Source organism: Hylobates moloch, unplaced genomic scaffold (genome assembly GCF_009828535.3).
Source record: "Hylobates moloch isolate HMO894 unplaced genomic scaffold, HMol_V3 SCAFFOLD_9, whole genome shotgun sequence".
Classification (NCBI taxonomy): domain Eukaryota; kingdom Metazoa; phylum Chordata; class Mammalia; order Primates; family Hylobatidae; genus Hylobates; species Hylobates moloch.
Window position 1 is genome coordinate 7294527 of NW_026652284.1, and position 71330 is coordinate 7365856.

A 71330-nucleotide genomic window follows, 5' to 3' on the forward strand; every position below is an offset into this window, starting at 1 on the left:
ATCACAGACAGTGGTATTTCCCTGCAGTCCCAAGTATCCCTTTTTTCCCAGCTTTTGGGGGGGTTTAGAGACAGGGTCTCACTCTGTCACCCAGGCTGTAGTGCAGTGGTACAATCTTGGCTCACTGCAGCTTCTGCCTCCAGGGTTCAAGGGATTCTTCTGCCTCAGCCTCCCGAGTAGCTGGGATTACAGGTGTGCACCACCTTGCCCAGCTAAATTTTGTATTTTTTTGTAGAAAGGGGTTTTGCCATGTTGCTCAGGCTGGTTATCCACTTGCTTGATCCTATTTATGGTCCACTTGGCGGTTTTGGAAGTTCTTGTATATTGCCATGGAATTCACAGCAGTTATGCACAAAGTCTGAGGAAGCCTTTGTAATATTAAACAATTCATATTATTCTTGAATATGCACATATGTAATATGTAGAATAACGACTGCAGCATTAATTCTTTACTAGAATCACCTAGGATTGAGCCCCAGAATGACAATTTCAATTTTTATAAAAATATTTAAAACAATTTAAATTTCAAAAGATTAAAAATCTCAGTTCTTTAATACAAATAAGTTTTAAATATTTGACATTTATCCACTATAATTTGTTTTTAATTCTAATAATTTTGAAACTTTTAGAAAAATGAAAAAACGAACATAGAAACAAATTTAAAATTTTACATACTCAAATTCACACATTATATTAAATACATACGAATGCTCTATATGTTAAGTACAATCATATTTTATTTCTTAATCCTTTAAGTCATTACTGTCCAAACACAAATTATGCAAAATTATCTATTGTAACAAATGAAATGAAAGCAAGAAAAATAAATTTTATAGATAAAAATACAATAATTTATGAACTACGTGTGTCTTTTTTTTTTTTTTTTTGAGACAAAGTCTCGCTCTGTTGCCCAGGCTGGAGTGCAATGGTGTGATCTCGGCTCACTGCAACCTCTGCCTCCTGGGTTCAAGCGATTCTCCCCACTCAGCCTCCCGAGTAGCTGGGACTGCAGGTGTGGGCCACCACACCCCTCTAATTTTTGTATTTTTAGTAGAGACGGGGTTTCACCGCATTGGCCAGGATGGTCTCAAACTCCTGAACTCAGGTGATCTGCCCGCCTCGGCCTCCCAAAGTGCTGGACTTACAGGGGTGAGTCACCATGCCTGGCCCTGTATGCCTTTATTTACCACTAATTTAAACATTTTCAGGTCATCAGAAAACATCTACACATTTGTAATATTAATTAAACTCAGTCATCTTTGCCAACTTTGTCACATAAAAATAATTTGTTATTTAGTTACTTTGAAGACTTCTCTGTGAAGTAGAATATTCTCCTTGCGCTTGATTTGCCACTATTAAATATTCGGACACGGTGTGTGGGCTCCATTTCTATACTTGCTCGAGGCCCCAAAAGTGTTAGAGACAGTGCTGAGAGACACACAGTCGGTAGTCAATAAACCTTTATCAAATGAACAAATAAATACATGGATTTGTTCACTCCAGTCCTGGGGTCTGCCTATCTCATGACCTAAGGTTTTATTTTCACTCTCTTCCTGTGGAAATCATTCTGGCATGCAGACCCCAACCTGAGCTGTCATTGTCCTTTCTCAGGTCTCATGTCAAATGCTTTTCTGATCACGGCTAACACTGGCTGAGGGCTTACTACGTGCAAGGCACTCTTCTATGTGTTTACATAAGTTCCCACAATTATACCTTAGGACAGCCTTTGTCCCTATTTCACAGGTGAGGAAACAAGGGCACAGAGAAGCCAGGTAGCCTGCCTGGTGTCACCTGGCTGGTAAGGAGCCAAGGAAAGGTTAGAAACTTGGCTGTCTGGCTGCAGAGCCCATGCTCTTTTTTTTTTTTTTTTTTGAGACAGAGTCTCGCTGTCGCCCAGGCTGGAGTGCAGTGGCACAATCTCGGCTCACTGCAAGCTCCACCTCCCGGGTTCACGCCATTCTCCTGCCTCAGCCTCCCGAGTAGCTGGGACTACAGGCGCCCGCCACCTCGCCCGGCTAATGTTTTGTATTTTTAGTAGAGACGGGGTTTCACTGTGTTAGCCAGGATGGTCTCGATCTCCTGACCTCGTGATCCGCCCGCCTTGGCCTCCCAAAGTGCTGGGATTACAGGCGTGAGCCATCGCGCCCGGCCTGCAGAGCCCATGCTCTTAACCAGACTCTTAACCTGCCTGTGCCCAAGGCCCCGTTCTCTTGTGGGTCCTATGCTTGTGGAGCCCTCAGAATAGGATTCGTAATTCATAAAATATACTACAAAGGATCCAACTGAATTGAAATGTACCTGCCAAATATTTTAAAAGCCAATTTGTGACGTGCTAATATATGGATTTAACACATATCTGGCATAATTTCAAATTAATCATGAATCAAAATGGTATTCTGGGATATCTGCAAGAACTGTAATGTGATATGAAGATGACTTTCAGTACTATTGGTCCCAAGCCATGAGTACTGTTCCTTCAGCTATGCTTTGTGAATCACTATATTCAAAATGGGAGGAAATGTTAGATTTAGATTTCCATTAGAGGTTAGTGAAAATCAAGATGGAATTTAAATCTAAGTTCACAGACTCCCTGATTTTTATCTGTGCACCCTTGGGCATCTGTGGACCTCAGGGTCACAACCCCTGTATGAAGTCTCTTTGCTGTCGCTGATACGCTTAAACAGTTTGAGATCTGGGAACTTGCTCTTACTCCAAGAGCAAGCTTCACTTTGATTATTTCTCCAGATGCTGTCATTGTATCTTAAGGCAAAAACTCTATGTCATTTCTGTCCCTCACCACCCTCACCAAGATGGCACATGTTTATGGTGTATCACTTTCTGTGGTCCATTCCTCTGGTCCCTTCATCACTGAATTTAAACAGATTGAGACTACTGATAAATAAATGTTTTCTAATAATAAGAGCTAATACTTATGGGTGGCTTCCTGCATTGCAGATGTTATGCTAAACACTTCAAATGTTTTATTTAGCCTCAGAAGACAGATTTTGTTTCCTTCTGAAGAGGCTAAATAAAATATTTAAAGTGTTTAGCATAGGCCGGGTGCGGTGGCTTATCCCTGTAATCCCAGCACTTTAGGAGGCCGAGGTGGGCAGATCACCTGAGGTCAGGAGTTTGAAACCAGCCTGGCCAACATGGTGAAATCCGGTCTCTACTAAAAATACAAAAATTAGCTGGCATGGTGGTGTGCGCCTGTAGTCCCAGCTGCTTGGGAGGCTGAGGTGGGAGCATCACTTGAACCTGGGAAGTGGAGGTTACAGTGAGCCGAGATCACATCACTGCACTCTAGCCTGGGCAACAGAGTGAGACTCTGTCTCACAGATGCACACACAAAAAAGTGTTGAGCATAATATCTGCAATGCAGGAACTCCATGAGGTAAGAATTATTGTTACTATTCTAATGTGAAGAAACAGAAGCCAAGGGAGTTGAATTCCTGAGACAAGGATTAAGGGCAGCATTTGAGGGTTTATTCCAGGCCAGTGTTCTAGCTTTACCTGTATTCATTCATTTAATCCTCATAGTGACCCTGTGAAGTACACAGGTTCTGTGATCCCCGTTTTATAGATGCGGAACCTGAGGCATGAGGGATAACTCATTTGTTCAAGATCACTTAGCTAGCATAGGACAGAGCTGGGCTTAAATCCAGACAGGTTGGACTCAGAGAGCAAGAACAGGCTCTCCCACCACACCATACTGCCACATTTAAGGAATGGAGACACCAGGGATGGAACTGGACGTTGTCTCATTCCAAAGGTACCTTAACATCTGGCCAAGAGGTATGACTAACACAGGAGCTAACTGTAATGGTGCATTCCTGTGAATTAGTAAAAAGATGTGTTGACTCAGCAACCAAGGGTAAGACTGTCAATTCCGTGGTTTAAGAGCTGAGTTGGAAACCACATCAGAGCTCATCTACATGAATGACTACCAAGAAACTGACAATCAATTTAAACTTTGAGAAATGTGATGAAGAGCAGAATTGATAGCCTCATAGTAGTCACTTTTTGGAGGAAGTTAGACTAGCTTAAAATAAGAGCACGTAATCAAAAACCATTAAGTAAACACGGGCTCTTTATTTTTAAATTCAGATGGAGAGAGATAGTTGCTACATGCCATTAAGGGAAAACTATTCTTTGGGGTGCAGGTGACAACTGTGATCAAAGCAGTATCACCCCAAAAGGCAACATTATCCTGAAGTAACATGACTTTGTACTAAAGGCCACCTTCTGGCTATGGGGTACTAGCTCCCCGTCCCTAGCATTCACCTTAACCCTTGGGAAGGAAAGTACTATTAAAATTAAGGAATATACAAATTTATCTCAACTACTGTCAATTAATATTCTAGTGTTCTTATTCAACAAATCAAAAGCAAGGCAACACCAGGAGAAGCATTTTGTTTCCTTCTGAGCTTTTTAATGGTGATCAGCATTTTCTACCAAATAATTCCACTCACAAGTCGTTCTCCACAAAATCCGTCTCCTGTTCTTCTGTGTTTCCATTATAATGGAAGATTGTTGGATAAACCATTGGTTTTCGTAAGATTTTTTTCTTCAGTTAAGTATCACCACACTAAATAAGTATCACCACACAAAATAAGAGTTCCACTGTCCCTGTGTATAAGTTATAAGTACTCCATATAGATGCCTATAGGGTCTGTTGCACTCAACCTCAAGCAATTTCCAAGTTTCATTATTATTATCATTAAATTACTCTCTGTCCCTTATCAATTCAGTAAATTTAACTCAACAAGCATTTATCGAATGTTTAATGCAAATTTGCACATTTTCTAACCCGTTTACTTCTCCTGTTTTGCATCCTACCACTCCCCTCTAGCCTGGCTTGTTTTTAATTTTTAAATTTTTATTTATTTTTGAGATGGAGGCTTACTCTGTCGCCCAGGCTGGAGTGCAGTGGCACCATCTCGGCTCATTGCAACCTCCACCTCCTGAGTTCAAGCAATTCTCTCACCTCAGCCTCCCGAGTAGCTGGGATTACAGGCACCTGCCATCATGCCCAGCTAATTTTTGTATTTTTGGTAGAGATGGGGTTTCACCTTGTTGGCCAAGCTGGTCTGGAACTCCTGACCTCAGGTGATCCGCCCACCTCGGCCTCTCAAAGTGCTGAGATTACAGGCGGGAGCCACTGCACCCGGCCACTCCCTCATCTTATTTGGGTTTTCTCCTCAGAAAACAGCATTCTTTGACCAGTGTCTAAACGAGCACCCTCCCCCCACCATTATTCTCTATCTTCTCTCCCTCCTTTGTTTTCCTTCATAGTACATACCACCACCTGGCATGCTATTTATTTGTGCTTTTGTTTACTGTCTGTCGTTTCCCCATGGAACAGAAGCTTCATGAGAGGGGACACTGTTCACTGCTGCATCCCTGGCACCCAGAGCACTCCTGAGAACACATGACAAGCGCTCCATAAATAATTCCGGAATGAGTCTTACTGTCTTGTGTGGCATATATAGATAAAGTGCCATCCCAACAGTTTCCCCAGCCTTGAGTGGAAGGAAGAGGTTACACAAATAACTAAGGCCACACAGCCGTACAGATTCTATAATAGGAGGGCAAAGTGCTATGGGAATAGAGAAAGTTTCCTGGAGGGATTGGCACTGTAACTGGGTTTTCCAGGATGGGTAATACATTGAAAGGCTGATAAAGGCCGGGCGCAGTGGCTCACGCCTGTAATCGCAGCACTTTGGGAGGCTGAGGCAGGTGGATCATGAGGTCAGGAGTTCAAGACCAGCCTGGCCAACATGGTGAAACCCTGTCTCTACTAAAAATACAAAAATTAGCTGGGCATGGTGGCGGGTGCCTGTAATCCCAGCTACTCAGGAGGCTGGGGCAAAGAATTGCTTGAACCCAGGAGGCAGTGGTTGCAGTAAGCCGAGATCGAGCCACTGCATTCCAGCATGGGCGACAAAGTGAGACTTCGTCTCAAGAAAAAAAAAAAAAAAAGAAATAAAAGGCTGATATGGAAGTAGAGGTATTCCCGGCTGAAGGAAATGCTTTTGCCAAAGCACGAAGGAAGTGAAGTTCCAGGAAGTTCTTGGAACAGATAAACTGAGTGAGGGAGTGTTAAGAGGTACGAATGTGGAAGATAAGAAAGAAGGGATTTGTTGAAGCACATTGTGGCAGGATTCAAACTTTTAATCCTCTACATAGGAGTCACTGCCAAATTCAGCAGATTCACAGAACTACAGACATACGAAAGGTCACCAGAATATAGTTCTCATCCTGGGTGTAGCCACTGCTTACCAACCTCCAGAATAGGTGGGCCTCAAGATAAGGAAGGGATCTCCAGGATACAGTAAAGGATAGGTGGCAGACAGTAGGCCAGGAAAGTTTTGCTAGATTCAAGTGTCTACTGCTGGGTGGAATATGGATTTTGCCTTGCCCATTGAAATACTGGCGTAACTCCTTTATTACTGTGTTTCCAAAGTATTGGAATTTGAAAGCATTACGGAAACAGAATTAGAGAATTATAACAGGAAATATTAAGGGACTCAACATTTCAACTCCTTTGAGCTTGGCGTTTTATGTAAGATCTCACTAGGTCCTCACTAACCTCTGGGCAGGCATTGCTATTCACATTTGCAAGTAAGTTATCTTAAAGGCTTTTTGATAACCCCTGACTGAAACCCTAAGTAATGGGATCTTACTCTCACTTCAAGAAATAAGATACTGGCTGGGGGCGGTAGCTCATGCCTGTGATCCGAAAACTTTGGGAGGCCAAGGCGGGAGGATCGCTTGAGCCCAGGGGTTCAATATCAGCCTCGGCAACATAGCAAGACTCCGTCCCTACTTCTCAGAAAAAAAAAAGAAATAAGATGCCATGGAAGGGATGGCAATAAGTGTTTTCCGTAAACAACCCGAGAGAAACAAACAGAAAACGCTGTCCAAGCCACAGCCTTGCTTCCACACTGGGCTTTGCAGATTTTCCAATGAGCCACAAACGAGGTGGTTAAAACATCAGAGACTGCATCCGATTCCCCAAGACATCAAGGCTCTCGGTATGGGAACAGGCAAATCGTCGTCGTTCTTTGCTGAGCCCGTGGGCTGCGGTCACCAGGACGAATCTGGGCCCAGGAGGTGCCAAGGACTCGACCTCCCGCCTTGCATCCAGCAGGCCGCACCCACCCCTCGGAAGTCGGCGAGATCGCTGAGGCAAGGCGACTCCAGGGCGCAGAGACCCACACGCGACGCTCTAAAGGAACTGACCTTTAGGGGCTGTTACTCTGAGGCCAGGCCCAACAGCGCCCGGCACATTTACGTCGGATCTGACACCTGCAAGCACCTGCGCGACCGCGCTAGCAGCTGGGAACACGCGACAGACCCGCCCACTGAGACCTGGCTCGGCCAATCCCGGGTGCCCCATGCTGCGGCTGCCGGAAGTGGACTACGTCATACGGGTCAGCCGGTCGGTTTCCGGCGCCCAGCGCCCCGTGGGAGTTGTGTCTGGTGGCCCACGCTGGGGGGGAGCTTTTCACACTGGTGGGCGCAGAGGCGAAGCCGTTCCCGGGGCCCCTCACAGACCTCGGTGTCAGAATTTCCCCCCTTGCACCAGCGCCGCCTCAAATGTCAGGGCTCGCCCACTCTTCTCCGGTCTCGCCGACATAACCTTTCGGGGGCTCCAGAGGGGAAATTCGCCGTTTCTGCCGGACCTCTCTAGAGCGTGCCTGAACCTAGCCTTTATGGGATGTTGACAGCTACGTTTATTCAGTGCCCCAGAGGCCTTCATGCCCAGTAACTACAATTCAGATTCCTGCTCTGCTTCATTTTGTAGTCGTCTGGTGAATTTGACGTGGGAAATAAGATTAAAATAGGAATAAGAAATTAGTTGAAATCACATTGTAGAGTTCTGCAAATGTAAAATATTAATTTATAGCAATAAAGAAGGCTGTCAAATAACAGAGGGTGAAAGCAGGATAATACTTGGTCAGCACCTGCTGTGTGCCAGGGGCTGTGACAGATGCTGGGGATTCAGTAACCAAGACAAGAAGGTTCTCCCGGCGTTCACAGGACTAGGGGAAGACACAATAAATAACTAAAGGCAAAATGCTAGAATGATGCGCTCTCTAGAGATGAAATATAGAAATTGATTTATTTTTATTTTTATTTTATTTTGAGACGGAGTTTCGCTCTTGTTGCCCAGGCTGGAGTGCAATGGCGCGATCTCGGCTCACTGCTACCTCCATTTCCCGGGTTCAAGCGATTCTCTTGCTTCAGCGTCCCAAAAGTAGCTGGGATTACAGGCGCCTGCCACCATGCCCGACTAATTTTTTTTGTATTTTTAGTAGAGACAGGGTTTCGCCATGTTGGCCAGGCTGGTCTGGAACTCCTAATCTCGGGTGATCCACCCGCCTCGGCTTCCCAAAGTGGTGAGATTACAGGTGCGAGCCACCGCGCCCAGCCGAGAATGATTTTAGAGTGTTTACTTAATGAGATGCCAAATGTAAGAGTGACCCATGGAAAAATAATAACTTGGCAGTAGTTTTTTTTTTTGCCTCTAAGATCAGGATAATTCTGAGGGGAGTTGTTTTTTTTGGAACGATGACCAGATGGCCGTGGGTGGCTATTACTAACACTGTCAACGCCATTTCTCTGTTACTGCCTTGTGACCTCCGCAGGCAGAGCAATATTTCATCATTAAAAGTTGCAGCTGCTACGAGAAGCTACGTTCCTTGAAAACGGAGTTTTTGGCCAGGAATAGTTGCTTATGGCTGTAGTTCCAGCTACTTGGGAGGCTGAGGCGGAAGGATCCCTTAAGCCCCGGAGGTGGAGGCCAACCTGGGCAACATAGCCAGGCCCGGTCTCTAAAAAAGAAAGAAAACCGGAAGTTTCTTCCTTCGTACCTCCCGCAGTGCATAGAGTTGTCAAATGTTGAGTTAAAAAGGTAGCGGATAAGATGGGGCGGTTCTGCCTGGAAACTGGAGACTGAACTAGAAAGTGTCTTCGTTGTCAGTACTACAGCAGTATTTTTTGGTAAATGGTTTAATTTTTTGATTTTATCCTATGAATGTGTGATGAGAAATATGCATGAACTATAGAGTGTCAGTCTTAGTAACTGACTTTTAATACTGACAGTATATGGTGGGTAGAGTGTGAAATTTAGCATCAGAAATCTGAATTTGACCAAGACTGCAGGACCTTATACAGTCATTTCACCCTTCTGGACCTCAACCTTCACATCCGTGGAAGGAAAATTATAACACCTGCCAGGAAGTCAATATATAAGGTCTAAAGCTGATAAATGAGAAATAAAATATTAGCATACTGTTTCAAAATACTGATATACTACCAGAAGAAACAATTGAAAGTTGAAAATACTTGCTTCTGGGGAGCAGGGCTGAGGGGAAGTACTGAGTTAGAGGGCTGTTGCTGCATGGATTAACTACTGCTCTGTAGCAAAACCTGGCTGCTACAGTTCACCATTGGGTTGTAGTAACTCTGCTTCAGATTGTTAGTTGTGCAGGTTGGCTGGGGCTGCTCTGTTCCACATGTTCATTCTGAAACCCAGGTTGAGGGAACAGCAGCAACTTGCCTGGGGGGAAAGCTCTTCCTACAGCAATTCAGCAGTAGAAGAGCACAACCTAATCATCAGGGCAGACTTTTCAAGGCTTTGTTACAGGTGTCTGTTAGCATTCCATGGACCAAAACAAGGCCAAACCCAAAATCAAGGGACAGGAAGTAGACTCCACCCATGCAGGTGGAAGGGGAGCGACTATTTCTGAAAAATAATCCAATCTGCCGCAAGTAATACTTGACTTTGTAAAACTGCAGTGTATTCACTCGGTAAGAATTAATGCTGACTGTGGTCCATTTCAGGTCTTGATGGTGATGCGTATGTCTCAGGAATGTTAACTCCAGTTCATTCTCTCTGGCTCTCACTGCTGAAACATCTGTCATCTTTACACTATCGTGGCTGTCTCATGCTGTAGCAGACCAGGAGCAGGAGCATTGTTGACTCCTTTTAGGAGTTTACCAAGGGGCCCGGGCATGATGGCTCACGCCTGTAATCCCAGCACTTTGGGAGGCCAAGGCTGATGGATCACTTGAGGTCAGGAGTTTGAGACCAGCCTGGCCAACATGGTGAAACCCTGTCTCTACTAAAAACACAAAAAATTTAGCTGGGTGTGGTGGTGCTTGCCTGTAACTCCAGCTACTCAGGACTCTGAGGCAGGAGAATCACTTGAACCCCAGAGGCAGAGGTTGCAGTGAGCTGAGATCACGCCCCCACACTCCAGCCTGGGTGACAGAGAGACTCAAAAAAAAAAAAAGAGTTTACCACGTGGACTGGATCAAAAAAGCCTGTCTTCTTTTGGTTTTCCTTCCATCCAACTGTATCCCTCCTTGGTTCTAGAAGCACACATCTGACCACTTGTCTTTCCTCTCTGTCATTCCTATTTTCCACACTCCTTCACAGCTGCTTCCTTTGCAAACAGCCAAAAGTGAAGTAATTCCAGAACTCCTGAAAGTTTCTTCTTAAGTGTCATATGATTAAAGACATTTCAAACTTTTGCACAAGCTCAGTGTTCATCAATTATTCATTTTTTTTTTTTTTTTTGGAGACACAGTCTCACTCTGTCATCTAGCCTGGAGTGCAGTGGCATGAGATCACGACCCACTGCAGCCTTGACCTCCTGGGCTCAAGTGATTCCCCCACCACGCCGTCAGCCTCTCAAGTAGCTGGGACCATCGGCGTGTAATTTTTTATATTTTTTGTAGAGACAGGGTCTTGCCATGTTGTCCAGGCTGGTCCCCAACTCCTGGGCTCAAACAATCCTCCCGCCTCGGCCTCCCAGAGTGTTGGGATGAGACACCCCGCTCAGCTCCAATTTTTAAAATTAAATAAAATAAATAACATACTCACCACCATTGTAAGAATCACATGAAATAAACCAAAGTGCTTTGTAAACTAACAAAAAATTTATTTCTTGAAATAAATATGGCCAGGTGCAGTGGCTCACAACTGTAATCCCAGCACTTTGGGAAGCCGAGGTGGGCAGATCACTTGAGGTCAGGAGTTTGAGACCAGTTTGGCCAACATGGTGAAACCCCGTCTCTAATAAAAATACAAAAATTAGTTGGGCATGATGGTGCATGCCAGTAGTCCCAGCTACTCGGGAGGCTGAGGTACGAGAATTGCTTGAACCTGGGAGACAGAGGTTGCAGTGAGCTGAGATGATGCCACTACACTCCAGCCTGGGCGACAGAGCAAGACTCTGCCTCGAAAACAAAACGAAGAAAAGAAACGTGATTTTTTTTTTTTTTTTGAGACAGAGTCTCGCTCTGTCGCCCAGGCTGGAGTGTAGTGGTGCGATCTCAGCTCACTTCAGCCTCCGCCTCCCAGGTTCAAGCAATTCCCCTGCTTCAGCCTCCTGAGTAGCTGGGACTACAGGTGCGCGCCACTACGCCCAGCTAATTTTTGTATTTTTAGTAGAGACCGGGTTTCACCATGTTGGCCAGGATGGTCTCGATCTCTTGACCTCGTGATCTGCCCACCTCGGCCTCCCAAAGTGCTGGGATTACAGGCATGCGCCACCGCGCCTGGCCAGAAATGCGATTTTAATATCTAAATTGAAACCTTAAAAACACTGATGTATTTAGGCCAGGTGCTGTGGCTCACACCTGTAATCCCAGCACTGTGGGAGGCTGAGGTGGGCAGATCACTTGAGGTCAGGAGTTTTGAGACTAGCCTGGCCAACATGGTGAAACCTCATCTCTACTAAAAATACAAAAATCAGCCAGGCATGATGGCAGGTGCCTTCAATCCCAGCTACTCTAGAGGCTGAGGTGGGAGAATTGCTTGAACCTGGGAAGCGGAGGTTGCAATGAGCTGAGATTGCATCATTGCACACCAGCCTGGGTGACAGAGCGAGACTCTGTCTCGAAAAGAAAAGAAATTACTAGAAGAAAACACTGGGGGGCCAGGCGCGGTGGCTCACGACTGTAATTCCAGCACTTTGGGAGGCTGAGGCAGGTGGATCACCTGAGGTCAGGAGTTCGAGAACAGCCTGGCCAACATGGTGAATCCCTGTCTCAACTAAAATACAAAAATTAGACAGGCATGATGGAGGGTGCCTGCAATCCCAGATACTCAGAAGGCTGAGACAGAGAATCGCTTGAACCCAGGAGACGGTGGTTGCAGTAAGCCAAGATTGCGCCACTGCACTCCAGCCTAGGCGGCTGAGTGAGACGCCATCTCAAAAAAAAAAGAAAAGAAAGAAAGAAAACACTGGGGAAATGTTCCAGGGTATTGAACTGGGCAAAGACCTCAAAGCACAGACAACAAAAGCAAAAACAGACAAATGGAATTATATAAAACTAAAAAGTATATGCACAGCAAAGGAAACAACAAAGCAAAGAGACAACACACAGAATGGGAGAAAATATTTGCAAGCTATCCATTTGATGAGGGACTAATGACTAGAATATATTAGGAGCTCAATAGCAAGAAAACAATCAGATTTAAAAGTGGGCAAAAGATCTGAATAGACATTTCTGAAGAGATACAAATGGCCAAGAGATATGAAGAAGGGCTCAATGTCACTCATCAGAGAAATGCAAATAAAGACAGTAAGATATCATCTCATCCCAGTTAAAATGGCCTTTATCAAAAAGGGAATAACATGCCGAGATGGATGTGAAGAAGGAAACTCATACACTGTTGGCAAGCATCTCAATTAGTGCAGCCACTATGGAAAACAGTATGGAATCCTCAAAAGATTAAAAACACAACTATCATATGATCCAGCAATCCCACTACTGGTATATATCAAAAAGAAAGGCCAGGCCAGGCGCGGTAGCTCACGCCTATAATCTCAGCACTTTGGGAAGCCGAGGCAGGCGGATCACTTGAGGTCAGGAGTTCAAGACCAGCCTGGCCAACATGGTAAAACCCTGTCTCTACTAAAAATACAAAAATTAGCCAGGCGTGGTGGCACACACCTGTAGTCTCAGCTACTTGGAAGACTGAGGCACAAGAATTGTTTCAACACAGAGGCGGAAGTTGCAGTGAGCCAAGATGGTGCCACTGCACTTCAGGCTGGGCGACAGAGCAAGATGGAATCTCAAAGAGAAAAGGATATCAATATATCAAAGAGATATTTGCACTCCCATGCTTATTGTAGCACTGTTCACAACAGCCAAAATATGGAATCAACCAAAGTGTTCATCAATGGATAACTGGATAAAGAAAATGTAAATATACACAATGGAATACTATTCAGCCATAAAAAAATAATAAAATCCTATTTGCAACAACATTGATGGAACTGGAGGTCATTATGTTAAGTGAAACAAGCCAGGCAAAGAAAGACAAGTATCACATGATCCCATTCATAAATGGGAAGCTGAAAAGTGGATCTCATAAAGATAAGTTGGTAGTTACCAGAGGCCAGGAAGGGTAGCCAGGAGAAGGGGATGAACAGGGTGATTAATAGGTACAAAAATTGGTAGAAGTGCTGGGCAAGGTGTCAAGAGCCCCAGCATCAGAAAGTGGTCGACTTGCTGGTTGGTAAGAAGAATTTATCGACAATAATATAGGTTTGAAAAAGGAAAGTTTTATTAGAAAGAACGCTGCATAAGAGTGCAGCCTCAGCAAGAGAGAACTGAGCATGCCGTGGTGGATTTTTCATGTCCCTTTTCCAATGTCTTATCTTTTGCAAATTCAATCCAAGTTGGGTTCATTTAGCCAGGATCCTTCTAAGCTCATTCAAGAATTTTGGGCTTTAACTATTTCCTTTGATTTAACCTGGTACCAGGTGCCAACTTTAGATAATAGGGATATCTAATTACTTCTGAATTCCTCAGATAAGGGGCCTGCTTGATGGTCACCAAGTGATCTGTGCTTTCCTCAAGGAATAAGACCTAGTGTTGGAGAGTTCTGTAGGGTGACTAGTTAACCGTAATCTGTTGTATATTTAAAAATATTATAGAAGAGAGTAACTGGAATGTTCCCAGTATAAAGACAAATGTTTAAAGGTGACAGACATCTCATTTACCCTGATTTAATCATTACACATTATATGAAAGTATCAAAATAGCACATGTACCCAGAAAACACATACGTCTCTTACATACCAATAAATACAACTTGAGATTATGATGTAAACACATCTGACCAACCTGGTACTTATTAGACTTATGTGCTCAGCATTGCTCTAGTCCTGTGGGTGCAGCAGCATCAGGATCGTTAAAAAAAACAAACAATGCTGAGAAAAAAACTCACACCCCTGAGACATCCGGGTGTGAATAAATGCGGAAGAGTCGCCCGAGATCCGGGGACCAGGCGCGGCGGCAGAGGTCCAGGGAGGCCTGGACCAGAGTCCTTTCAGACCAGGGGCGAAACGGGAAGGCGCGCCAGAAAAGGAACAACGCAAAGGGAGCAGGCGTGCACGGAGCGCGAACTAAGGAAACCCTCTGACAATAACCCCAAGCCCTCGGCAGCTCCAGAGACCGGCTCCTCACGGAAGGTGGCCGTAGAGACTGTTAAGACCCGCGGGCGCCGGGGCAGGTCGGACTGTGCCATTCGTGGGGGGTTCCATGCGGGAGCGAGCCGCCTCACCCAGGGCTGTCCAACTAGAAACTCCCCGGCCCCACCCCCTCCTCAGTCCGATGTAGGCTCGGCCGGACGTGACGCAGCGTGATGCCAAGGCGGCGTGAGTCTGCGCAGTGTGGGGCTGAGGGAGGCCGGACGCCGCGCATGCGTGCTGGCGTGCGTTCGCCTTCAGCCTGGTGTGGGGTGAGTGGTCCCCTACGGGCCGGGGCGCTGCGTCGGCAGGAAGAGGCGCGAGGTGCAGGTCAGGGCCAGCGGGGGCGCGGCGCATGTGTGGGCCGTGGCGCTGGGCGGCGTGGGGGCGCTGGACGGTGTCCCTCTGGCCCACAATGGGCGCGGGGCCTGGGTCGGGGCCGCCCTCGCCTCCGGCCTCCCAGTCGGGCCCGGTCGCTGGCGTTGGATTTGACTGACCGCCAGTGTGGTGGCAACGCTGAAGCGTCCAGAATCTTCTGCCTAACCTCTCGCCGGCATGGAACTGGCTAACCGTTTTATTAAACTCTGTTTTGCGTGGACAGTAAAACCTCCAGATAACCTCTAAATAGGCTAAAAAAAATTCGGAACCTCACTGTCGTTGGCAGTGAGAACTCCGCACGGAGAGACAGAATGTAGTTGGGTTGACTTCAGTGAGGGGATTTCCATCTTTCTCAGTCATTAAAAAAAGTGTTCAGACATTTAACGCCGTTGACCCACACACACTATTTTTTAGTACAGTTATAACTAAGAAAACAAAATCCCCTCCAAAAAATTACAGGTTAATTGCGAAAGACCACATTTAAATTTTTGCCCATGAAATTCAGTTTAGTCGTTTCTCTGAAACAGTGCTTCAAAAAAGACTGTCTCCCCGCATTGTGTGAAATGCAGGAGACCCACGTACTTGTATTTTTAAAAACCCCATTTGCAACATATTATTAAAGTTGGATTTAAGAGAACATGGTAGAAGAAAATCTAAGCAATACTACACCTTTGAGCACCCTCAGTATGTTTTCATGTCAGAGCAATTAAAACTACTACACAAATCAACGTTAAGATAACTAAACTGCTGCTTTTTTGGTATTCAGTTGTCTTTGAAAACCATTTCCCTAGGAAGTACTTACTCTGCTTGAAAATGCTCCTAAACTTTAAATTTTGGGGTATCTCAGGGTTGCAGTGAAAGTTTTTTGAAATCTTTTTTTTTTTTTTTAAGTCTTTTAAACGTATAACATAAAAATGGCTTCCAAAAGAGCTCTGGTCATCCTGGCTAAAGGAGCAGAGGAAATGGAGACGGTCATCCCTGTAGATGTCATGAGGCGAGCTGGGGTAAGTCCCACATCGATGTTTAGCCATTCCTGTTTTAAATGTTTGTGGTTTTTTAAATCATTTTGAATAAAATAATATTCAAAGTGCTTTATGAAATATTTCAAATATACACAAAATTTCAGAGATTACATAAGAATAAATACCTGTTGATCCACTGCCCACATTTAACGCTTGATAATGTCTTGCCATATTTTCTTCAGACCCATTTCTCTTTCGTTTTGAGCTCTGTCGTCCAGGCTGGAGTGCGATGGCAGGATCTCGGCTCATTTCAGCCTCTGCCTCCTGGACTCAAACCATCTTCCCACCTCAGCCTCCGACGTAGCTGGGACTACAGATGCATGCCACCACACCTGGCTAATTTTTGTATGTTTTGTAGAGACAGGGTTTTGCCATGTTGCCCAGGCTGCTCTCCAACTCCTGAGCTCAAGTTGTCCACCTGCCTCAGGCCTCTCAAAGTGTTAGGACTACAGGCATGAGCTACTGCACTGTCCTTAGACCCATTTCTTTTTTCTTTTCTTTTTTTTTTTTGAGATGGTGTCTCTCTGTGTCGCCCAGCCTGGAGTGCAGTGATGTGATCTCTGCTCACTGCAACCTCTACCTCCCAGGTTCAAGATATTCTCCTGCCTCAGCCTCTTGAGTAGCTGGGATTACAGGTGTCTGCCACCATGCCCGGCTAATTTTTGTATTTTTAGTACAGATGGGGTTTCACCATGTTGGCCAGGTTGGTCTCGAACTCCTGGCTTCAAGTGACCCGCCAGCCTCAGCCTTTTACAGTGCTAGGATTACAGGCGTGAGCCACCATGCTCAGCCCCTCAGACTCATTTCTTAAATATAATGCTTCAAAGAAATACATTTGCAACCCCCTTTGTAAATTTCTCCAATCCTATGCCCCTTCTTTCTTCCTTAACGATAACTGCTATCCTCGTGCTCTTGTGTATCCATGCATGCGTGTCTTTTTTTTTTTTTTTTGAGACAGGTGGGTCGGTGGTGGGTCCCTTCACAACCTCTGCCTGTGGTTAAGCATTTGCCTCAGCCTCCAGCTGGTACTTTTTTTTTGAGGCGGAGTCTGGCTGTCGCCCAGGCTGGAGTGCAGTGGCGCGATCTCGGCTCACTGCAGGCTCCGCCCCCCGGGGTTCACGCCATTCTCCTGCCTCAACCTCCCGAGTAGCTGGGACTACAGGCGCCCGCCACCTCGCCTGGCTAATTTTTTGTATTTTTAGTAGAGACGGGGTTTCACTGTGTTAGCTAGGTTGGTCTCGATCTCCTGACCTCGTGATCCGCCCGCCTCGGCCTCCCAAAGTGCTGGGATTACAGGTGTGAGCCACCGCGCCCGGCCTACGGTCTTGAACTCTTGACCTCGTGATCCACCCACCTTGGCCTCCCAAAGTGCTGTGATTACAGGCGTGAGCTACCGCACCCGCCCCCATGCATGTCTTTAAGGTAGCGTTTGACCGTGGTTCTTATTTTGCGTGTTTATATATTATCTCTCTCTAACAATAGTGAACAGTGAAGTAGAACTAACTCTGTGCCAGGCGTCATTCTAAGTGCTGATAAACCTCACAACAACCCTGTGAGTTAGATATCCTCATTTTACGGTTGAAGAAACTGAGGCACAGAGACATAAATAATGTATCCACGTCACATAATAAGTATAAAAGCCAGAGCTCAGACCCAGGCAGCCTGGCCCCAGAGTCTGTTAACCCTATACTCCTCTGGTTCTCAGGAATGGAGATACATGTCGATTCAGTTTATTCATTTAAAATTGCTGCTTGGTGTTGCACTGAATGCCACAATCTACCCATTCCTCTAATTACAGCATTACAATTCTGTAATAAGTATTCTTGTGTAGATTTCCTTGTGCAAATGTGTGGAAATTTTTCCAGGTTATATATCTAAAAGTAGAATTACTAGGCCGAAGGACAGCCCGTGGTCAGCATGACTAGGTTTTGCCAAGTTGCTCTCCAGTGTCCCAGTTTTTAGTCCCACCAGCAGTGTAGGAAAATTTGCACTTTCCCAGTGCCAGCTCTTGGTATTGTTGACTTTAAAAATTTTTGAAAGATACAGCAGTATTTCATTGTTTGGACTTGCATTTCTATTTTACAAAAATACCATGAGGTTTAAATGGCAACAGTAAACTTGCAAGATGAGTTATTAATAGTATGATCATATAACTGGTCACCCAAACCAGAACATTTGTGGGAGAAAGGGTGTTCCAGTCACACAGAGTACAGGGCAGCAGCTGTAAGTAGGGTCTGTCCCAGGCAAACCAGGGCAGACTTAGTTATTAAATATATTTAGCCAATGTATTAGCTTAAATTTGGTATCGTTGTGGTGCAGTATTTCCTGTCATGTTACTTTCAAACACAGGGCAGCTGTGTAAATGTTACTCTAGCTGGGTGTGGTGGCTCATGTCTGTAATCCCAGCTACTTGGGAGGCTGAAGCAGGAGGATCATTTGAGCCCAGGAACTGGAGGCTGCAGTGAGCTATGATTGTGTCACTGCCCTCTAGCCCGGGTGACAGGGTAAAACCTCATCTCTTTTTTTTTTTTTTTTAAGACAGTGTTACTCTGAATTTATGTTTCAGTGTTCTTAAATATGATAACGTCTTTCTCGTAGATTAAGGTCACCGTTGCAGGTCTGGCTGGAAAAGACCCAGTACAGTGTAGCCGTGATGTGGTCATTTGTCCTGATGCCAGTCTTGAAGATGCAAAAAAAGAGGTTTGTAATCCATACATGGAGTTATTCCTTCAAAAGGCTTCTTTGTTTCTTGAAATGTCTAAGACTGTTGTTAGCACAGACTCATTTTAGAAAATTATTTTGCCTGAATGTCTTCCCCTGACAGATTAAGAGGGTAAGGACTTTGTCTTTCTATTCTGTATCCGTAGAATGTGGCAATTGCTTGATACAGAATGTGCTCAGTAAGTGGGTGGCTGGGTGGGTAGGTGGCCGGTTGGATGTGTGGCCAGATGGGTGGGTTGATGCTTAGATGGATGGCTGCATTGTTTTCCCATCAGTATTTTTCTGGCTTACACAGGCATCCTTGCCTCCTATTACACATTTTTACCTGATGTAAATCAACTGCCACATTTTCCATTTATTATTATTATCATTATTATTTTTTTTTTTTTTAGAGGAATGGTCCCGCTCTCTCCCCTAGGCTGGAGTCCAGTGGTGCAGTCACAGCTCACTGCAGCCTCAACCTCCCAGGTTCAAGCAATCCTCCCACTTCAACCCCCCAAGTAGCTGGGACTACAGGCACGTGCCATACCCGGCCATTATTTTTTCTAAAGATACTTCTAGCGTTCCACTTTAGTTGTGTTCTTTTTTCAGTATCTTTAGAATTATGGCTCTTACCTTTAAGGACGATGGACACTTTTGGAAGCTAGCATCCCTTTCCTCAGAAACATGCTCCCCCACAGGCGCTTTTGCACACTCCATCATGGGGTCAGGGTGACAGGAGTGTGGACTGTACCCTCTGACAGCAGGGTCATAACGGGAAAGGAGGCAGAGTCGGCTCACAGATGGCTGGTTGTGCACTGCTGAGGAACCTGGAGTGCGGTTCCCTGGGCCGAGCTGTCCTCAGATACATAGGAAAAAGTTTAATCCTTTCTAATAAGTTCAGATTTTTCATTACTGGATTGTAGAAAGTTAGATTCTTGGTATTTACATATGATACGTTGAAACAAAAATGACAAGCAGAAGTAAGTATTCCAGGCCAAGTGCAGTGGCTCACCTGTAATCCCAGCACTTTAGAAGGCCAAATTGGGCGGATCACTTGGGGCCAGGAGTTTGAGAGCCTCCTGGGCAACATAGCGAGACCCTTTCTCTTTAAATTAAAAATTTGTAAAAGCCAGGCGTGGTGGTGCATGCCTTTAGTTCTAGCTACTCAAGAGGCTGAGGCAAGAGGATCACTTGAGCCTAGACGATTGCTTGAGCCCAGGAATTTGAGACTGCAGCGAACTATGATTGTGCCATTGCCCTTCAGCCTGGGTGACAGAGCGAGACCCTGTCTCAAAAACAATAATAATACTTTTTTTCATCTCTGTTTGTGTTTTTGTCATATGATGTCTGGGCATTTTAAAACAGTGGTTACCTTTATTGTCAATCGACAGATAATAAGTGTACATATTCATGGGATATGTGATGTTTCCATGCATAATATATAGTGATCGGATCAGAGTAATTAGCATATCCATCATCTCAAACATTTCTGTGTTGGGAACGTTCAATATCCTCCTAGCTATTTGAAACTATATATGATTGTTAACTGTAGTCATCCTATGGGGGTATAGAACACCAGAACCTATTCCTCCTATCTAGCTATAATTTTTTTTTTTTTTTTTTTTTTTTTTGAGGCGGAGTCTTGCTCTGTCGCCCAGGCTGGAGTGCAGTGGCGCGATCTCGGCTCACTGCAAGCTCCGCCTCCCGGGTTCACACCATTCTCCTGCCTCAGCCTCTCCGAGTAGCTGGGACTACAGGCGCCCGCCACCACGCCCGGCTAATTTTTTGTATTTTTACTAGAGACGGGGTTTCACCGTGGTCTCGATCTCCTGACCTCGTGATCCGCCTGCCTCGGCCTCCCAAAGTGCTGGGATTACAAGCGTGAGCCACCGCGCCCGGCCCTAGCTATAATTTTGTATCTTTTAACAAATCTCTCCCTATCCCCACTTTCCCCTATCCTCCCCAGCCTCTGATATTCTCTGTCCTACATTGTACTTCTATGTGATCAAATTTTTTTTAGCTTTCACATATGAGTGAGAACATGGAGTGTTTAATTTGCTGTTCCTGGCTTCTTTCACTTAATATAATGTCCTCTAGTTCCATTCTTGTAGCCACAAATGACAAGATTTCATTCTTTTTTATGGCTGGATAGTATTCCATTGTGTATAAATGCCACATTTTCTTTATGCATTCATCTGTTGTTGGACCTAGGTTGATTTCATATCTTGGCTAGTGTGACTATTGGTGTAGTTAACAAGGGAGTGCAGGTGTCTTTTCAGTATACTGATTTCCTTTCCATTGGATACATGCCCAGTAGTGGGATTGCTGGACCATATGGTAATTCTGTTTACTTTAGTTTTTTGAGGAAGTGGTTACCTTTTGTGTGTTTTTATTTTTCAGTGCAGATTCTAAAAGGAATAAAATAAATTCTATACTTTACACATTTTCTTTTGAGTTTTGAGCTTTGCTTGGTTTTGAATCAACAGTAGGATGTTTATGGTCTTAAAAGTGATTCTAAGCCAGCCACAGTGGTTCACACCTGAAATCCTAGCACTTTGTGAGGCTGAGGCAGGAGGATTACTTGAGCCCAGGAGTTTTGAGACTAGCCTGGGCAATGTAGCGAGACCCCATCTCTACAAAAATAAAAAAAATTAGCTGGCTGTGGTGGTGCATGCCTGTAGTCCTAGCTCCTGGGGAGGCTGAAGTGGAAGAGTTGCTTGAGCACAGGAGTTCAAGGCTGTAGTGAGCCATGATTGCACCACTGCACTCTAGCCTGGGTGACAGAGTGAGGCCCTGTCTCTAAAAAAATTTTATAGGTTGCACTAAATACATAATACATTTTTACTTTGTTATTTGTTTAATGACTAGGTTTTTTTTAACCACTTTTTAAAGTCCTAAAGTATTGTTGGCCGGGCACAGTGGTTCACGCCTGTAATCCCAGCACTTTGGGAGGCCGAGACGGGTGTATCACGAGGTCAGGAGTTTGAGACCAGCCTGGTCAAGATGGTGAAACCCCGTCTTTACTAAAAATACACAAATTAGCCGGGCACGATGGCGGGTACCTGTCATCCCAGTTGCTTGGGAGGCTGAGGCAGGAGAATGGCTTGAATCCGGGAGACGGAGGTTGCAGTGAGCCGAGATCACTGCACTCTAGCCTGGGCGACAGAGCAAGACTCTGTCTCAAAAAAAAAAAAAAAAAAAGGAAAAGAAAAATAAATAAATAAAAAGTCCTAAAGTATTGTTAAAACAGTTTCCATTTTGTAATTTCAGAAAGTTTGAAATTAATTAGATTTCTAGGATTTTTTTGAATGGGTACTAAAATTCTCCCCCCCCATTATGTTTTTCATAAAGTTAAGAAAAAATTTTTTGTGCGTTTTACTTAAAATTTGTTTCTGTATTTTATTTATTTATTTTTTTAGACAGAGTCTTGCTCTGTCACCCAGGCTAGAGTGCAGTGGCGCAGCCTCAGCTCACTGCAGCCTCAGCTTCCTAGGTTCAAGCGATTCTCCTGCCTCAACCCCCCAAGTAGATGGGACTACAGGTGTGCACCACCACGCCCAGCTAATTTTTGTATTTTTAGTAGAAACGGGGGTTTTGCCATGTTGGCCAGGCTGGTCTCGAACTCTTGAGCGCTGGTAATCTGCCTGCCTCGGCCTCCCAAAGTGCTGGGATTACAGACATGAGCCACTGTGCCCAGCCTGTTTTTCTATTAATTTTTTAAGTTGCTCATGTACATTCTTGTTGAACAATAATTCAAACAATATAGACACATATAAAGTCAAAACGTTAAGTGTCCTGTTCTCATTCTCCCTCTGCCCCATCCCACACTACTCCCATTAGCAACTAGAGTGTCTTCTTTTGTCTGTGACTACCTGTATACACAATATGTGGGGTGGGGGTGCTTGTGGTGATTGTACACATACACGCATATATCTACACACAAATACATATATCCTTGTCTTTTACAGGAAGGAGATTATACTACCCCTGCTACTCTGCAGCGTGGACATCCTTACATGTCACTACATACAGGTTTTCTGCATTTTTTTGCTAGTTAAAACACCATTCCATCGTGTGGATACACCTTAATTTATTTAACTGTTCTATTGGCAGATAGTTAGGCTATCTCCTGTACTTCCCACATTTAAAATAGGAAAGTATTATTGGACTGTCACTTTAATGCACGGTTGAAATGAAATGTTTTTGTCTTCTTTATGTTTTAAACTGTTACAGGGACCATATGATGTGGTGGTTCTACCAGGAGGTAATCTGGGTGCACAGAATTTATCTGAGGTAAAAATCTACTCAATTATACCTCAATAAAGCTGGGGAGGGAAAAAAACTAAAGAATTTCAGCATCTGCTTGTATTCTGTTCGTTTTGTTATTATTCAGATATTTCAGAGAAGAGGCTGTGAAAAAAAAATAGAAACAACTGGCCAGGCGCGGTGGCTCACGCTTGTAATCCCAGCACTTTGGGAGGCCGAGGCGGGCGGATCACGAGGTCAGGAGATCGAGACCACGGTGAAACCCCGTCTCTACTAAAAATACAAAAAAAAAATTAGCCGGGCGTGGTGGCGGGCGCCTGTAGTCCCAGCTACTCGGAGAGGCTGAGGCAGGAGAATGGTGTGAACCTGGGAGGCGGAGCTTGCAGTGAGCCGAGATTGCGCCACTGCACTCCAGCCTGGGAAAAAAAAAAAAAAAAAAATAGAAACAACTAAAATTAACAAAATGGTGTTGTAGCATTAACTCAAACATTTTTTTTTTTCTTTTTTTGAGACAGAGTCTTCCTCTGTCGCCCAGGCTGGAGTGCAGTGGCACTATCTCGGCTCACTGCAATCTCTGCCTCCTGGGTTCAAGCAGTTCTCCTGCCTCAGCCTCTGAGTAGCTAGGATTGCAGGTATGCACCACCACGCCCTGCTAATTTTTGTATTTTTATTAGAGACGGGGTTTCACCATGTTGGCCAGTCTGGTCTCAAACTCCTGACCTCGTGATCCGCCCACCTCGGCCTCCCAAAGTGCTGGAATTACAGGCGTGAGCCACCACGCCCAGCCTCAAGAAAACATTTTTAATATTTTCTATGGAGGTCAGGTGCAGTGGCTCAACGCCTGTAATCCTAGTGGTTTGGGAGGCTGAGGCAGGAGGATTGCTTGAGGCCAAGAGTTTGAGACCAGCCTAAGTAACACATCGAGACCCCATCTCTACAAAAAATTTTCTTTTAATTAGCTGGGCACGGTGGTGCACACTTGTAGTCCCAGCTACTCGGGAGGCTATGGTGGGAGGATGGCTTGAGGCCAGGGGTTTGAGGCTGCAGTGAGCTGTGAATGCACCACTGCATTCTAGCCTGGGCAACAAAGCAAGAACCTGTCTTATCAGAAAAAAAATAAATAAATAAATAAATTTTTGCCATGGAAGTAAGCTGAATTGGTGGAACCGTTATGAACAGATGTCAATGAATACAGTCCAAAGTAAGATGATGTAGTTTTTTTCCACCAGGAGAAGAATGATCAGATTTTGTGTTTTGGGAAGGGCAAATTGTCTACTCAAAGTCTTAACTGGGGGAGGCTGCGGGGCTAGGGCTGCCAGCAGGAATGACAAATGCCATCAGCAGAGACCATTGTTCCTCATTTTAACTCATATGCGAGGAGTCAGAGGCCAGGGTGAGGGGCACACCAGCAGGCAGAGTTGGGGCTGCCAGTAGCACTCAAGAAGTGGGTTGTGTCAGACACGAGGGATCTTTTCCTGCTAGATTCTGTTCCTCTCTCTGCCATCTGAAAACACCCAGAACACCACATTCCCTCTCTCCTGTTTCTTTCTCCCTGGAGTACAAAATGGCAAGGGTCAAATTGCTTCTTCTGATCTTTAAATGTGGAAGAATGCGTTTCTCTTACGAGAAATGCCTTGCTTGGGTTTAAGAATATAATATAGACACATTTTGATCATTTTTATACCAATGATTTAGAAATATTGTTGGAAAATAGGTCAGAGAGCTTGTGGTTTAAACTAAAATCAAATTTTTCCAAAGTTTCCTAGTGAGTGATGGGTTAGTGGCTTAATGATAACTTGATGTATTTTTGGTTTTCTTTTCACTAGTCTGCTGCTGTGAAGGAGATACTGAAGGAGCAGGAAAACCGGAAGGGCCTGATAGCTGCCATCTGTGCAGGTGACATGCAGGGGCAGCCTGTGTTGCAGCATCATTGGTGGGTGGGGTAGCCTTTCATTCGATGGTTTGATTCCAAATAGCTCTTCCCCTTCATAAAGCATGCAGGGCATCTGTGTTGGTGTATTTAGTTTGGGTGGCATGAAGTTGGTGTCATTTCAGAGATGAGGACAATTGTTCTGTTTTCTGCCTCTCCATGCCTTTGGTCTACATGCTGTGAAACTTAGTGTTTTCCGTGTTTGGTTGACCTCGGAGGAAAATAAGGCCCTCTGGAATTCAGTAAACAGCTTGTTACAGCAAGTCTCTGTGCCAGAAAGTCTTTGTGCCTGCACACAATCAGCAAAATCCATCAAACATCAACACAGCAACTCTGCCCTGTGCTTGCCCTGCAGATTCAGAAGCCCCGTGGTGCTTTCCGCTGGCTTCTTGGGCGTTTCTGATTGTCTCAGTACTGAGTGATCTTGGGCACCGTATTATCTGCCACATAATTGAGAACAAGGACATTTGGTGCTTCACAGATGTCCTCTTGTCTTTGTACCTTAGTAATATTTTATTTTCTCATAACCATTTTAAGATCCGTTCTTGTTGCTTTCATATCAGATGATGTTCTGCCATCTTGGTTTTTTCCCATGCTGTAATTTTTGCCAGCACCTTCCTTGTGTAGGTCTTCATTAAATGTTTGTCAGGGCTGAGCGCAGTGGCTCACGCCTGTAATCCCAGCACTTTGGGAGGCCGAGGCGGGAGGATCACCTGAGGTCAGGAGTTCGAGACCAGCCTGGCCACCATGGTGAAACCCCCATCTCTACTAAAAATACAAAAATTAGCCAGGCGTGGTGGCGGGCACCTGTAATCCCAGCTACTCGGGAGGTTAAGGCAGGAGAATCGCTTGAACCCGGGAGGTGGAAGTTGCAGTGAGCCGAGATCGCGCCGTTGCACTCCAGCCTGGGGGACATGAGCAAGACTTCGTCTCAAAAAAATAAAATAAATAAGTATTTGTCAGAAGAGTGAATGAATAAACGAATGAATGAATGGATGGTTTGGTAAACATCAACATCAAAACGTTGCTGTTGCTATTTTGTTCAATACAGTAGGCTTTTCAAAAGAAGTTACGGGCCAGAGGTCCTGGGGACTTGATACATTCGATTAGTGATTCTCAATGTTCTTTTGGTGCACTTGCAAGGTCAAAGCAGATACTACTGAGGGGCCAGGTGTGGTGGCTCATGCCTGTAATCCTAGCACTTTGGGAGGCCAAGGAAAAAGGATCTCTTGAAATCCAGGAGTTTGAGACTAACCTTGGCAACATAGCCAGACCCCATCTCAACAGACAAACAAAAAATTAGCCGAGCACAGTACTGCATGCCTGTAGTCCCAGCTACTCAGGAGGCTGAGATGGGAGGATCGCTTGAAGGCGAGAGTTAGAGGCTGCAGTGAGCTATGATTGCACTCCAGCCTGGGCAACAGAGTGAGACCATGTCTTTCAAACAAAATGATGTTTGCCTTTTTTCTTCGCAGTCTTTCAGGAGTGACATCAGAGTAGGATGATACCATCATTTGAGCATCTATTATTGTGTTTTAAAAATTTCCCAGTTTTATTAGGTTGGTGTAAAAGTAATTGTGGTTTTTGCCATTAAAAGTAATTGGCCAGGCACGGTGGTGCATGCCTGTAATCTCAGCACTTTGGGAAGCCAAGGTGGGCAGATCGTTTGAGGTCAGGAGTTCAAAACCAGCCTGGCAAACAGGTGAAATCTCGTTTCTACTAAAAATACAAAAGTTAGCTGGGCATGGTGGTGCACGCCTGTAATCCCAGCTACTCGGGAGGCTGAGGTGGGAGGATCACTTGAGGTCAGGAGTTCGAAACCAGCCTGGCCAACATGGTGAAACCCCGTCTCTACTAAAAATATAGAAGTTAGCTGGGCAGTTAGCTGGGCATGGTGATGCATGCCTGTAATCCCAGCTACTCAGAAGGCTGAGGCAGGAGAATCTATTGAACCCGGGCGGCGGAGGTTGTGGTGAGCCGAGATCACGCCACTGCACTCCGTCCTGGGTTACAGAGCAAGACTGTCTCAAAAAAAAGTAATAATTTTTAATATGGCAGATGTTCATAGATATAACCCACATAAAAGCTAAAGGGATTCCAAGACCTAAATGTTTGAGAACCATGGCATTAGGGGCTGGGAAGAACCACAGAGGTCAACCACCCTGGCAGGTCTTGTACGTGGGCTTACTACAAGAGTCACCACTAGCCTTTTGACCTGCCCTGAGGCTCAGGTAATTATCTCTGCCAAAGGGCACTGCAGTCACTGCAGCCCAAGCAGCTGCTCCCCTCTTTGGAGAGAAAGTCACAGATCCTTGAGTTTGGTTTTCATTGGCTCTGCTGCTGTGAAGCAAGCCTCAGTCCTAGATGCTTTGACCAAAGGAAGAAAGAGTTTGGGCTGAGCTTGTTTCCTTATGATTCTGCTGAAAGTAAAAACTGCATGTCAGTTTGTCCTGTGCCACAAAAGTAGCAAAATGATCAGCCATGGCCGGGCGCAGTGGCTCACACCTGTAATCCCAGCACTTTGGGAGGCTGAGGCGGGTGGATCACCTGAGGTCAGGAGTTCGAGACAAGCCTGGCCAACATGTCGAAACCCTGTCTCTACTAAAAATACAAAATTAGCCAGGCATGGTGGCGTATGCCTGTAATCCCAGCTGCTCGAGAGGCTGAGGCAGGAGAATCGCTTGAACCTGGGAAGTGGAGGCTGCAGTGAGCCAAGATTGCACCATTGCACTTCAGCCTGGGCAACAAGAGCGAAACTCCGTCTCAAAAAATAAATAAAATAAAATAATAAAAATAACGAAAATTAGCAGGGCATGGTGGCGCATGCCTGTCATCCTAGCTACTTGGGAGGCTGAGGCAGGAGAATCGCTTGAACCCAGGAGGCGGAGGTTGCAGTGAGCCAAGATCATGCCACTGCACTCCAGCCTGAGTGACAGAGTGTGTCTTCGTTTCCAAAAAAAAAAAAAAATCAACCACATTTGGCTCACGGTTTTGTGCTGAGGCTAGATGGAATGCCATGCTAAGAAGCATGGGCCTTATAGTACTTTAAATCAACATTTAAAAATAAACAGCCTGGCTGTGGTGGCTCATAGCTGTAATCCTAGCACTTTGGGAGACTGAGGTGGGAGGATCACTTGAACCCAGGAGTTCAAGACCAGCCTGGGCAACATAGTGAGACCTCCCACCTCTACAAAAAAATATTTTAAAAAATCAGCCTGGTGTGGTGGTGCACACCTGTAGCCCCAGCTACTCAGGAGGCTGAGGTGGGAGGATCACTTTGAGCCCAGGAATTTGAGGTTACATTGAGATGTGATAATCACACCACTGCACTTGAGCCTAAATGACAGAGCAAGACTCTGTCTCTTAAAAAAAAAAAAGTAAAAATAGGCCAAGGGTGGTGGCTCACACCTGTAATCCCAGCACTTTGGGAGGCTGAGGTGTGCAGATCACGAGGTCAGGAGATCGAGACCATCCTGGCTAACACGGTGAAACGCTGTCTCTCCTAAAAAATACAAAAAATTAGCCAGGCGTGGTGGCAGGTGCCTGTAGTCCCAGCTACTCGGGAGGCTGAGGCGGGAAAGCGGTGTGAACCCGGGAGGCAGAGCTTGCAGTGAGCTGAGATCGCGCCACGGCGCTCCAGCCTGGGCGACAGTGTGAGACTCCGTCTCAAAAAAAAAAAAAAAAAAAAAAAATTATATAAAAAACAGTAAAAATAGAAAACACACTAGTATTGTGTTTATACCATTGAATATCCTGTACCACTGTTGTGGGCACTACACAAAAAATAGGAAAAAATGTGATGATGAGCTGAGCTAATTGAGATGAGGGTTATGGGAATGGAACAGAGGAGTGATGGAAGAGATTTGGATCTTTTAAATTGACAAACAGAAAAATAAGATTTTTTTTTTTTTTTTTTTGAGACGGGAGTTTTGCTCTTGTTGCCCAAGCTGGAGTGCAGTGGTGCAATTTTGGCTCACTGCAACCTCCACCTCCCAGGTTCAAGCGATTCTCCTGCCTCAGGCTCCCGAGTAGCTAGAATTACAGGCGCCTGCCACCATGCCCAGCTAATTTTTGTATTTTTAGTAGAGACAGGGTTTCACCTTGTTGGCCAGGCTGGTCTCGAACTCCTGATCTCGTGATCCGCCCACCTTGGCCTCCCAAAGTGCTGGGATTACAGGCGTGAGCCACCGTACCCAGCCAAGATTATTCTGAAGTGTTGCAGTTAGGAATTGGAAACATTTTGAACACACAAAGAATATTAGCCTAGTCCTTAATATTGAGTGAATGAGGAACGCACATTGGAAGGGAGTCTATGTTGAGAAGAAAATTAAATGATATTTACTTTGAGTGGGGGAGGGGGAGGAAGTGTGGAGTTGGAGGAGTGGACAGTTGTCAGCTGAGATGCCCAGGTCTAGGAATAAGGCCTCTGGAAGCAAGGTCTTGGCCACCTTGGAGTAGCTGGGGAGTTGGCAGAGGTGGTCATTTTGCAAGTCACTACAGGGTGGCGCTGTTGGCTGCAGAAGGGGATGTGGTCAGCTGCGCCCTCTGCACTATAGTGCAGAGTACAGAGCGTTTTCATCCATCAGAATCCCAGGTCCTAGGAGAGTGAAACATCTCTTCGCCAGTATTCCAAATAGAGTTCTGACGCCCCAGAAAGCAGTAATTATGAGCTTACCATGGTAAGTAAGAAAGGCATTAGTAAATTCCTGCATCCAACTATAACATAAATTTATTCACATCGTAGCAGTGATTTTATTACCACCTTGAAGGGAGCAGCCTAAAAATTCTCACTACCGATCACTTTCCTCACTGTACGATCATCTGTTAAAGTTTACTTTAAAATACAAAGATGACGTAGGAATTTCTTCTTAAATTCTTACCAAATAAAAATTAAAAGCAATTTATAAATCCATTCAAATAAAAATTGATAATTATTCAATTCTTACAGACTTTTAAAATTTGCTACCATACATAGCTGTCTTGTGTGTAAAAATAACGTGGAGAAGAGACATTTGAGGCTTTTAAGAGCTGTAAATCAGGACTTGGTCTGAAACTGACACCTGATATTAGGCAGAAAGCTTATGTAATTAGGTAGTATTTGTGTGATCTTCCTGTTTGTAACAGCTACGGTCTGAGTAGCTTGTGGGTATATTATATAACTCCTTCCTTGGAATCTTGTTGAAAAATGAAAGGTCAGTAAGACCAAGACCTCAGGTTTGCTGACACTAAAAGTGTACAAACTGCCATAGGATCTTAGCCATCCAGGGCACCCTAAGTGTTTCCAAGATCAAGGTGCTGTTCTGAAACATATCCTTCTAAGTGTCATGTGAGGCCTTAGAAAGAATTTTTCTATGTGTGGCTTAGAGAAAAAAGGTAGAATGAATACTTTGTAAAAAGCTTTAAGATGAAGTAACAAAGGTATACAAAATCTTTGTTTTTAATCCTTTTTTAGGACCATTACATACTCAATATGCTTGTGACCCTCCCTGAAGTTGGCCATTTTCAGTGAATACATTTAAATAAAAATCTCAAGTTAGGACCTGCCAATTTGGAAAGACTTCATTAACTGACACTTCCATGTGGTTCTTTGCTTAAGTAGCTTTCGTAAAGTGATGCTAGTGCCTTTATATTTCATGCTTCCAGGCACTTCACAGGCTATCTTCAGGGACAGTGTGCTGTCCATTTTAATCCTACCACCTGGTATACCTGGATGGATAGGTGGATGAATGAGTGTTAATTTCCCATTTTATTTATTTTGAGACAGAGTCTCACTCTGTTGCACAGGCTGGAGTGCAGTGGCGTGATCTTGGCTCACTGAAAGCTCTGCCTCCCGGGTTCACGCCATTCTCCTGCCTCAGCCTCCTGAGTAGCTGGGACTACAGGCGCCCGCCACCACGCACAGCTAATTTTTTGTATTTTTAGTAGAGACGGGGTTTCACCATGTTAGCCAGGATGGTCTTGATCTCTTGACCTCATGATCCACCCGCCTTGGCCTCCCAAAGTGCTGGGATTACAGGCATGAGCCACTGCACCCGGCCTAATTTCTGATTTTCAAGTAGAAAATAAAATTACAAAAGAGCAATAAAATCCAGAAGTTCAGAGAGTACCAGTTGCCTTTAGCATGTAACTAAATCTTTCCTTTTACTAAGAGTGAGGTAAGAAGTTGAGCCCGCCCCAGTGATCCTCCCCCTTCTTTGGACTCCTGGTATATGTGGTCCCTGTGCTGGGGGTGGGGAAGGTGAGAGAGGTGCGCGCATTTTGTTTATCTGTGTATGCTCTGCTGGTATCAAGGTAAATCTTCTTGAGTAAATGGTTATTGAAGTATTTTGAGTTTCTGTGCTTTTGCCAGATGTGCTCAGCAAATCGTTTGTTATAAACATACTTTATCTCTCATACTAGGAAGTCTTTCATTTCAGAATCGTAGCTGTATGTTTGGTAAGAGCCTCTTGATTTTGAAGAATACTTTGCTGTTGCAGTTTTTGTTGTTGTTAGAGAAGGGGTCTGTGTTGCCCAGGCTGATGTTGAATTCCTGGGCTCAAGGAATTTTTCTACCTAGGCCTCTCCAGTTGCTGGGATTACAGGCATGAGCCACCGTGCCAGGCACTATTGTGATTTTTTAAACATAGGGTTTTCTATATCCGCACTTAGATCTTTTTATTTTTATTTTTAGGTCCTACTGCTCTGTTGGCTCATGAAATCGGTTTTGGAAGTAAAGTTACAACACACCCTCTTGCTAAAGACAAAATGATGAATGGAGGTAAGTATATGCTTGTTTTTGTTTGCTTGTTTGTTTGTTTTTTGAGATAGAGTCCCACTCCATTGCCCAGGCTGGAGTGCAGTGGCATGATCTTGGCTCACTGCAACCTCCGCCTCCCAGGTTCAAGCAATTCTCCTGTCTCAGCCTCCTGAGTAGCTGGGATTACAGGCGCATGCCATCATGCCCAGCTAATTTTTTTATTTTTGTAGAGATGGAGTTTCACCATGTTGGTCAGGCTGGTCTCAAACTCTTTTTTTTTTTTTTTTTTTTTTAAGACAGAGTCTCGCTCTGTTGCCCAGGCTGGAGTGCAGTGGTGCGTTCTGTGCTCACTGCAGCTTCCGCCTCCCGGGTTCAAGTGATTCTTCTGCCTCAGCCTCCTGAGTAGCTGGGATCACAGGTGTGTTCCACCACGCCTGGCTAATTTTTGTATTTTTTTGGTAGAGACAGGGTTTCTCCATGTTGGTCATGCTGGTCTTGAACTCCTGACCTCGTGATCCACCTGCCTCAGCCTCCAAAAGTGCTGGGATTACAGGCGTGAGCCACCGCGCCCAGCCTCAAACTCTTGACCTCATGATCTGCCTGCCTCAGCCTCCCAGAGTGCTGGGATTACAGGTGTTAGCCACCACGCCCGGCCCATATGCTTGTGGTTTGTTTTTTTTTTTGTTTTTTTTTTTTGAGATGGAGTCTCTCACTCTGTTGCCCGGGCTGGAATGCAGTGGCGCGATCTCGGCTCACTGCAACCTCCGCCTCCCGGGTTCAAGGGATTCTCCTGCCTCAGCCTCCCGAGTAGCTGGGATTACAGGCATGTGCCACCGTAAGTTTCTTGTAGACTGGGCACAGTGGCGTCCGCTTGTAATCCTAGTACTTTGGGAGGCTGAGGCGGGTGGATTGCTTGAGCCCAGGAGTTCAAGACCAGCCGGAGCAACATGGTTAAACTCCATCTCTACTAAAAATACAAAAAACATTAGCCAGGCATGGTGATGCACACTGATAGTTGCAGCTGCTCGGGAGGCTGAGGTGGGATGATCGCTTTAAGCCTGGGAGGTCAAAGCTGTGGTGAGCTGTGATCTCGCCACTGCACTCCAGCCTGGAGGACAAAGCAAGACCCTATCCAAAAAAAAAAGAAAAAAAAAGTTTCTTGTGTACCTATAGAATTTTATCTATCACATACTCACTATCCTTTTTATTTTAACTAAAATGAGATCTACTAAATGTATTGTTCTGCAGCTTGCTTTTTTTAACTTAACGTTATATCTTATGTTATCTTTTAACAGCACATGTAGATTTAGATTTGTTTCATCCTTGTTAAGTACAGCTGCTAGTCCAGTGTTGGAATGTGCCGTGCTGTATGTAACCTTCTCCTGGGGGCGGGCATGAAGGTGGTTTTCTGCTTTTGCCCTTGTAAACCATGCTGTAATGAACATCCTTGAATGCCGTTGTGAGCATATCTGAGCTCCCTTTTAAAAGTGATGCACTTTTCATTATACTGCATGTTTTTTAATTACTAAACTTTATTTTTTTAGAGCAGTTTTAGGTTCACAGCCAAATTCCCGTCTACCTTCACCCACTCCCCACTCCCCACTCCCCTGCCCCTGGCCATGCATAGCCTCCCCTACTATCAACATCCTGCACTAGAATCTGCACCCACATTGACACATCATCATCCAGAGTCCACAGTTTACATGAGGGTTCTGTATTGCTGTTGTACATTCTACATACAGTTACATTTGATCCAGAGCAGTGTTTTCCTGAAAATCCATGGTTTATTTAATGTATTTGAGAAAGAGGCTTGCTTTGTCACCCAGGCAAGAGTGCAATGACATGATCTCAGTTCATTGTAACTTCCACCTCTTGGGATCAGGCAATCCTCTCACCTCAGCCTCCCGAGTACCTGGAACTATGGGTGTGAGCCACCACACTTGGCTAATTTTAAAATTTTTTTGTAGAGACAGGGTCTAACTATATTGCACAGTCTGGTCTTGAACTCCTGGCCTCAAGCGATCCTTCTGGCTTGGGCTCCCAAAGTACTAGGATTACAGATGTGAGCCATTGTGCCCTGCTCATGGTTTTATTTTAGTTGCTAGAAAGATACTATGTTATCATTAAAACTATCTGTTTGAAAATTGGTACTTTTTGCCGGGTGCGGTGGCTCATGCCTGTAATCCCAGCACTTGGGGAGGCCGACGGGAGTGGATCACGAGGTCAGGAGATCGAGACCATCCTGGCTAACACGGTGAAACCCCGTCTCTACTAAATATACTAAAAAAATTAGCTGGGCGTGGTGGCGGGTGCCTGTAGTCCCAGCTACTCAGGAGGCTGAGGCAGGAGAACGGCGTGAACCCGGGAGGTGGAGCTTGCAGTGAGCCGAGATCGTGCCACTGCACTCCAGCCTGGGCAACAGAGTGAGACTCCGTCTCAAAAAAAAAAAAAAAAAGTTGGTACTTTTTAATAAAAGTTTCTGGTTTCTGGGCATTTTAAATTTAGGAATTTAAGTTCATGGAGGGATTTTAGAGGGTTGAAAGAAATGGAAAGAACAGAACTGGGCTTCTTTTGTGATGTCTTCAGAGGGAAGACTCAAGCGGAGCGCACTCCTGCACTACCTGAAGGTGTGCCTGTTGCATCTGTTTTCCTTTAGTGCCTCAAAAACATTGAGGTTGGTCAGGCATAGAAAAAAATCAGATTGTTGATGCTCACACTCAGAGTTTACAAAGCACGTTCCCCTACGTTACCTTGGTGGAGCTTCCTGGTCCCCAGTGCCCAGCAAGGCAGGTGGCATCATCCTGGCTTCACAAACAAGGAGAGACTGAGGCCAGAGCTCAAGCCCAGCCCGCTGCCTTGCATCCAGTTTTGCCTTCCTGCCCCTCTCCTGCTCTGTGGTAGCAAAAGGCTCCCACACACATTTAAGTTACCAGGTGTTGGATTTAGTCAGTAACCTCTATTATAAGAAATGGATACTTGAAATGTCTACCCCTTCAGGACACTTCGAGAGGTAGGGCTGCAAGTGAACTTGAAAGATCAGTGTGACAGTTTCTCCTCAGATAAGCAATCCCATCTCATGGCCATAGTCTTTTTTCTTTTTTCTTTTTCTTTTTTTTTTTGATAGATTCAGGGTCTCACTATGTTGCCCAGGCGGTACTTAAACTCCTGGGCTCAAATGACCCTCCCACCTTGGTCTCCCAAAGTGCTGGAATTACAGGTATGTGCTACCAGCCCCAGTCCCCATAATCTTTTAATTTCTCCGATTTTAGAATAAGTCGGTTATAACTGTAATGTGTGATTCCGTTTCTCATTTGTCCACTGTTTGATGGCATCCGCATGCTTGGTCCCATATCTGAGCACTGAAGAGCAGGGTCTCTGGAGCCTGGCGTTGTGGGGTGGCCCTCAGCTTCCCCACTCACTGTGAGAAGTTTCCTTAGTTTCTCGGAGCCTGTTTCCTCATCCATTGCCTGAGGATAAACCTGCTTCAGGATTGTTGGTGAAAAGACTGCCCTCACCTAGCCTCTGTAACGCCACTGCATGCCACCAGTGCTGAGTACTGTTTGTTTGCTAGGTTGGTGTCATTCTCATTTTACCAAAAAGTGAAGCTCTGAGAGGTCAGACAGCCACTAAATGGCAGACCTGGGATTTGAACCCAGAACTCTGCTCAGGGGTCGACTGACTGCTCCCCAAAGGCCAGGTGGTAAATACTGCAGGCTTTCTGGGACTTCAGCTCTCTGGCAGCTACTCAACTGTTGCAGCTCCACAATAGTTGCAGACAGTGCTAAACACGCAGGGTGGCTTTGTGCCAGTGAAGCTGCATTTGCAAAAACAGGCAGCAACCTGGCCTCGGCCCTCAGGCTTGTCGTTGCTGACCTGTGTCCTGAGCCCTCCCGTTGTCTTTTTTTTTTTTGAGACAGAGGCTCGCTTGCTGGAGTGCAGTGGCGTGATCTGCGCTCACTGCAAGCTCTGCCTCCCAGGTTCACGCCATTCTCCTGCCTCAGCCTCCCAAGTAGCTGGGACTACAGGCACCCGCCACCACGCCTGGCTTATTTTTTGTGTTTTTAGTAGAGACGGGGTTTCACTGTGTTAGCCAGGATGGTCTCGATCTGCTCTCTCACCCAGGCTGAAGTGCAGTGACGCATCTCGGCTCACTGCAACCTCCGCCTCCCGGGTTCAAGTGATTCTCCTGTCTCAGACTCCTGAGTAGCTGAGATTACAGGTACTGGCCTCCAGGCCCAGCTAATTTTTGCTTTTTTTTTTTTTTTTTTTAGTAGAGACAGGTTTTCACCATGTTGGTCAGGCTGGTCTTGAAATCCTGACCTCAGGTGATCCACCTGCCTTGGCGTCCCGGAGTGTTGGAATTACAGGCGTGAGCCACCGTGTCCAGCTTCCCATTGCTTTTTCTCTGAAGAGACTTTAAGACTTGGAGTCTGGTTTAAAAAAATAAATAAAAATCAATGCCTTCTACTGGTTGGGACGGGAAGTGTAAAATCTGAATTCGCTGTAGGGTCACAATCCCAGCCTCAAGTTCGCACAGTGCCTTCCTGGCACTGACAGGGTGCATGTTCTGTCTTCGCCACTAGGTGGAGGCAGTTGGTAACCTTAAACCTTTTGCTTTTCCTGGTTAAAAGTCTGACAAGAACCGTAGAACCTTTAAGCATATTTAACCAGTTTAAGCCCTGTTTGCACTGTTTTAGCCACAAAGATACTGTTCAGTGAACCATTTACAGTTGTGCCTCGCGTTGTCCCACTCTCAGTTGTGCATCTCACCGTCGCTCTGGAAGACCTAGCCCAGCCAGTTTCTAGGTTAGCATTTGAAATGGTCTTGGCCTGGTTTAACCATCAGTAAATGAGGTCAGATTATGATAAACATTTTCCCCTCAAACTAGGGATCCTCTTTTTCTCTCCAATAGTTAAATTGGAAATTTTTAATGTACTCTATTCATTTATTTTGGTGGGTGACCTGATTTTTTAAATTTTTTAGATTAGTCAAGCACAGTAGTGAGAAGAGGAGAAAGAGTAGAACAAGGAGTAACTGCCTGTGAACGATCAATTGAGATAACTCACTGCCCTCGACCAGCGGTGGCTTGGTTTCTAATGACAGTAAGACAAGTTCCTATAGCCATTGTTAATCTCCTTGGAAAAGAAATGAACACTGACTGTGTGGTTTCAGCAGCTCATTAATACAGCAGAAGCACTCCTGCTTCTGTTTGAAGGGAGGTTTTCGGATGAATTTTTCTGCATGTTCATTGAACAGACGTTTCCTAAGCTCCTCCTTAGTGCCTGGCACTGGGAACAGAAGAAGGAAGAAGAGAAAGCTGTGCCCTCCAGGTGTTCTCAGGTCTGCACCGAGCTGTGGTGGCCAGAGCCACCCGCCTGCCTACACAGCCGGTGCATCAGGATAGAGCAGGAGTTCACAGAGGAGCTTTGTCACTTCCCCCTCCGCTAAATCTGTTCTGTGTCCCCACATCACTGCGTGGTGTCGCCATCATCCAGTCACCTGGGACAGGCAGCTCGGAGTCATCCTTGAAGCCTCCTCACCTAGGCCTTCATTGCAAACCTCCATTTCCTCTGGATCACTGTCACCAGCGTAGTGCAGGCACCACCAGCTTCTACCCAGACAGCAGGTTACTTTCCATCTCCCTTCTGGTCCCAGCCCAGTCTCTGTGCAAAGGCCAGACCGCAGAGGGCTCCAGGCCCCGTGACATGGAGTTCAGTGTGGCCTTCAGATGCTGGAGAGAGTTGGCAAGGGCTTTCCATGGGGAACTGGCTATGCCCTGCTTCGCACTTTGGAGAGTTAGCTTTTGGGTGCTGGGCATGGATTGAAGGGGTGCACAGCCGGAAGAGAGAGCTGTAATCATGCAGAGATCCTTCCTCTTTAAAGCAGGGGACAGGGGAGAAAGGAGATCGAGTGAAGAATGGTGTTTGGTGCCTTTGACCTCACACTTCAGGGGTGCCTCCTGTGTGCCATGGGTATCATTGGCCAGACGGACTGATGAAGACCCAGCCTTTTTAAAGAGTAAACAATAAACAAGGAAATGAAATGTTTATAGATTGTGATAGATTGTATCAATGCTGGGAGGGCAGTAAATAGGATGCGGTGATAGACTCAACAGAGGAACCTAATTTGGAGAGGTGGGGGTCGTCACAGATACCCTCTCTGAGGGGTTTTTGTTGATGCTGAAACTGAAGGAGCAAGGAACTGGGAAGAGCTGGTCTCTGGGTGGAGGGAGCAGCCCTTGAGCTCTTCCTGGAGCAGAAGAGAACCTGTTGTATTCAGTAAGGGAAGCTCCAGGTGGGAGAGTGATAGGGATGGGTGTGGGGAGGGAGGTTAGGCTCTGTGTGCAGTGGAGAGGCTGGTGACTACCTGCTATGGAGGGGCAGAGCTCAGGGCATCCATGCTCAAGAGTCCCAGTTTTGATATTATATTTGCCAAGAAATAGCCAACCGGCGGGCCTGGGGGTGCGGGGATGCAGAAGGAAAGTAGTCCTTGAGAGTGAATGTGGTTTCTACCTGCACACGCACACTCACATGCATACCCGCCTCCATTACGTTGTGCTGTGGTTGTTTTTGAGGCATCAGAGGGTGTGCGTGCCGCCACATGTTGATCGGGGTGGCTTCTGCCTTCGGCGCTGCTGCATCCCTTCACCCTTCCCCGGCACTTCAGAATTGACACTTGAGCTTTGTTGTAAAATAGTGATGTGAGTAACTGTCATTCACTGACATCTCCCCCAACACTTAAAGTCTTAGCAGCTACATTTAACTTACACATATGTGTTTCAGTCTAACAGTGGTTTCTCTCACCCTTTGCTCTGCACAGTTTTAAAAATACTTTTGTAGGGGGCTTCTAAGAGCTTGGAGTGCCTAGTAAATGTTTTTGAATGGTTAGCTACAGTGTTGGGTTTATATGCTGTAATAGTGAATTTAATTGGTAAGTAATCGTCTTTCTCGTCACATAGCCTATTAGGATGTCACCTTTTCTGTTTCTACTTTGCAGGTCATTACACCTACTCTGAGAATCGTGTGGAAAAGGACGGCCTGATTCTTACAAGCCGGGGGCCTGGGACCAGCTTCGAGTTTGCGCTTGCAATTGTTGAAGCCCTGAACGGCAAGGAGGTGGCAGCTCAAGTGAAGGCTCCACTTGTTCTTAAAGACTAGAGCAGCGAACTGTGACGATCACTTAGAGAAACAGGCCGTTAGGAATCCATTCTCACTGTGTTCGCTCTAAACAAAACAGTGGTAGGTTAATGTGTTCAGAAGCCGCTGTCATTACTGCTTTTGCGGAAGTATAGTTGTGAAGTCACAACTACACAGAGATTTCTCAGCCTACAAATTGTGTCTATACATTTCTAAGCCTTGTTTGCAGAATAAACAGGGCATTTAGCAAACTACTGATTGTTTCTTGTTTTGTCTGTCATTTATTTTGTGAAATTAAATTCCATATCACCTTCATTTGCAGCTCTTAACTGTCCATATAGCACTGAAATAACAGTGAACACATTTTACACAGCAAGGAGGAAAGGCATACAAGCAGAATTTAAGAGGCTTGTGATTTTCTCTGTTTATTAGCTGTGTGTTTTTAATGTGCTATTAAAAAATACCAATGAGGGCTGTGTGTGGTGGCTCATGCCTGTAATCCCAGCACTTTAGGAAGCCGAGCCAGGAGGATTGCTTGAGGCCAGGAGTTCAAGACCAGCCTGGGCAACATAGCAAGTCTCCATCTACAAAAAAAATACAAAAATTAGCCAGGCATGGTGGCATGCACCTGTAGTCCCAGCTACTTAGGAGCCTGATGTGAGAGGATCACTTGAACCCAGGGGGTCAAGGCTGCAATGAGCTATGATCACACGACTGCACCCAAGCCTGGGTGTCACAGCAAGACCCTGTCTCCAAAAAGAAAAAAAGTTGGCAGTACTGGTGAATTTTTATACACTAGTTCCTTTTTCCATTATGGAAAGAGTCTTTGGATAAAAACTTCAAGGTTCGCCCAACATCTCTTTTCTCTTCCCCAGGTAATAGCACCCAGCATTCCTTGTGAACCACTCAATTCCTCCTGGGTGGGCACATGACCCAGACCCAGCCAATCAGAGCCCTGCTTACCACTGGCCGTGTGACCCAGGTGAGCTCCTTCAGTCCATGAGACTCCATCCGAGGGTCTCATAGCTGCTGTACTTTCTCTGCTGGAGTGGCCAAGGGGATATGCTGGCAACCCAGAGCACTGGCAGCCGGCTCATCACTGCCAGCGAAAGACCTGCTTGGGAGGGCCCTCAGGCTGTGGGTGGCTGACCCTGGTCCAGAAGGCTGGGCAGATGTTAACTTTTACAATGCAAACACGTGTAATTGTCTATTTTAGTAAACGCTTTAACATAATAATGCTAAGGGAGAGAGGATTTCCATAGTGGGGAGTGGGGAGGGAGGCTTCTGAGGAAGTGACATTTCAGGTGTGAAGTAGGAGCAGTGCTTAGGCTTTCATTCCTTCCCCAGCTGTGTGCTCAGTCAGTACCTACTGTGTGCCAAGTGCTGTTCCTGCTGCTGGGAATACGCCAGGGAGAAACACAGCCTTTGTCCTTGGGGAGCTTATGTTGTGGGCGCCAGGGAGAGATGAAAGCAAATAATAAAATACCCACATTCTATGAAGAAAATGAAGGAGGGTAAGGAGGCAGTGACAGGGGAATTGCATGATGGGAAGTGAAGGCCTCTCTGAAAAGAGATCTTAGTGGGAATCTGAGGACTTTTGGGTGTGAAAGAGACAAGTAGGTGTCTGTTCAGAGCGTACCAGGCAGCAGGAGCAGGGAGTGTAGAGGCCCTGCCACAGGAGCAATGAAGGGCGGGTTAGAGGAACGTGGTAGGAGGTGAAGTTGGAGAGGTAGCCAGGGCCACGGCGAGGTGTCAAGACAGAGACAGAACCACCAGAGAGAGACCTGACCCACCTGGTTCAAAGACTGGCCCTGCGGAGAAGAGACCCTTCTGGAGCAGGCATGCAGGCAGGTGGGATGCTGGGGCAGTCAGGTGGCAGCGTTGGGCACCCACTCAGTGTGAGAGGAAGGGCGTCTGGGACGACCCCCACTTTTTTTTTTTTTTTTTTTTTTTTGAGACGGAGTCTTGCTCTGTTACCCAGGCTGGAGTGTAGTGGTGCGATGATCTCGGCTCACTGCAACCTCCACCTCCCAAGTTCAAGTGATTCTCCTGCCTCAGCCTCCCGAGTAGCTGGGATTACAGATGTGCACCACCATGTCCAGCTAATTTTTTATTTTTGGTAGAGACGGGGTTTTGCCATGTAGGCCAGGCTGGTCTCGAACTCCTGGCCTCAAGTGATCCACCTGCCTCGGCCTCCCAAACTGCTGGGATCACATGTGTGAGCCACTGCGCTAGGCCACAACCCCCACACTTCTGACTTGAACACAGATCATGTGGAGATTCGATGTCCTGAGTTTGTGAAGGAGTCCTTGGGGGAGGGGCTGGGATGAATTTAGAGTTCAGATTGGTGAATTTGAGGTAAAATACACTGCAGTTGTTTTTTTCTTTAGAGACAGGGTCTCACTGTCGGTCAGGCTGGAGTGCAGTATCTCGATCTTGGCTCACTGCAACTTCTGCTTCCTGGGTTCATGCAGTTCTCCTGCCTCAGCCTCCTGAGTAGCTGGGACTACAGGCACAGGCCGCTGTGCCCAGCTAATTTTTGGTATTTTTTGTAGAGATGGGGTTTCACTATGTTGCCCAGGCTGGTCTCAAACTCATAGCCTCAAGTGATCCGCCTGCCTCGGCCTCCCACAGTGCTGGGATTACAGGCATGAGCCACCACGCCTGGCCTTGTTTTGTTTTTGAGGCAGGGTCTCGCTCTGTTGCCCAGGCTGGAGTGTGGTGGCGCAACTATGCCTCACTGCAGCCTGGACCTCCCCAGCTCAAGCGATCCTCATGCCTTAGCCACCCAAGTAGCTGAGACTACAGGCACACGCCACCATGTCCAGCTAGTTATTTTTTTTGTAGAGATAGTGTTTCACTATGTTGCCCAGGCTGGTCTCAAACTCCTGGGCTCAAGTGATCCTCTTACCTCAACCTCCCAAGTGCTAGGATTGCAGCATGAGCCACCGTGCCCAGCCCACTTTTAATAAGGAAAGAAAACTGGACACTTGCTGTTTGTTTACTGGATACCTGCTATTTGTTTTATTTGTTTGTTTGAGATGGAGTCTCTCTTTGTCTCCCAGGCTGAAGTCCAATGAATGGCCCTATCTCAGCTCACTGCAACCTCCACCTTTCAGGTTCAAGCAATTCTCCTGCCTCAGCCTCCCAAGTAGCTGGGATTACAGGTGCCCGCCACCTTGCCCAGCTAATTTTTGCATATTTAGTAGAGACAGGGTTTCACCACATTGGCCAGGCTGGTTTTGAACTCCTGACCTCAGGTGATCTGTCCACCTCAGCCTTCCAAAGTGCTGGGATTACAGGCATGAGCCACCGTGCCCGGCAGATACCTGCTATTTGAAAGTCACAGGCTGGATGTGGGCTAATGCCTGTAATCCCAACACTTTGGGAGGCCAAGGTGGGTGGATCATGAGTTGAGGAGTTCAAGACCAGCCTGATTAAGATCGTGAAACCCTGTCTCTACTAAAAACTACAAAAATTAGCTGGGCATGATGGCGGGCGCCTGTAATCCCAGCTACTCGGGAGGCTGAGGCAGGAGAATCGCCTGAACCTGGGCAGCAGAGGTTGCAGTGAGCCAAGATCACGCCACCGCACTCCAGCCTGGGCAACAGAGTGAGACTCTGTCTCAAAAAAAAAACCAAAAAGTCAAATTGCTGATCTGAAACCCATTTATTACTAATAGTGAACATCTGTAAACTCTCTCAAGTTTGCTAGGTGTTTTGCCCGCATCCCTTACCTCTGAATAAGCTCCTTGGAATTTTAGAGATATCTACAGGAAGGGAGATAGTGAAAGAAATTGGCTCTTTGAGTTTTTGTGCCCTCAGGGCAGCAGGAAAAGGTGTTTCTAGATGAGCATTTCTAAAAGAGCATCTCTAAGAGAAATCAGTATTATCAGAGCCCAGGCATTGCAGTGAAGATTTATTTCCCTTTCCCTGACAGTGTTTGGGATGGGGGCTCCAGGAACCAGTTTTATCTAAACCTTGGGCTTTTTCTGGTCCTTCTTGAATGACTAGCTTTTGGCATGTTGATAACATTTTTAAAACCTCCACTTTCTCTTATCTGCCCGCTTCTTTCCCAGGCGGAACAAACTTGCTTCCTAACTTCTAGTAAGTTAAGGGGAGGGGACAAACAAAAATTGGAAACTTAAGTGGGAGGGGCGCTATCTACAGTTGAAAAGTGACCTGCAGTGAGAATTCAGATGTGTGATTAAGATGTGTGGCAGGTGGCTTGACTGTGCTCCTCCTGAGTTGGGGGTGAGGGTGTGACAGGCGTGAGCCACTGCGCTCGGCCAATTTTCTTTCACACTTTATGCAAAAGGATCAACTTCTATCCAAAATCCCAAGAGGGGTCGCATTCTTCTGCCCCTGCTTTTTCACTTACCATATCTTCGAGAACTTCTCTCTACCAGTATGTGGACATTTGTGTGCTGCATCTCCAACTCTGTCCGACCAGTAACCCTAAAAGTGGTCATTGGTATCATCCATTACGGAGAAGAAAGTCTTTCTAGAGGTCAAGAGCCTATGGGCCTATGCCATAGGATTCATTTCTGTAACTGCAACATCAAATGTAAAGTATGATTTTACTTTAGTAGCCAAATGTATCATCTGAGTCTGGTTACTATATATTCTAGGGTGTTGGTTTCCTTTCTTTTTTTTTTTTTTGAGCCGGAGTCTCGCTCTGTTGCCCAGGCTGGAGTGCAGTGGCACAATCTCAGCTCACCGCAAGCTCCGCCTCCCGGGTTCAAGCCATTCTCCTGCCTCAGCCTCCCTAGTAGCTGGGACTAGAGGCGCCCACCACCACGCCCGGCTAATTTTTTGTATTTTTAGTAGAGACAGGGTTTCACTGTGTTAGCCAGGATGGTCTCGATCTCCTGACCTTGTGATCCGCCCGCCTCGGCCTCCCAAAGTGCTGGGATTACAGGCGTGAGCCACCGCACCCGGCCTGGTTTCCTAAGGAATGAGGAGGACATCATATTCTCCTGCAGCCAATTCTCCTGTAGAATCATCTGGTTGTTTTTTTTAGAAAACACCCTCCCTTTGCCCTTAGTAAGGGGAAGCAGCAGCAGGGACCTGGGCATCCAAGAGCGCTAGGGGGGTCTGGGCTGCTCTCAGACTCTTCCCTGTTTATTAGCTACAGCATCTTCCCCATGCACACAAGGGGTCTGTCAGCACAGTGCAGAGGAAGGGGCTGTTCCTTTTCACATCTGGGCTGGACACACTCTTCACGGTTCCAGCATGAGGCCTTTCCAGAGCTGGCCCTTTCCCCAGACCCTAGCTTGAGTCCCAAGGCATCCAGGCTGGGGCCAAGGGCTCTTATGGGACTGAGCACTAAGGAAGGTCTTTAGCACTGGGAAGAATGTGAATGCTGGATTCACCACCATCACCATCACCACCACCATTATCACCATCACCAGCAACATCACCATCTCCATCATCATCAACATCCCCACCGTTGTCACCACCACCACCCTCACTATCACCATCACCACAATCACCACCACCATCACTATCACCATCACCACAATCACCATCACCATCACCACCATCACCACCCTCACCACCACCATCACCATCACCACCACCACCCTCACCACCACCATCACCCTCACCACCACCATCACCCTCACCACCACCATCACCATCACCACCATTACCATCACCACCACCACCACCATCACCACCACCCTCACCACCATCACCATTACCACCACCATCACCACCATCACCATCATTATCACCATCATCATCATCTTTTTCACTTCTTGCAGCTTGCAGGTTCCCAAACAAGTCCTGGACCAGCTGATCAGATGGGATCTCCCCACAGGGCTGCATACCTGCTGGGCCTCAGAAATTCAGCTACTTCATAGAGCTGCTTTATTTTGCTTTGCTGTTTCAATTCTGCATGTGATCACATTCTCAGGTTTTCTTTTTTTTGAGATAGAGTCTTGCTCTTGTCGCCCAGGCTGGAGTGCAGTGGCACAATCTCCGCTCACTACAACCTCCGCCTCCCCTGTTGAAGCGATTCTCCTGCCTTAGCCTCCTGAGTAGCTGGGATTACAGGCATGCACCACCATGTCCGGCTAATTTTTATATTTTTACTGGAGATGGCGTTTCACCACGTTGGCCAGGCTGGTCTCAAATTCCTGATCTTGTGATCCACTCACCTCTGCCTCCCAAAGTTCCGGGATTACAGGTGTGAGCCACCGCGCCTGGCAAGTATTTTGTTTTTAAATTCAGCCTGCTCCTGGAGGTTTTTACTTGGCTTAAAAATAACATTAGACTTGAAAGTTCATTGTCTTAAAAAATAAAGAAGAAAAGACAAAATTGTGGCTAATGGAGGCGCAATCTCCAGACACAAAACTTGGATTGATGATGGTAAAATCTGAGAGCCTGTGTTGGAAGACAGCAACCAGGAGCGAGATGTTGCCCTCTTTAGATTTCACGTCTTTGCTTCAGTGGTTTTCTTTAAAGGCAAGCAAAGGTAAGTAAGCCATAACAAGTGTGCTTAGTTCAGATTTCTTCTTTCCAGAAGAGAATAAGATTTCACAAAGTATACTGAAGAGAATGTTATGTTTCCTTTTTTTTTTTGAGATGGAGTTTCACTCTTGTTGCCCAGGCTGGAGTGCAATGGTGCGGTCTCCGCTCACTGCAACCTCCGCCTCTCAGATTCAAAGGATTCTCCTGCCTCAGCCTCTCAAGTAGCTGGGATTACAGGCACCCACCACCACACCCGGCTAATTTTTATATTTTTAGTAGAGATGGGATTTCACTATGTTGGCCATGCTGGTCTCGAACTCCTGACCTCAGGTGATCCACCCACCTCGGCCTCCCAAAGCGCTGGGATTACAGGAGTGAGCCGCTGCTCCAGGCTGTTTCCTTGTTTTTTAGACCTAGATGGAATGTGGGCTGGCGACAGTCCTGTATTCACCCGGTCCTGAAAATTCCTCCCTCCAGCCCTCCGTATCTGTTGCGCGGCGGTCTTAGGCCCTGCCTGCCTGGCGCCTGGGGCCCTACTGTGGTATGTGGTCAGTCTTACAAAATGCAGAATTCTCTCTATTTGCATTGCTGAGTGACTAGCTGAGGCAGGTAGGGTGACTGGGAGGAAGCTTTGTTACAGATAACTTGACAGCCAGGGGTGAGTTAAAGGATGATGGTAATAAAAGGATGGTCAAGCCTCAAATTTGGGCTTCAGCAGTAAATCAGTGCAAGAATAAAACTTACAAAGGTCACAGGCAAGAGTGAGATCATCCTCTTTTCTAATACTTGCTTCTTCCCTTATTGAGGAATACCAGCCACTCAGCACACTTATGAAAGAGTAAATTATCTCCGGATGGTGGATAATACCATGTCATTAGTCCATGAGGCATCTAGCTCAGCGCCACCTGGGTCTTAAAGCACTTAAAAAATGTAATTATACAACAAATACACCAATACCTATTCATTGGGAAAGACTCAAATGATACATGAATACATAAAGCAAGACTTGAAAGTTCTCTGTCCCACCCTCCTTCCCCTCCCTCCCCTCCCTCCTCTCCCTTCCCTCCCTCCCCTCCCTCCCCTCCCTCCTCTCCCTCCCCTCCCTCCTCCCTCCTCTCCCTCCTCTCCCTCCTCTCCCTCCTCTTCCTTTCCCCGAAGTCCCACTTTGAGGTCTCGCTTACAGTCTGTTTGCTAGGAATTTACAAATGTGTAACTCTACACACCCACATCCACACACATTATGTTTTGTACATACACACAGATTGTACATTATTGTGTCAATTTTTAAAAAATAAAATAAGGCCGCGCGCAGTGGCTCATGCCTGTAATCCCAGCACCTTGGGAAGCCGAGGTAGGCGGATCACCTGAGGTCAAGAGTTCGAGACCAGCCTGGCCAACGTGGTGAAACCTCAAAAATTACTGGACCTGTCCCTTAAACCACTACTAGAAGGAGAAACAGAAATGAACAGGAGGCGGAGTTGCATGACCGAGATCACACGTTGATCTCACCTGGGAACAACAAAATCTCAAAAAAAAAAAAAAAAAAAAAAAAAAAAAATAAAAATACATAGGATCCTATTGGGTATATTGTTTTGCATATTGAATTTTTTGAAACAGTATGTCTTAGAAATCTGCTCATGTTCAAATCCACTTTGTTTATATAATGGTTGAACAGAATGTTATAGTATAACCACACTGTAATTTATTTAACTTTTTTTTTTTTTTTTGAGACTGAGTCTTGTTCTGTCACCTAGGCTGGAGTATAGTGGCGTGATTAAGGCTCACTGCAGCCTCCACCTCCTGGGCTCAAGCCATTCTTTCACCTCAGCTGCCCGCCCCTCCACCCCCAGTAGCTGGAACTACAGGTACCTGGCACTGCAGGTGCATGCCACCACACCCAGCTGATTTTTTGTATTTTTTTGTAGAGATGGGGTCTCACTATGTTGTCCAGGCTGGTCTCAAACTCCTGGGCATTCCTCTATTAATGGATTTCCCCCATTAAATTTTTTTATCGCAGTAAAATACATACAACATGAAATGTACCATCCTAACCATTTTAAGTATATGGTTCGGTGGTATTAGATACATTCATCCCATTGTGCAACCATCAGCACCATCCATCTCCTGAACTCTTTTTCATCTTGTAAAACTGAGACTCTGTATCCAGTAAACACTAACTTTCCTTTCCCCCTACCCCCAGGCCCTGGCAACCACCATTCCACTTTCTCTCTCTATGAATGATAGTACCCTCAGTACCTCCTATCAGTGGAATCACATATTATTTGTCTTTCTGTGACTGGCTTATTTTACTTAGCAAATCATCCTCAATGTCCACGTTGTGGCATGTGTTCGAATTTCCTTCCTTTTTTTTTTGAGACCGAGTCTCGCTCTGTTGTCCAGGCTAGAGTGCGGTGGTGTGATCTTGGCTCACCACAACCTCCGCCTCCAAGGTTCAAGCGATTCTCCTGCCTCAGCTCCCAGGTAGCTGGGATTACAGGTGTGCGCCACCACACCAGGCTGATTTTTGTATTTTTTATACAGACGGGGTTTCGCCATGTTCTTCAGGCTGGCCTCAAACTCCTGACATCAAATGATCCACCCGCCCTGGCCTCCGAAAGTGCTGCGATTACAGGTGTGAGCCACTGCCCCTGGCCCATAATTTCCTTCCTTTTTAAGGCTGAATAAAATTTAAGTGTATGTATGTTCCACATTTTGCTTATCCTTTCATCCCTTTATAGATTCTTGGGTTACTTCCACCTCTTAGCTTTTGTGAATAATGCTGCTGTTAGCATGGTGTCCACAGCTCTTCTGGACCCTGCTTTTGATTCTTTGGGGTATACACGCGGAAGTGGAATTGCTGAATCATACGGTCATTCTCATTGTGGTTTTGGTTTGCATTTTCCTAATGACTAATGATGTGGAGCATCTTTTCATCTGCTTATTGGCCATTTGTACATCTTAGAAATCTTAGTACATCTGCTTATTGGCCATTTGTACATCTATTCGAGGGCTTTGCCCATTAAATTTTTTTTTCCAGGGGCCATGCTAATAATCTGTTGTTCCATTTTTAGTATTTGTGCTACTGAAGTGTGCACTTTGCCCAGTTTTGAATCGGGTTTTTGTTGTTGTTGCTGATATGATTTTTTTTTGAAATAGTCTCACTCTGTCTCCCAGACAGGAGTGCAATGGCGCGATCTCAGCTCACTGTAACCTCCACCTCCCGAGTTCAAGCGATTATCCCACCTCAGCCTCCCATGTAACTGGGATTACAGGCATGTGCCACCATGCCCGGCTAATTCTTTTGTATTTTTAATAGAGATGGGGTTTCATCATGTTGGCCAGGCTGGTCTCGAATTCCTGGCCTCAAGTGATCCACTTGCCTCAGCCACCCAAAGTGCTGGGATTACAGGCGTGAGCCACTATGGCTGACCCACGCATAAGCCAACTTTAATGTTTTTCAATAAAGTTTTGTAATTTCCCCATTAAGGGTTTACACATCTTTTGGATTTGTTAGGTATTATTAGGTCTTTTTCTTTCTTCTTTCTTTCTTTCTTTCTCCTTTCTTTCTCTCTCCCTTTCTTTCTTTTTCTTTCTTTCTCTTTCTTTCTTTCTTTCTTTCCTTCTTTCCTTCTTTCTTCTCTCTCTCTCTCTCCTTCCTTCCTTCCCTCCCTCCCTCCTTTCTTCTTTCCTTCTTTCTTCTTTCTTTCTTTCCCTCCCTTCCTTCCTTCCTTCCTTCCTTCCTTCCTTCCTTCCTTCCTTCCTTCCTTCTTTCCTTCCTTCCGTCCTCTCTTTTTCATTGTTAATTCCTTTTTTGAATTGTTTTCTGATTGTTGCTGGTATATAGAAATGCAGATACTTTTATTTACTTATTTACTTTTTTAAGAGACAGGGTCTTGCTCTGTCACCCAGGCTGGAGTACACTGGTGTGATCGAATTTATGACCTGCTTTTAGGCAAAAAGGGGGAGGGCAGATAACTCTTTCTAGATCTGTTGATTCTCAATTGCCTTCAGCTCAAAATAATCTTTATGTCAAAGTGGCATATTCTGTGATGGCCTGTCCGGATTCCCTTCAAGTCTCTCTGACCTTTCTTCTGCCCTTCAGCCTGGGTGACAGAGCTAGAGTCTGTCTCAAATAATAATAATAACAACAAATAAATAAATAAATAAAGTACACTTTCTATTCTTGGTTTGCTAAGAGTTTTTGTCATGAGTAGATGTTGAAATTTATTGAATGGTTTTCCATCATCAGTGACATCTTCTGGCTTTTCTCCTTTATTACCATGGTGAATTATATCAGTAGATTTTCTTTTTTTTCTTTTTTTTTTTTTGAGACAGAGTCTCGCTCTGTTGCCCAGGCTGTGGCACGATCTCGTCTCACTGCAAGCTCCGCCTCCCGGGTTCATGCCATTCTACTGCCTCAGCCTCCTGGAGTCACTGGGACTACAGGCGCCCACCACCACGCCCGGCTAATTTTTTGTACTTTTAGTAGAGACAGGGTTTCGGTTTTTGGTTTTTTTTTTTTTTTTTAGTAGAGACGGGGTTTCACCGTGTTAGCCAGGATGGTCTCGATCTCCTGACCTCGTGATCCGCCCGCCTCGGCCTCCCAAAGTGCTGGGATTACAGGCATGAGCCACCGCGCCCGGCCTAAAGTCATATCTTGATTTGGGGAGCATGTTAGGCCGTTCTTGCATTGCTATAGAGAAATACCTGAGATTGGGTAATTTATAAAGAAAGAGGTTGATTTTGCTTATGGTTCTGCAGGCTGTACAGGAAGCATGGCACTGGCATGTGCTCGGCTCCTGGGGAGGCCTCAGGGAGCTTTTGCTCATGGTGGAAGATGATGTGGGAATAGGAGTCTCACATGGTGGGAGCAGGAGCAAGAGACGGGGGTGGGGAGTAGATGCCACACACACTTGACAACAACCACATCTCGGGAGAACTCACTACCGAGAAAACTGCACCAAGCCATGAAGGATCCGCCCCCATGACCCAAACGTCTCCCACCAGGCCCCACCTCCAATACTGGGGATAATTCAATACCGAGACTAGGGTGGGGACAAATATCCAAACTATATCAGGGAGTATCCCTCTTTTTCTTTTCTATAGAAATATTTCTGAAGGGTAAGAATTATCTATTCTTTGAATGTTTCATGGAAATTTCCCCTAAATCCACCTGGGTCTCATGTTTTTTAAAAATTGAGCTGAAATTCATCTAACAAAATGAACCATGTTAAAGCAGACAATTCAGTGGCATTTAGCACATTCATAATGTGCAATCATCACTGCTATCTAGCTCTGTAATATTTTCATCCCTCAAAGTAGACCCTGTACTCATTAGAAGTCACTCCTCACTCCCCATTCCCCTCTCCCACAGCCTCTGACAATCCCTATTTGACTTTCTACCTCTATGGATTTACCTATAATGGATGTATCATATAAATGGAATCATATAACATAATGGAGTAATATTGGATGGATGTACCACATTTTGTTTATCCATTTACCCACCGATAGACATTTGGGTTATTTTCGTCTTCTGGTGATTGTGAATACCACTCTTATGAGCATTCATCTACAACCATTTATTTCACTACCTGTTTGCAATTCTTTTTTCTTCTTTTTCTTTTTCTTTTCTTTTCTTTTTTTGAGATGGAGTTTTGCTTTGTTTCCCAGGCTGGAGTGCAGTGACATGATCTCAGCTCACTGCAACCTCTGCCTCCCGGGTTCAAGAGATTCTCCTGCCTCAGCCTCCCTAGTAGCTGGGATTACAGATGCACACCACCATGCCCAGCTAATTTTTGTATTTTTAGTAGAGACAGGGTTTCACCATGTTGGCCAGGCTGGTCTCAAACTTCTGATGTCAGCCTCCACCTGCCTTGACCACCCAAAGTGCTGGGATTAACAGGCGTGAGCCACTGCGCCCGGCTCTCACAATTTTTTACCTGTGTTCATTCTGGTGCGTAATGCATCCATTGGTATAATAATTTTAATCATTATATGTAAATTTTATTTTTAGATGTTTTATTTCGTTCTTTTTTTTGGTCTTAGTTCATTTTTGCTGCTATAACAGAATACCTGAAACTGAGTAATTTATAAAGAACAGAAATTTATTGTCTCACCATTCTGGAGGCTGGGAAGTCAAATAGCAAGGTGCCAGCATCTGGTGAGGGCATTCTTGCTATGTCATCATATGGCAGAAAACATCACATGGTGGAAAAGCAAAGAAAAAGTAGAAGAGGCCAGGTGAGGTAGCTCACACCTGTAATCCCAGCACTTTGGGAGGCCGAAGTGGGTGGATCTCTTGAGATCAGGAGTTCGAGACCAACCTGGCCAACATGGCGAAACCTTGTCTCTACTAAAAATACAAAAATTAGCAAGGCGTGGTGGCAGGTGCCTGTAATCACAGCTACTCAGGAGGCTGAGGCAGGAGAATCGCTTGAACCTGGGAGGTGGAGGTTGCAGTGAGTCAGGATTGCACCACTGCACTCCAGCCTGGATGACAGAGTGAGACTCCATCTGAAAAGAAAAGAAAAAAAAGTAGGAGAGAGAGCAAGAGGGGTTGAAGCCACTCCTGTGATAATGAGAACCCATTCCTGCAGTCTGACATTAGTCCACTCACAAGGGTGGCACCCTCATGATCTAAACACCTCTTAAAGGTCACATCTCTTAGTACTGTTATAATGGCAACTAAGTTTCTTTCTTTCTTTCTTTCTTTCTTTCTTTCTTTCTTTCTTTCTTTCTTTCTTTCTTTCTTTCTTTCTTTCTTTCCTTTCCTTTTTTTTTTTTTTGAGACAGCATCTGGCTCTGTTGCCCAGGCTGGAGTGCGGTAGTGTGATCTTGGCTCACTGCAACTTCAACCTTCCAGGCTCAAGCGATCCTCCCACCTCAGCCTCCCAAGTAGCTGGAACTACAGGCATGAACCACCACGTCCAGCTAATTTTTGTATTTTTTTTTTTTAGAGACAAGGTCTTACGACGTTGCTCAGGCTGGTCTCAAACTCCTGGGCTCAAGCCATCCTCCTTGCCTTGACCTTGGGATTCTAGGCGCAACTCACCACACCCAGCCTCTAAATTTTTCAATGGCCAGAATTAATCAATTCTATCCTCTCCTCCAAAAAGATAAAAACCTTAGTCTGTTCTCACTTCAGTCCTTATTCTTCTCCTTGAATTAAGGATCCTTGCACTTCTCCTTGAACTAAGATCTGGGATCTTAGTTCTCTATTATTATTAATTTTTTAGTTATACATAAAAATTACTTAAACTTCTCTGACTCAAAAACAACTTCTCCATGATGTGATTATTATGCACTGCATGCCTATATCAAAATATTTCATGGATCCCATAAATATATACACCTACTATGTGCCTGCAAAAATTAAAAATTAAAAAAAATTTTAAAATTACTTAAACTTAACTGTAAGTTACAATGGCTGCTTTGCTTATAATTACCCACTGGAGACCACATTTTTCTATTTTTCGGATTTTTTTTTTTTTTTTTTTTTTGAGACAGAGTCTTACTCTCTCGCCCAGGCATGAGTGCAGTGGCGCAATCTCAGCCCACTGCAATCTCCACCTCCCCGGTTCAAGTGATTCTCCTTCCTCAGCCTCCCAAGTAGCTGGGATTATAGGTATGTGCCACCATGGCTGGCTAATTTTTTTATTTTTAGTAGAGACGAGGTTTCATCACATTGACCAGGCTGGTCTTGAACACCTGACCTCAGGTCGTCCACCTGCCTTGGCCTCCCAAGGTGCTGGGATTACAGCCGTGAGCCACTGCGCCCAGCCCCTGGATTCTCTTAGTCTTATTAGGTTGCAATCTTTGAGCAACTCTTTCAGAGAGCAAATCTGAATGTGACAAACTTCCTGAGGTTTTGTATACCCCCAGGTATTTTATTTTGACCTTTCATTTGAATAGTAATTTGGCTGAGTACAGAGTACAGGACTTTGGATACAAAATAACGTTTTGTTTTTGTTTGTTCGTTTTGTTTTTTGAGATGGAGTTCCGCTCTTGTTGCCCAGGCTGGAGTCCAATGGCATGATCTCGGCTGACTGCAACCTCCGCCTCCTGGGTTCAAGCAATTCTCCTGCCTCAGCCTCCCAAATAGCTGGGATTACAGGTGTGCACCACCACGCCCAGCTAATTTTTGTGTGTGTTATTAGTAGAGACGGGGTTTCCCCATTTTGGCCAGGCTGGTCTTGAACTCCTGACCTCAGGTGATCCACCCACCTTGGCCTCCCAAAGTGCTAGGATTATAGGCGTGAGCTTCTGTGTCCAACCTAACTTTTTTCTTAGAACTTTGATGATATTAATATTATTGCATTTTCTTTTAGCATTCTGTGTTGCTGGGGCTTGTATAATTCTTACTCCTCTGTAGGTGACTTTGCTTTTTGTTTTTCTCTTTGGAAGCTTTATTCTTCTTATACTTGGTGTTCTGAAATTTTGGGAAACGTGTCTAGGTGTAGTCTTAGTTTCAAGCAAATCATTTGGCATTCAGAGGGCCCTTTCCACATGAAGACTTGTATTTTTCTTCAGATCTGAGAAATTTTGATGTTATATTTTAATTATTTAATCTATGCCACCACCCTGTACTCTTCTCAGATTCCAAACGTCTCTTAACCTTTCTTCACACTTTCTATCCCTTGGCATTTTTACAAAACAGCCTGTTCTTGGCCGGGCGTGGTGGCTCACACCTGTAATCCTAGCACTTTGGGAGGCCAAGGTGGGTGGATCACGAGGTCAGGAGATTGAGACCATCCTGGCTAACACAGTGAAGCCCCATCGCTACTAAAAATACACAAAATTGCCAGGCTTGGTGGCACACGCCTGGGAGGCTGAGGCAGGAGGAGAATCACTTGAACCCGGGAGGCAGAGGTTGCAGTGAGCCGAGATTGCACTGCTGCACTCCAGCCTGGACAACAGAGCGAGACTCCCGTCTCAAAACAAACAAACAAACAAACAAAAACAAAAAAACAGTCTGTTCTTTTTTTTTTTGAAGATGGAGTCTTGCTCTGTTGCCAAGCTGGAGTGCAGTGGCACCATCTCGGCTTACTGCAACCTCTGCCTCCTGGGTTAAAGCGATTCTCCTCCTGCCTCAGCCTCCTGAGTAGCTGGGACTACAGGTGCCCGCCACCACACCCACTAATTTTTTTTGTATTTTTAGTAGAGACGGGGTTTCACTATGTTGGCTAGGATGGTCTTCATCTCTTGACCTCATAATCTGCCGGGCTCGGCCTCCCAAAGTGCTGGGATTACAGGCATGAGCTACTGCAGTCAGCCCTGTTCTTATTTTTTATTTATTTTTAGATGGAGTCTCTGTTGCCCAGGCTGGAGTGCAGGGGCGCGATCTTGGCTCACCGCAACCTCCGCCTTCCGGGTTCAAGCGATTCTCCTGCCTCAGCCTCCCGAGTAGCTGGGACTACAGGCACCCGCCAGCATACCCGGCTAATTTTTGTATTTTTAGTAGAGACGGGGTTTCACTATGTTGGCCAGGCTGGTATCAAACTCCTGACCTCGTGATCTGCCCGCCTTGGCCTCCCAAAATGCTGGGATTAGAGGTGGGGGCCACCATGCCCAGCCTAACAGCCTGTTCTTATTTCACAAATATAATATTCTGTCTAATCTCCAAGGATTGTTTTAACATCTGTTTGCTTTGTGAAATGTTTGCATGGGGATTAGTCTTTGTTTATTGAGTTTTGTACTTTTCTTGATATTAATTTTCCTCAAATGCTTGGCAGTTTAAATTTTGGGCTCATATTTCAAAATTCCTATTCTCCTGTCTGTTGAACCAGGCTCTGATGACATGAGTTTGCCTCTGATAACCACAGCAGAGGAAACACAGGGCAGTGTGAGGAAGGCTGAGTCCTCTCAGTCAGGAGGGCCTTTCCAGCCCACCTAGAAAAGTGCAGATTTCTTGCTACCCAGGGTCTTGCTGTGCCTCTTGTCACCAGTGCTCTGGCCTGTGGGCACACACTGTGACACAGTTTAGCATGAGAGAGGTGGGGAAGGAGGCGAAGGCAGCTGGCTGATCCTCCAAAAGCCCCCAGATAATCACCCTGACTCCTGCCGCAGGGCTCCTTCCTGTTCCCTATTTCCATAAAGGGCAGAGCTTTCTCAGAACTCACAGCCACCTTCTCAGAAGTCATCTCCTATAGATTTGTTTTTTGAGACGAATCTCACTCTGTCCCCCAGGCTGGAGTGCAGTGGCAAGATTTCGGCTCACTGAAACCTCCGCCTCCTGAACCTGGGTTCAGCAATTTTCCTGCCTCAGCCTCCCGAGTAGCTGGAACTCCAGGTGCGAGCCACCATGTCTGGCTAATTTTTGTATTTTTAATAGAGATGGGGTTTCACCATGTAGGCTAGGCTGGTCTCAAACTCCTGGCCTCAAGTGATCCACTCGCCTCGGCCTTCAAAGTGCTGGGATTACAGGCGTGAGCCACTGCACCTGGCCCCTCCTGTAGATCTTTTAGCCTTTGGTCTTTTTTTTGGTCTTATTTCTCCATCAAACAAGACACATCTGTTTTCTATCTTTCATGAATTCCTGAAACAGTCTGGTATGCCAATAAACACTTTTGTTTTTCAGTAATGGGTTTATTCTGAATTTCAGGAGATTTTCAGATGTGTAGCAGGAGGGCTATGGGACTCTTCATGGCCCTCCATATCCATGTTCCATTACACTCCTGGCTATGACCTGTCTCATAGTTGTTCTGTGCCACTTTGATTAATAGCACAGTGTACCTTGTCTTGGTTGGTCTTCATGCTTACAGGAAAAAGACCTGCCAACGTCAGGATCTGTAACCAGAAGAGGCATTGAAAACATATCCTCAAAATCATGCTATCAAATTTTAGAAGAAAACCTTTCAGACCTAGAATCAGTTTTGGAGAAGTAAGATGACAAACAGTTCCAGAAACTGTAAATGGACTGCTTCTAAGCCACAACTTGTCTTCGTACACACTGATGTATACATAATACGGCAAAGTTTTATGTGCAACTGAGGGTGTGGCATTTATGATTCAGAAAGAATGAGTTCGTGTAGATGGAAATGGGCATTTGGGTGGGGATTAGGCAAGGACAGAATTATAATGCACGCCCGGTGGATGGTAACACCTCTTTTTGTCTATACCAAAACTGTTCAGAGAAAACTGTATCCATAAAACTGACTTTTTGTGATTACTAAATACATAGAATCATTTAAGTATCCAATTTGAGAAAAAAAATCACATGAGTAGAAGTCATCCACAGATGAGTACTCCAGGTTTTAGAAGAAAAAAAATTTATTTGTTATTATTATTATTTTTTTTTTTTATTTTTTTTGAGACGGAGTCTCGCTCTGTCGCCCAGGCTGGAGTGCAGTGGCACAATCTCGGCTCACTGCAAGCTCCGCCTCCCGGGTTCACGCCATTCTCCTGCCTCAGCCTCCAGAGTAGCTGGGACTACAGGCGCCCGCTACCACGCCCGGCTAATTTTTTTTTGTATTTTTAGTAGAGACGGGGTTTCACCGTGGTGTCGATCTCCTGACCTCGTGATCCGCCCGCCTCGGCCTCCCAAAGTGCTGGGATTACAAGCGTGAGCCACCGTGCCCGGCCGGAAAAAAAATTTAAATGAACATTTCAGTTGGGTAAATCAGTTTCTCAGTGAGAATCTTCTCAATCTCATCTTGCCAGATGACAAATGACTGTCTATTATTGTTAAAGTTTGTGGACTCTTGCAAAAGGAACAGTTGAATTGATTCAGCATCAACTAAGCATGGAAGAAAAAAATATGTAACTGTGAAAACAAAAACAAAACAGATTTCTGGCTGCTGTCCTCAGAAGCCTCCCACACAGATGATGTTCCTGACAGGATCAACAAACGGTGCTTTTCACTGTCCCACAGCGCAGCTTCGTCCATCAGCCACTAACTGGCATGGGCCAGGAGCAGTTTTGGTCTCGGCGACAGTGACTTCCTTGCTTTGCTCTGAACGAGTGTCCTTTCTGTGAAGGTAGGTCTCATGGTTCTAGGGCTGATCCCAATGCCATCCCACAACATTTCAGCGTGCCCGACAGCATGCCTGGCAAGCAGTGAGCTCCTGACAATTGGAAGCTGCTGATGCTGTTACAGACATCTGCAAGCAAGTCAGATCAGCCAGATTCCATCACGTGAGACACCTTGAGGACAAAGCCACATTGTGGAGGAAAACACACCACCATTCAGGCCCATCGTCATCCTGCTTTCTCCTACACTCAGTCTCCCGCAGTGCCAGGTAGGGTTCTGCCTGTACTAAGAAGGGTGAATGGAAAGGTGAGATGTAAAAACAAACAAACAAAAAAGGGCTTGAAATGTCTATGGGAAGATAAAATTGTGGCAGTGTTTTAGAAAACAAGAAGCGCATGATTAAATGGACTGTTGTTTTCTTTAGAATGCGGGTATTATAATTGGTATTGAGGTGACGCATTACGGCTTTGAGGTGCCTTCCCCACCCTGGCCTCTGCGCTGGCAGTGAGAACCCAGCCCGTGCTATCTTCACAGTTCTCGGCCCATGGAAGCGCAGGCCACCTGGGCTCCTGCAAACACCAGACGTGTAATTAGAGGCTCCTGGGCTGGAATGATGTGGTGCGCAGACAAGTCTTATCACGCGTCTGAGCCGCTGTGGGTGCCTGGAGTTGCCTCTGCAGCTCGGAGCGGGTGAGCGGAGGCTCCTGTGACTCACCCAACTGCAGGAACTGTCAACTGGCTTCTGCCCAGCCAAGAACTTTTATCAGTCACTAAGTAGAGACACTGTGTACAAGGACACCGGTTCATCCAAGAACATCAGGACAGCCAGGAATTCAAAACACAAAACACAGCTTCCTGCATGTTGCACCCCAGGCAGCTCTGAGGCTCAGCCCAAGGAAGGTTTGGGGCTCGGGCCAGAAAGACACGATTCACTCTGACTTACACAAGAGGGGAGTGTACAAAAGTCATGCGGTCTCAGGGGAAGGCACTGGGCTAAACCCTCATGACTGTAAAATGAAGAAATAGGCATGAAGCATGACTAGGGTGTTTATTTGACGAGGACCCAGAGTTATGTCCAAGGAATGAAGGCGTTGCCTTTCTACAACAGAGCAAAATGTCAAGTTAACTGATAACATGTACATTCCTCAGGACTGGTCCCTGAGTGAGACAATGTTTTTAGCGGGGAAAAAAAGAACAAATATATGTGTTTTCCTGGATGCTGTTTTAGGGAGCTTGCTACAGGTTTACTTGCTTGCGGTTCCTGGTAGGTTTCAGGATTCCCAGGGTGAGAGGTGATGGGCCGAAGATAGGCACGCTAAACTGATAGCCTGAGATCACAGATTTCTTTCTTTTCTTTCTCTTTTCTTTCTTTTCTTCTTTCTCCTTTCTCCTCTCTCTCTCTCTCTCTCTTTTGAGATGGAGTCTTGCTCTGTGGCCCAGGCTAGAGTGCAGTGGCGCGATCTTGCTTCACTGCAAACTCCGCCTCACGGGTTCAACTGCCTCAGCCTCCAAGTAGGTGGGATTACAGGCGCCCACCACTGCACCTGGCTAATTTTTGTATTTTTAGTAGAGACGGGGTTTCACCATCTTGGCCAGGCTGGTCTCAAACTCCTGACCTCGTGATCCACCCGCCTCAGCCTCCCAAAGTGCTGGGATTACAGGCGTGAGCCACCGTGCCTGGCCTTCTTTCTTTCTTTTTTTTTTTTGAGACAGAGTCTTGCTCTGTTGCCCAGGCTAGAATGCAGTGGCGCGATCTCCGCTCACTGCAAACTTCGCCTCCCAGGTTCAAGCCATTCTCCTGCCTCAGCCTCCTGAGTAGCTAGGATTACAGGCATACGATACCATGCTCGGCTAATTTTTTTATTTTTAGTAGACGGGATTTCACCATGTTGGTCAGGCTGGTCTCGAACTCCTGACCTCAAGTAATCTGCCCACCTCGGCTTCCCAAAGTGCAGGAATTACAGGCATGAGCCACCATGCCCAGCCCCCACGGCTCTCTTTCTAAGACAATTGCAAACTAGTACCTGGAAAGGAGTCCTTTCTTTCCATTCCCGAGCCCCCTCCCCACACCAAAACCCCACCTGCTGCCATGTGGTGCGGACGCTGAGGAACACTGACTATCACAGAGCTGCCTTAATGTAAATGATTTCCTCAGGTGCAGAAAAACATACACACCAAGTATGGTTTGCCACTCTGAATTCTGGACAGATAACATGACGGCAGAAGTAAGCTTGTTTAAACACGCTCTAGTAATAGCTTCTTAGTGGCTGAGGTTAAAGCATAGTGAAATTTGATACATTCAGGTGAAAAGCAAACATGAAAATTTGCATCCTCCCAGGATTCAAATTACATTAGACATGGCTAAATCATATGATTTCATGTAGTTAACAAGCAGTGAAGGGTGTGGCCAACCAAGTTCAGACAAATTGAACCTTCTACCCAATTTTACTCTCCTCTCCTCCTTTCTCCAAATAAAACCCAATACTCCTCTTTAACAAGTTGTATGATTCACATGCCAAGAGGAAAAGGGCCAGGTTGTTTGTCAATTGATCTAGTCTAAAGAAAACAAGTCCTTGACTGTATTTTAGTTTGAACAAAACTTATTTTCCTAAGAACAAGAATACCTCGAAGCTCCAGTACTAAGTTAGAAATTCACACTATGCCTCCTGGCTTGTTACGCACTTCCAATTTGAAAATATGGAACCTCAAGGCTGTAGATATTCAAGGCCCTTAAGAGAAAAACAATTCATGCTTTTTTTTTTTTTTTTTTTTTGAGACAGGCTGTCGCCCAGGCTGGAGTGCAGTGGTGTGATCTCGGCTCACTGCAACCTCCACCTCCTGGGTTCAAGCAATTCTCCCGCCTCAGCCTCCCGAGTAGCTGGGACTACAGGCACACGCCACCATGCCCGGCTAATTTTTGTATTTTTAGTAGAGATGTGGTTTCACTATGCTGGCCAGGCTGGTCTCAAACTCCTGACCCCGTGATCTGCCCCACACTCGGCCTCCCAAAGTGCTGGGATTACAGACATGAGCCACCGCACCCGGCCATGAATTCTTAAAGTGTAAAGGAGTGTTTTCATTACAGCAAATGCAAATTAACCTTGCAGGAAACCATGGCAGATCAAAGTTAACATGCCTTAATTTCATCTTTTCAATGACAATGGCCATAATGCATTATTTACATGACAACATATATAAATAATATATAAAATAATATATATTAATATATAATATGCAATAATATATTATATATTAATAATATATAATAATATATATTACATATATTCTTTTTTGAGACAGAGTTTTGCTCTTGTTGCCCAGGCTGGAATGCAATGGCGCAATCTTGGCTCACCACAACCTCCCCCTCCCAGGTTCAAGCGATTCTCCTGCCTCAGCCTCCCAAGTAGCTGGGATTAACAGGCTCATGCCACCACACCCAGCTAATTTTGTATTTTTAGTAGAGATGGGGTTTCTCCATGTTGGCCAGGCTGGTCTCAAATTCCCAACCTCAGGTGATCCGCCCTCCTCTGCCTCCCAAAGTGCTGGGATTACAGGCGTGAGCCACCGTGCCCAGACTGACGACATATTTTTAGAGTTTTATTAGCTTTTTACAAAATGCCAGAAGGCCAAAATTAATTTCTAAATGAATTTTAAAAAGTAGCACCTAAGTTCATTTTGATAGTAACTACTTCCAAATAAAATCCTATATGAGTATTGTGCGAATGTCAGTTTCCTGATTTTGATAAATTCTATGTCATCACTGGGGGAATCTGGGTAATGGGCATAGGGGATCTATTTTGCAACTTTTGAGTGTATAATTACATCAAGATGAAAAGTTAAAAAAAAAACTATATAAGAAATACATAACTGTGCTAGGAGCTTTACTTATTTTTAAGAGAAAAGCTCCAGTATACCCTAAAACTATTAATTATGTGATGAAATTGAGAACCAAAATAGAGACTAGCTTAAAATACATGTCGATTCTTGAACCAGTAGACATATGAATATGGCTCTCTTTTCTCTAGTCAACTGTGAATTGTTCTGGAAGACAAAACTCTATGGCCTTTTTTTTAGGGCCCCTAATAGTGAAGAAGCATCCTCTTTTTTTTTGAGACAGAGTTTCACTGTTGTTGTCCAGGCTGGAGTGCAATGGCTTAATCTCAGCTCACGGCAAATCTCCGCCTCCCGGGTTTAAGTGATTCTCCTGCCTCAGCCTCCCAAGTGGCTGGGATTACAGGCATGAGCCACCACGCCCAGCTAATTTTTTTGTATTTAGTAGAGATGGGGTTTCATCATGTTGGTCAGGCTGGTCTCGAACTCCTGACCTTAGGTGATCCGCCCGCCCTGGCCTACCAAATTGCTGGGATTACAGGCGTGAGCCACCGCACCCAGCCAAGAAACATCCTCTTAAAGAGAGTTCTTACTTTTCACAGCATAGTTAAGACGTCTCTTGAGACCTGAGATGGATAAGCAACAAACAGTATTAAACTTCCATTAGTGTTTTTTTGGAATTTATTAAAAATAAGAGGATACACATCACATATTTGACTGCTGCAGCATAAGAACTGACAAAATTGGCTGGGTGCAGTGGCCCGTGCCTATAATCCCAGCACTTTGGGAGGCCAAGGCGGGTGGATCACCTAAGGTCAGGAGTTTGAGAACAGCCTGGCAAACATGGTGAAACCCCGTCTCTACTAAAAATAAAAAAATTAGCCGGGCATGGTGGCAGGTGTCTGTAATCCCAGCCAATCGGAAGGCTGAGGCAGGAGGATCGCTAGAACCCTGGAGGCCGAGGTTGCAGTGAGCCGAGATGGTGCCACTGCACTCCAGCCTGGGTGACGAAGACGACTCTGCCTCAAAACAAAAAAACAAAAAACTTGACATTTACTATTACCCAAATTTTGAATTGACTTGTAAGACAGCCCCCTTATCCTTGGCTTCTGTTTGCTGCCACGAAATGGTACCTACTAATCAGTCCCTTAGGTGTGCATAGCACTGCAGTGTGCTCTTGCATGGCCTCACATATACTGACAAGGAGCTTGAAGCTCAGGGAAGCGAAGTGAATCCTTCCTATAGAAAGTGGGAGGTCAGCCGGGCACGGTGGCTCACGCCTGTAATCCCAGCACTTTGGGAGGCCGAGGCAGGCAGATCACCTGAGGTCAGGAGTTCAAGACCAGCCTGATCAACATGGAGAAACCCTGTCTCTACTAAAAAAATGCAAAATTAGCCGGGCGTGGTGGCGCCTGCCTATAATCCCAGCTACTTGAGAGGCTGAGGCAGGCAGAATCGCTTGAACCTGGGAGGCGGAAGTTGCGGTGAGCCAAGATTGGTGCCACTGCACTCTAGCCTGGAGCCTGGGGTGACAAGAGCAAGACTCTGTCTCTCAAAAAAAAAAAAAAAAAAAAAAAGTGAGAAGTCAAGACAGGAACCTGGATTTTAGGCCAGTACTTTGTTCTGTGACATAACCATCTTTGAGAACTCAACAGTGCATAAGGTGGCGGCTAACACGCAGCTGATTTCCCATTGGTACCTTACTTAGCAACAGAGAAGAGTGTCAGAAGTGCCGGGCTTGACCTATGCCACTAGAACTCTTTAGAATTAACTTGCTTTGTGTGCTGGTTGAGGAATAAGTTGGCAGGCAGAAGGTGCTAGGGGATGTGTTCCGGTGGTAGTGTGGCATTGGCATGACGGCTAGGCACATTTGCTTAGCCAGGAAAAATCAGGAAAAAAGGTGTATGCTTGCAAACACAAGTAAAAATACAAAGGTAAGATGGAAAGCAAACAGAACTAATGAAACATATTCTTGACCATATGACCAGGAAAAGGAAGCAGAGGGGAGGGGAGAGGCAAAAAGTCTGAGAAGCAGGTGAAGTCCTGCAAGTGCTGCATTCAGACATCCAATCAGCAAGGACTTACCGCACCCCGGGGTCAGGCAGCGCGTCATGACAGGGCACAGGAAGCTGAGTCCCTGCACTTGGGGAGCTGTCCCTCTTTGGCAAGGGTGCCATGCACACGGGCCTGCATGATCTGGAACTTAACTGTTTCTGCTACTCCCAGGTGTCTTTTACTGTTTTTCTCCATCTCCACTGGCCAAAGCAGTCTTGTCTTAGTTCAGGACTACAATAGCCTCCGTCCATTAAGTCTTCCCGTTTCCTTTTGCTTCTCTCCAATCTGTCCTCCACACAACAGCCACTGTCCTCTTAAATCACATCACTTTCCTCTCCTGCTTAGGATCTTCCAGTGGCACCCACTATGCTTTTCCAGGCCCTCCTCCTCCTGACAGCCACTTTCTGGAAGCTGCTCAGCTGTTTCCTGCTTCAGGGTCTCACACATCCTCTACTTCCTCCGCTGGTAACACACCTTCCTGTTCACTCCCCTCCCTCAGCTTCCATTCTAACCCTTCAGAGCTTAACACCTCACAGGTCCCGTTATCTGTCCTCACTGCTCCCATTGTTCATTACCTTTTTATTTAGCGCTTAATGTAAGATGTCATCATAATTAACATGATCTGCTTTAAATTCCATAAGGGAAGGGGATATGTTTTCGCAGGATCCAGCATGGGGCTGGGATTTAACAAATGTCTGTTGACTGAATGTCCCAAGCCTGCTTCTCCATCTGTAAAATGCCATAAATGACATCCAGCCTTTAGATGACAAAAACAGTTCTCACGTATGGGGCTCTCACTATGTACCAGATACTATATATGCAGTTGTCACAAAATAATTCCCACCTCTCTGCCCATTTTACCAATGAGAAAACTGAGGTACAGGGATTTAAAATAATCCGCCTCACACAGAATTAGAAAGAGATGAAGTTTGAACTTCAACCCAGATAATTTGAGCCCTCACTCTTCATTCTGGAGAGTGGGAAGACAGTGCGGGTGCCCGATGAAGGTCGTGGAGGGCTCCCACCCTCTCCCAGGGGACAAAGGAGCCTGCAGAGGACAGTGAAGAGAACCAGGCACAGGGCTAGGTCACATGGGACTAAGTCCCCTCACAAACAGCACTCCAGCCCCTGCCTCCATCCAAAGGCTGCCAGGAGCCCATTTGTCCACTGTGGATTTACCATCTCCGTGACAGGCCAAGGCAGGCGCAGATTCCTTGAGTGGCTTTAAACAAGCAAGAAGCAAAGCCTGCCAAAGGGCCCAGAGTAACCGGGACCTCGTCCTAAAAATCAGAATGAGTCAAACCAAGTCTACATATCAGAACTGGTTTCTTCTGTCACATTCTCCTTGATGTGGGCTCCCACCCCCCAACGTAATTGTTTTTAATAATAACCCCAGAATCCAGTTCTCTTTTCGGTTGTTAAAGGTAAAAACAAACAGCTCATTTCCACTGTATACTTTCACAATATGTGAAAAAGATTGCACAAATTATGTTTCATTCTAAAGAATAAGTTTCAAGAATACATTAAACTTCAAAGAATCTTCACTTGTGCTTAAAAATAATTAATGCTGTCAAATTGCTTCATACACTTTATAAGACTTTAGGCAAGAAACATTACTAATGGTATCATAAATAAGTATTATAACTTTATTAAAATGAAGACAATATTCAAAATAATGCAACAAAATGAATAAAATCCTTTGTCCAATACTGTACACATAATGCAGAAATCAGTGCATTTTTCTTAAGCATGTTTTAACCTTCATTTAGTTCATACTAAAATATAATAAGCTTTAAATAGCTCAAATAATATTCAGCAGTTTAAACTGTAAACAGCTTGTTTAACTGTTAAGAGAACATTGCAGTAATGTACCTCTGTTAGTGAGCACCTTCTCTTCTGTGCTTATCTCTTCAAGATAAATACATGGAAGGATGTGAAAATCGGAACACAAACTATGTGTCTCACTGCATCTAAGTGAAGCAGCCAGCTGTGAGAGTTTTCAAAGCAGAAAGATGCTGATGTGACCTCTGGAATTCAGACATACTGAGCTATGGGTCAGAAGTGTTTTACTTAAAAAGCAAACAATCCCCAGGAAATACTGAATAGGAACCAGCAACACAAGGCCAGCTTGTGTTGTATTTGTTTATTAATACAGTCTAAAAAAAAAAAAAATAGCAAAACCACAACACACATCCCCAAACAATAACTCTCAATCACATAGCTAATTGCTTCATTATTCTGTAAAACTGACATCCTAACACTGGCACCTAGTATACTTTTCCATCTGAGTCTAACGTACCCCACTGCCTCTAATACGGCCCGCACTACGATGAGCTACTTCAATGGGTGGGACCAAGCGGGAACTCTAAGGGAAAATTAGTCACTATTTCTATTATCGTCTTATTTTTCAAGATGTGTGACAAGTACAGGTGACAATATGGTTGCCAAGTAAGCTGCTCTCCCTCCCTCAACAAGACGCAACATGAAACCTGGAAGTATGAGGCCTTGGGATGATTTTTAACCTAAGTAGGTACACCCATGGTAAAGAATGGATACCCTGCCCTCCATGGAAAAGACTACCCGCAAAAATAAACAAAATAGAAAAGGCCTAAAAGCCAAAAATCTTCAAACTTACTAAACAAAAATATTTTTTAATGATTCTGATCTAAACAATACTGTATCTTCTTCCATTTGCTCAATTTTCAGTCTATCAGGACTCATTTTTCTCCAGCTTGAGTTTATTATTCTGAATATATATTACTCTAAGATAGTAACTAATTGGTTAACCTGCAGCTATGGTCTATGGTTATACCACAAGTTTATATATAGGTATGTAATGTATGCGTATATAAAAAGCTTCCCCATCCTCCCCTCCCCACCATCACATCTTTAAATTATAGACTGAAAGACTTTTTTCCAACACTAACAAAGTCAGGGTTTCTCAGCATAACAGCATCTCACAACTGCTCTAAACCTTCGCATGAAGACAGAGTTCAGCTATTTTATTTTGCAATCTAAGAAATTTTTCTGTGCACTTCAATCAAACTGGAAAATTGAGAACCATTTGCTCCTACGTAACCTCTGCTGAACCATGACCCCAAGGTCTAAGGAGAAACCACATAGGATAAATGTTTACGCTTCACGTGGCCACCCAGATCCATTTTTGTTTTTGAGTCTGGCTTTTCTGTGGCTGAAGATATACCGCAGTCAGCAGGTAATGGCTGGATTTGGGCGCTTGCATTTGTTTCTTCTGCTTCCCTAAAAAATTTTTCATATTTGTCCAGGTATGGTGGTCGTTCAGGTAGTAGGTAATAATGTGTTGAACTAACCTTCTTCCCATTTTCAATAATGGGCAGAATGCAAGGAACCTTATTGGCAGATCCTTCGCTGTTCTGTCTTTGCAGTGCTTTGCTGCTGACATACTTGGGATCAGGGGCAAAGCTCTGTGTCGGGGGCATGACCCCATTGAGGTAAGACGGAAGGCTTTTGGGACTCGGTGTGCGCGAGTTACTCGGTGACAAAGGTTCTCTTGGCGGTACTTTGGGAGGCCTGTCTTCATCACTATAGGTGCTCGAAGTAACTTCTGCTGACCATCTTCTATAATCTGGCTTTACTGGTCTAGGAGGTATGGGAACTCTGGGGGGAACCTCAGGTTTGTCTTCATCGGAGTTAGGAGAAGCTCTGTGTATACAACAGTTGGATATCCTTATGGCTGGCTTGTTAAAGGAGCCAGCTGGTCCCGAATGAGACCTTCTTAATCTTCGGTGGGTCTGAGGTGGAGGAGGATTTGGATCTGGGACACCTCCATTTTGGTCAGACACATAGCTGAGATCTGCTGCAGAAACAGCTGGGGTATCAAAATATGCATAGTTGATTTGTCCACACCCACGGAAGCTTCGCCTGCCAGGAACATCGTATTTGAAATCAGAAAGTGTAGAGTCTTCTAAAAGGAAGTCTGTATCTGAGCTAGTTAGGAATTCCACCTCGCAATCTGTGTCATCCAGAGACAGGGCTTCAGAGATTGGCAACGGTGGAAGAGGCCTAGAACCGCGTTCACAAAGAGGGGCACAGGAGAAAAGGGAAGGGGAGTTTTTTATGGGTGTCAGTGGAGGGGTGGAAGCACAAACCCCGTTCACTGTGAGTTTCTTAAAACCACATACAACTTGATCCTCTTCATGTGGTCCCAAGTTTTCACTTGGGGGAATAAGAAGAGGGGGCAAGCTGGACTTTTGAGATGGACCATTTTCTGCAAAGTAGTGGCCATTCATCGGAGCAGATTTGGAAGCGTGCCCTGGAATGAACAAGAGATATTAATAAAAGATCAACAATCCTCTCTCCACCTGTGTGAAGGAGAGAGCACCCCACCTACCTATGCTCCTACAGCTTTCTTCCTGAGTCAAACACTTGACTGCTGTCACCCTGAGAACACCCATGCAACAACCACAGGTGTAATTAGAGAGCAGAAGATTGTTAACGCACATGGTGTGGTTCAAAGAACAAACTATCTCCTCTATCTCCCTTGGACATGTGCACAGTGCACACCCACACATCACAGGAAAGTTTTGTGCTGTGTGTAAAATTCGCGGAAGATGAACAGCATATAATTTACATGAATACCATACTGTATCAGCCTTGCCATTTAAGACATGCGACCATACTAGGCACGTAGGGTACCAATGAGATAAGACAAAGTCCTTATTGCTAGCACATCATAATATCGTGAGTGAATGCACTTGCCTGCAATGTGTTCAGTTCACACACAGCTCTTGACAAAGATCCAAGGAACAGAATATTCACATTAAAAATACTATTTTCTAAGTTTTGAGGAACATTTACACTATTTTCATCTATTACTGTCAAACATGCATTCGATACTAGTAAGAAAGGTGGGAAATCTTGCCTAAGGTTTCATGGAGTAAAGTATGCATCAGAGCTGGAATGAGAACTAATTCTTGATTTTAGAAGATCCCACGTCCACAAACAGTCCTACTTAGGAATCAGTGACTCAGAATGAAGGCAGTCGAGTACAATAGCTTGAGAAAAACACAGTTATCTTCTGAATCTGTTGCCACTAGGGGTCAGGCTGTTGTTGGAAATAGTTCAGGTTTCCTCATTTAAAAAATAATGCTGGAGGACAAGCTAACCTGAATCCAGACTGTTCTTCTCAAATGCTTACTGTGATCAGATTTTCAAAATACATACCAAGTGGTATTAGGCGCTCCTGAGCAGAAGAGTTCAGACTGTAGGCCATGGTTATCGAGTCAATATTTAAAAAGTTGCTGAAAGGAGAGGAAGATACTTTGGTCATAAGCGAAGAGCAATCACAGCCTCTTTCATTTTAGTGTCACATATTTATCCAGATTACAGCAGCATTACGTCCTCTACTTACTTTTTAAACTCACTGCGACTGCTCCAGCAGGTCTTCCTCATATTCCCCATGGCTCGGCCATTATGTAGAAATCCAGTTTTTAATGGGACTCTGATCTCCTGAGCAGCAACTCCTGCTATTGACATTGTGCCTTATTCTGGGACATCTCCAAACCTGTGAGGCCCAGGCATTTTGAAATCAACCAGTAGCTTTCATTCCCTAGGGGGGTAGAAGAGATGAGAGAATAAAGAAAACAATTTAGAAATACCTCCATTAGGACAGTCTAAATTACAGCAAAGCTAATATGAGAGAATTTGGGGGGATGCTGAATAGAAAAAGTCAGTTGTGGACTTTCACTTAATTCTTACTTAATTCTTACATCTCATGAGGGTGCTTATATGTAAACGCTAAAAATGATTTTTTGTGTAAATGCTAATCCAAAAGACATGAAATGTTTTAGTGAAATGAGAAATAATCTATTGCCAGCAAAAGCAGACCTCCTACTGCAGAGCCTGAGAGTTGCACAACAAATCACACTCACTTGGCAATGCACACAGACCCTCCCTTGACCTATTAAACCAGCCTTCCAAGTTACGGCTGCACTGGGCATGAAGCACCAGTGGATCCCGCTTATTTTTCCCAAGCTAAAAAAGCAATTTCAGAAGCCACTGTATTTTATGCTACAGAACTAATACTCACTAAAACCCAATGCTGAAACTAAGCAAGAGTTTCTACAGTATTGGCACCTGACTACCCAAGGGTCTAGCATTTATCTGGATTTTGTATTTCAGGGTTGGCCATGGGAAGACAAATTCTCCAGTTACTACTTGTTCAAGGAACAAACAGTAATATATGAAGATACTAATTTCCATTATCCTGTAAAAATCAAGTTCTGCAAGATTACTAGCTTCAGTAAAAGCCTGGGACAGCTTCCTCCCTCCCTTTTAAAGACAAGTTAAAGGTACATTCTTTACATTCTCCTTGGTGAAATACCCAGTAACTCGTATCTTGCTTAGCTGCAAGGCATGGATAACAAAGGCTAAGTACATTTTTCTTAAATTAGTAGTTCCTCAACTTTAGGACCGCCAATCCCTCCTGTCAGATGTTACAGGTCTGGAGTCCCTATAGCCCCCTTTTCACTTTCCTTTTTTATTATTCGTTATGTGTTAGCATCAATCTCTGCTGTCTTCAGATAGCGAAGTTTACTTATGATAAGTTTAGGTTTTTTTTCCTTAGGCACCAGGATATTATTTGTCAACTATCTGCATAACACTGACCCCTTTTGGGGGCATGTACATACACACTGTTTAACACGATCTCATTCTCTCACTAAATATTAGTAAGGGATCAGTGCAACTAATATCTGCACAGCTGAGTGCTGGGCACTGTGCAAAGGACTGAAGATGACCGTGACACATTTGCTGTGGGGGAGAGGTACACAGCTTTTTTGTTTTTTTTTGTTTTTTGGTTTTTTTTGCTCAGCAACTTCAAATCTATTATTTACAAATCTGTCACCTCCTACTAGACTGTAAGCTCAGGATAGAGGCTGTGTCTCAATCACCTTTTAACAATCAGTACCTGGAACATTAGTAGGTGCTCAGTAAGTGAATGTTTGTTGAATGAATGATTGTATAATACCCTCTAATTATCATAATCAGTATCAACTCAATATACACATTGTGTAAGGCACAGGGTTTTTTTTTTAAAGCTAAAAACCTTTAAAAAATACTCTGCAAGTGTTTATTATTATTTTCCCATTAGAAAGGAACAGTGATAGTAATGTTCTACAGGTCCAAGATTTCAGTAACAAAGTAGAGAAGGGAGATCCAATGACTGGTTCTCTGCATTTTACCCTTCCACAGTCAGCTGTTCTACCAGGCAGAGATTTTATGATAGGGTTAAAATATTATTTCAGATAGTCAAGCATTATTTTTCTTTAAATCAATCTCTCAAATATATGATAAAGAAAACATTCTGTCATTTAGGAATTCTAAATTATTGAGAGGTCGAGGATTGGTTTTTCAGTTTACTTAAATGAAGCAAATGTGTTATCTACCATCAAGCTATAAAAAATTTAGAAACCAATTTAAAAATACTGCTAGCCTCTCCCTCTGTGTACTTAGCCCAGTGGTTTATCAAGCTTTTTCTAAGCATTCTACAAGCACTGGCAAGACTATGAGGAAAGTATCTGTGGTAATATAAAAATGAAAGGCAAGATAGGAAGAATATGGTATTTAAGTAGTTTGAAAGCACACGTTTGAAGATCGCTCATCCAGATTACAGGAAAATGCTGCAGGGGATTCTGGAGGCCCAACCCCCACCTGTCTGCAAGCCAACAAGTACTACTAGTAATTACTGTGTGTCAGCCTCCTAATGCCATCTAAATCTTAGCTTTCAACAGAATGATTGTGTAACTATCGCCTCTGCAGAAATTGCCTTGGAATTCTAAACTTACATTTCAATGGTCACTTAAAATTATTTATATGTTCTAGAAAAAGTTATTTTTTATTCATTGTTTCCATCACCTACTTGTTAGCTTTCTTAAGAAAAAAATTTTTTTAGTATAAAAAGAATTGTGTTCACTAAGCCAGCTCATTTCTGATCACAATAGTGTCTTTGTGTATTCATAGAAGGTGACCTGCCTCTAAATTTCAATGGGGAATTGTGAATGGGCCATGTTATGAAACTGTCCGAACTTCCTACTTGCTAGTATGGGAGACGAGGGGGGCAATATAACTGCCATGTTCTCTTCTTTTGGAAAATAACTTCAAATTGTAGACTCAAAAAGGGCAATGTGCTACAGGTTTGGAAGGAGGCTTTTAAAAAAAAATGTTCTCAGATTGTAAACTGAGGGTATGAAACCACCTGAAACTTTCTCTCTCTCTAAAAACCTTCTAGTATTCAGTGCAAATGGAAGCGGGGGGTGGGCGGGGGAGTAAATAAATCCATTTTACCAACC

At 45.0% G+C, this 71330-nt stretch overlaps 2 protein-coding genes across 4 annotated transcripts in view; one reads left to right on the forward strand and one right to left on the reverse strand.

The window, feature by feature from the left end:
- Positions 1-14706: 14706 nt before the first annotated feature.
- PARK7 (Parkinsonism associated deglycase) lies at positions 14707-38924 on the forward strand. 2 transcript variants are annotated; one of them, XM_032758806.2, is made up of 7 exons: positions 14707-14770; positions 15768-15880; positions 18497-18598; positions 22835-22894; positions 24694-24763; positions 31468-31554; positions 38531-38924. In XM_032758806.2, the coding sequence occupies exons 2-7, from the start codon at positions 15791-15793 to the stop codon at positions 38689-38691; spliced, it is 570 nt and encodes a 189-aa protein (XP_032614697.1). In that variant the 5' UTR covers positions 14707-14770; positions 15768-15790; the 3' UTR covers positions 38692-38924. The 2 variants fall into 2 exon arrangements, with proteins under 2 accessions (XP_032614697.1, XP_032614696.1); XM_032758805.2 differs by having other exon boundaries at positions 14726-14828.
- A 25683-nt stretch (positions 38925-64607) lies between these two features.
- ERRFI1 (ERBB receptor feedback inhibitor 1) overlaps positions 64608-71330 on the reverse strand; it is a 14627-nt gene continuing 7904 nt past the window's right edge. For both annotated transcript variants that reach the window (XM_032758807.2, XM_058444296.1), the window contains exons 2-4: positions 68393-68590; positions 68206-68282; positions 64608-67294 (exon numbers count right to left, since the gene is read on the reverse strand). In XM_032758807.2, coding sequence (XP_032614698.1) covers positions 66108-67294; positions 68206-68282; positions 68393-68517 — 1389 coding nt within the window. In that variant the 5' untranslated portion in view covers positions 68518-68590 and the 3' untranslated portion in view covers positions 64608-66107. The remainder of the gene's footprint in view (positions 67295-68205; positions 68283-68392; positions 68591-71330) is intronic.

Bases quoted from the DNA above. Each gene is read 5' to 3' on its own strand.
- PARK7 (XM_032758806.2), top strand. From the start codon at position 15,791: ATGGCTTCCAAAAGAGCTCTGGTCATCCTGGCTAAAGGAGCAGAGGAA. The intron at 22,895-24,693 runs GTAAAAATCTAC...TCTTTTCACTAG, and splicing joins GTGCACAGAATTTATCTGAG to TCTGCTGCTGTGAAGGAGAT. The intron at 24,764-31,467 runs GTGACATGCAGG...TTTTATTTTTAG, and splicing joins GATAGCTGCCATCTGTGCAG to GTCCTACTGCTCTGTTGGCT.